At 45.8% G+C, this 72,089-nt stretch overlaps 1 long non-coding RNA gene and 1 gene segment (V, D, J or C); both read left to right on the forward strand.

The window, feature by feature from the left end:
* The first annotated feature begins 4,306 nt into the window (after positions 1 to 4,306).
* Positions 4,307 to 32,262, forward strand: LOC114806351. The segment is given in 2 exon segments: positions 4,307 to 4,455; positions 31,627 to 32,262. Coding segments are annotated over 2 exon segments (492 nt in total).
* Positions 32,263 to 35,631: 3,369 nt separating this feature from the next.
* LOC114806353 lies at positions 35,632 to 38,588 on the forward strand. The gene is made up of 3 exons (XR_003754382.1): positions 35,632 to 35,857; positions 37,236 to 37,349; positions 38,469 to 38,588. It is a non-coding gene; the product is annotated as an uncharacterized LOC114806353 (long non-coding RNA).
* Positions 38,589 to 72,089: the final 33,501 nt, after the last annotated feature.

Below are 72,089 nucleotides of genomic sequence, written 5' to 3' on the forward strand. Positions count from 1 at the left end.
AAGTGAGAACCACAAAAAGAGCTGAGCTGATGCCTTAATGACTCCCATTTCCACCTCCCCTCTCCTAGCTCCCTCCCCATCATGTTACCACTTTGACTTCCTCCTAAACCATATCTTTGGGGCAGGCCTCCTAACCTTTCAAAGTCCTCTACCTGGTCCGGCCACAACATGCTGGGGCAGGTCCAGCTGCTGTGACTGCTTCAGTTCTCAGAGGTATTTGCATCCAAATGCCCCCGGGATTCCAGCAGGGTCATCTATGAGGTTCTGACTACCTGTTTGTCTTTTCCTGATTACCACTGCCAAATTTCCCTCTGTTCCCCTTGGTGAGAGCTACATTTTGTGCCTTCCTCCCCAAGAACCAAGGTTGTAGGGCAGCTAGTGGAGTCCGAAGGAGGCATGAAATACTCCCAGGAATTTTTGTGCCTCTCTTGCCAGGCCTCAGGATTCAGCTTTGGAGACTACAATATGGCTTGGTACAGGGAGGCTCCAGGAAAGTGCCTCATGAGTTTGTCTCTGGAATGAGTTACCGGGATTGGAACAACATGAATTATGCAGAAGCATTGAAGGGTCGATTCATCATCTCCAGGGACAACGCCAACAGACGGCTATTCCTGCAGATGGACAATCTGAGGGTGGAGGACACTGCCCGCTATTTCTGTGCATGAGGCACAGTTAGAAGAAGCCGGTGAGGGCCCAAACACAAACCCCTCGGGCCCCTCTGGTATCAGGTCAGGAAGTTACCATGGCTGCTGCTGCTGCTGCTGAATGGTAGCATGTGAGAGGAAGTAATGTCTAGCTGTCACTGGCCAGCACACCAGAAATCTCCCTTTCCTGCCACTTGTCTCCAGATAAACCATTGAAATGTGTTTTGCTTTACTTCTCTATTCCCCCTCCTCTCTGCCTCCTCTTCCCAGTTCTCACCTCCACCCATCACCTCACCCCCACCCTGGCCATCCCCATGCCCATAGGTCTCCTGACCCCATAGCTTCTCAAGCCCGGCTGCCCCCCCGTTCCTCCACCTCAAGACTCCAAACCTGCCCTGCCCACATTGATTTAAACCTTGTCCACCCTTCCCTTCCTCTGTCTCTTCCATATCTTCATAGCCCAGGACATTTCCCTCAAAGCCATGTGATGGAGAGGACAGGAGTGGGTGGGTTGCCAGTAGGAAAGACTGGAAGGGGACCAGCAGTGATAGGGTAGCAGTAGAAATAAAAAACAGAGAGACAGAGATAAATCTGGAAATTCTGGGCATTGCCACAGTGAGGAGGTTCTGTTTTGTTTTGAATAGGTTTGTTTTGGTTTGTTTGGGAACAATTTGGGGTTCAGTTAACTGGGGATGTGCCCCACAAGCTGGCTGCTGAGATTGGGAAGGAATACCATTTGCCCCTCCCCTACTCTTGCATAATTAGTTTCTCTCTGAAAGAAGGGTCAGATCACATAGACTGCTCAGACATTCTTTTTGGTTTTAAACAGATAATTAATTCGGACTTGGTTAAAATGTTCCATAGCACTAGTGGGATAAAGGAACCTCAAACGAGGTCCAGGAATCAGTGGAACCTCTCTGATCTTGCATTTGCACCCAAACCTAAACCTAAACTGCTCCAGCACCCATAGCAGCTCCTGTGGGGACACACCATCCCCATCATTTTCTGCAGTTCTCTCTGCTGACTCTCACCCTTCCTAGCAAACATTAGTTCCCACATCCATGCCTTTCAGGTGTCTCGCAGGGACGCCTTACCTCTTGGTCTGGTTTCTATCTTAGCTTTCTAGCCCAGTGCTGCTTGTCCAATTCCTTCCTGGTAAGTGACATTGTACCAGCTACTGTCCCCAGAAGATTGACATTATACAAAAATAAAGCAATTTTCCCCTGGGGAAAATCCTAAAGAGTGGACACATTGACTGACCTAGGCAAGATCATCGCAGTGAGAAAAGAAAGAATCTAAATGGCTTCCTTGGGCAGTGTGTGGGAGTTTCTGATGTATAAGCTGCTGAGAAACCACACAGACAAGCTAATACACTAAGCAGGGTACCTGGGGCTGCCTCTCTCTTCCTCCCAGGAACCCTGGCTGATAGCAGAGAAGAGTCCAGCACAGACTCAGGGTACCCGCAATGCTCTGTCAGACTCTGCAGCCCTTGGGGATGGCTCCCATGGAAGAGAGAATTTACTAAAGGAAATAAATCAATCAGCGGTATTTATTGAATACCACAAGAGAAGCAGCATGCCAAAGTAGATAGAGCACGGGCCTGGGAGTCAGAAGGCCATGGGTTCTAATCCTAGCTCTGCCACTTGTCTGCAGTGTAACCTTGGGCAAATTAGTTCTCTTCTCTGTGCCTCAGTTACCTCATCCATAAAATGGGGATTGAGACTGTGAACCCTGCATAGGACAAGAACTATGTCCAACCTGAATTGCTTGAATCCACCTCAGCGTTTACTTCAGTATCTGGCACATAATAAGTGCTTAACAAATACTAAAATTATTATTAATATTATTGAACTCTGTGTGTATGTGTAGAATACTGGACTAAATGTTTTGGTGAGTACCACAGAATTTGTAAACTTGGACGCTGCATACAGTCTAAGGTGAAGGGAAACGTGCAAAAATAATTGTCAGGAGGAAGAAAAAAGATATGTACCTAAGTGCAGTAGGCGAGTTGATAACAGAAAATGACATGAGGGTATGGAGAAAATGGCCCGAGACTGATCTGGGAATGAATGTTCTGTCTAAAACAATAATAATTGCACATAATTTATTATAAAAGGAAGGGATGGATAGAGTAGGAGAAGGTGGAAGTGAGCAGAGACTGTAGGGTTGGGGGTTGGGAGGGAAGCAGAAATGAACCACCTGTTTCTATTTCAGGAAACGGTTGGAGAGGGAAAGAAAGGGTTGCTCACTTCTGCTCCCCATTGGAATTGTGACTGGCAGAGATGGGTAGACATGGGGTCTTGGGGTGGTGCAGGGGAAAGACAGGACTGCGTGGGGGGCAGGAAGATGATTTGACTAATACCCAGAAGAAGGAGAATAAAGGAAAGAGCAGGTTCCCTTCCCACCCAATTCCAGATCCCAGTAGGGAGGAGAGGTATAGGAGGGGATTGGACTCTCCTTCCTAATTGGACTCCCTTCTGGCTGTATCATTCCCCACAAAACCAAAAATCAAAGAAGACATCATAAATGTACACAAATTATATTTTTTTGTGGATTACCTGAAATCCATTGTTTACTTATATATTGGTGAAGCAGAAAGGAAGAAAATTAATAGGAAGATTCAAAAACTAACATTGAATGAAAGAAATCAGATAAACTCTATAGGAATGAACTAAATGGCTCTTTTCATGCTGCAGTGATTGACACTTTGGTTTTCCTTTTTGCCTTTTCTCCCTGCTTTCCCCTCTATCCTAATCTTGTCCATCGCCTGCTGACTTCCAGGAAATTGCTTGGAAAGGAGGACAAAGAGTCAAGCAACAAGCTAAAACTTGAAGTCCCCACTAGTCTTCTGATTAAAGGACAGCAACGTTGCCATGGAAACATTTTATCTGATGCTCTGTTAGGGTTAGGCATTAATGGTGATGGCAATTCCGTGATAAACGCTCAGGACTTCTTTGTGATTTACCCAGTGTTTCAATCATCCTTTCACAAGTCAAATAGCTTTTATCTTATTTGTATATGAAAAGAATCCTCTGTGCTTTGCATGTCTGGTGTCTTGGTGTCCCATCTATTTATACCCTTAGTCTCAGGAGTTCTTCAGTAATTCTTCAGTTCTTCAGGAATTCTTCAGTAAGGCCACTGTATTTCAACCTTATCCCCAGGCTAGACATCTGGAACTCTACTGATTCTACTGCTGGTTTGGTTCTAGTGGCTCAAAACACTGAATAGTGGCAGGCAATATTGTGTATTCTTTATTTTTTCTCAATAAATACCACTGAAATAATTATTTCTACTCTTCTGCCCTGTACCCTTCCTTATTACTCTGTCTCTCTGTCTCTCTGATCCAATTGAAAGTTCTGTTCAGTGGGTTCATTACTGAACCAAACTCTCAAACCGGAGAAGATTAAATCAGAATTTAATACTTCCACAGAGGATTTTTGTCATTTTAAACTACAACCTACATATCAGGTGAAATCCTTCAAGATGACCTGATAAGCAGCCACCTTATCATTGCTCTTCATCCATTGTCTAGGTGGTTTACCCTAGTAGTTCCCAGCCTAGTGACAAGGGGGCAGAGCTGGGGAAGAAGGGGGGTGGGGCCCTCTATGAGCCCTGCTTCTGACCCTCTCTTGTCACTAAGTAACCACCCCAACAAACCCTCCTCTGTCCTCTGGAGCCATGGTAGCAGTGGCAAAACACTTACAGGGCCCCTCTATACATCTCCTGTTCTATGGCTGTGTTGGAACTTCAAAGGCTGGGGGTTATGGCGCTGACAAGACACCCCCCGAGGAGCTAATACAGAGAATTCTGTGTGAGTCCCATGGCGACAATCCTTTCCCCACCCCGTGGAGTCTGGGCTCTGCGTTGTGTGGCTAGCAAGGGGATCTGAGCCCTGTAGGGGGTGTGTGAAGGCCACTGTGGTGTGTGAGCTTCATGGAAGGACATGAGGCCTATTGAGGTATGGGTGACTTGCAGAGACAACAGTATTCCCGATGCCTAGGAGCCAGGGTACAGAGTTCTCAGGCTCAAAGGAATGTGTGACACTCACGGGAACACCACCCCGCACACACACACCATACCCTAATGCCGCTTCCGCACTATCCCTCCCCGCCCTTCCCTCTCCTTCCCCTCCTTTGAAGGCCATATCATTCGCCTCTACCACCCTCCAGATACTTGTAGCCATCATCTACTGCCCTCCTGGTCCCATCACCGACTTCTTCAACCACCTTGACCTCTTTCTCACCTTCCTTCTTTCCTTCTCTCCCCCCACTTTGATCCTCGGAGACTTCAACATCCACATGGATGTACCCAGTGACTCCCCTGCCGCCCGGCTGCTATCGCTCCTTGATTCTGCCAACCTCCTGCTCCACCACACCTCGCCCACTCACCAACTTGGTTACACCCTCGATCTCGTCATCTCCTACCGCTGCATTATCTCCTACCTCCCCAACTCTGAAATCCCTCCCTCAGACAATAACTTTCTCACCTGCATCCTCTCTCACACTCTCTTCCTCAACAAATCTGTACTACTCCCCCACAGAGACCTCCGCTCTCTTGATCCCGTCCATCTCTCCAAAAGCATCTCTCCCCACCTTGTCCCCCGTCCTCTCTTAACACTCTCGATGATCAGGTTACCACTCTCAACTCCACCCTCTCTACTCATCTCAACTCTCTCGCCCCCCTTTACCTCCACTGCTCTTGCTCCACTAACCCACAACCCTGGATCTCTGTCTCTGTCCGACTCCTACGCTCTTATGCTCGAGCTGCTGAGCGCTGCTGGCGAAGGTCCAAGCACCAAGCCAACCTTAGCCATTTGAACTTTATCCTTTCCTGCCTTAACTCTGCCCTCTCCTCCGCCAAGCAAAACTTCTTTTCTTCCCTCATTGACACCCATGCCCGTCACCCCACCAATTGTTCCGGAACCTTTAATTCTCTCCTCAGGCCCCCATTCCTCCCCCTCCCCCATCCCTCACCCCCAACCATCTGGCCACCTACTTCATCATGAAAATTAACACAATCAGGTCTGAGCTCCCCAAAGTCACCCCTTCCCCTTCTGCCTCCCCACCCCAACCCTCTCCCCTACTTTCCCATCTTTCCCTGCAGTATTATCAGAAGAGATCTCCCTCCTTGCAAGTGCCACCCCCTCTACCTGTGCTTAGGACCCAATTCCCGCTCACCTTATAAAAACCATCGCCCCTTCCCTTCTCCCCTCCTTAACTTCTATCTTTAACCGCTCACTCTCCAATGTCTTCTTCCCCTCTGCCTTCAAACATGCCCATATCTCCCCCATCCTAAAAAAACCCCTCTCTTGACCCCACTTCCCCTTCCAGTTATCAACCTATCTCCCTTCTACCCTTCCTTTCCAAGCTTCTAGAACGAGTCGTCTACACTCGCTGCCTAGAATTCCTTAATTCCAATTCTCTCCTGGACCCCCTCCAATCTGGTTTCCATCCCCTCCACTCTACTGAGACTGCTCTCTCAAAGGTCACCCATGACCTCCTTCTTGCCAAATCCAATGCCTCCTACTCAATCTTGATCCTCCTTCACCTCTCAGCTGCCTTTGACACTGTAGACCATCCTCTTCTCCTTCATACCTTATCTCACCTTGGCTTCACGGACTCCGTCCTCTCCTGGTTCTCCTCTTATCTTTCTGGCTGTTCATTCTCTGTCTCCTTAGCAGGCTCCTCCTCCCCCTCCCATCCTCTAATTGTAGGAGTTCCTTAAGGGTCAGTTCTTGGCCCTCTTCTGTTCTCCATCTACACTCACTCCCTCGGTGAACTCATTCGCTCTCACGGCTTCAACAATTATCTCTATGCAGATGAATAGAAGCAGCATGGCTCAATGGAAAGAGCCTGGGCTTGAGAGTCAGAGGTCATGGGTTCGAATCCTGACTTGGCCACTTGGCAGCTGTGTGACTTTGGGCAAGTCACTTAACTTCTCTTTGCCTCAGTTCCCTCAACTGTAAAATGGGGATTAACTGTGAGCCTCACATGGGACAACCTGATTACCCTGTATCTCCCCCAGCGCTTAGAGCAGTGCTTGGCACATAGTAAGTGCTTCACAAATACCAACATTATTATTATTATTAGATGACACACAGATCTATATCTCTGCCCCTGTCCTCTCCCCCTCCCTTCAGGCTCATATCTCCTCCTGCCTTCAAGATGTCTCTACCTGGATGTCTGCCCGCAACCTAAAACTCAACTTGTCCAAAACTGAGCTCCTCATCTTCCCTCCCAAGCCCTGTCCTCTTCCTGACTTCCCTATCACTGTGGATGGTACGACCATCCTTCCCGTCTCTCAGGCCTACAACCTCTTTGTCATCTTTGACTCGGCTCTCTCGTTCACCCCACACACCCAATCCATCACCAAAACCTGCCGGTCTCACCTTTATAATATCGCCAAGTTCCGCCCTTCCCTCTCCACCCAAATGGCTATCTTACTGGTACAGGCTCTCATAATATCCCGACTGGATTATTGTGTCAACCTTCTCTCTGATCCCCCTTCCTCCTGTCTGTCCCCACTCCAGTCTATTCTTCATTCCGCTGCCTGACTCATCTTCCTGCAGAAACGCTCTGGGCATATCACTCCCCTTCTTAAAAACTTCCAATGGTTGCCTATCAACCTCTGCACGAAACCAAAACTTCTCACTCTAGGCTTCAAGGCTCTCCATCCCCTTGCCCTCTCCTACCTCTCCTCCCTTCTCTCTTTCTACTGCCCACCCCGTAGGCTCCGCTCCTCTGCCGCCCACCTCCTCACCATCCCCCATTCTCACCTATCCCACCGTTGACCCCTGGCCCACGTCCTCCCGCTGTCCTGGAATGCCCTCCCTCCTCACCTCCGTCAAACTAATTCTCTTCCCCTCTTCAAAGCCCTACTGAGAGCTCACCTCCTCCAAGAGGCCCTCCCAGACTGAGCCTCCCTTTTTCCCTCTGCTCCCTCTGCTACCTCTCTGCCCCCCCTTCACCACCCCTCAGCTAAGCTTCCTTCCCCCTCCCCCCCTCTGCTCCTCTCCCTCTCCTTTCCCCTCCCCTCAGCACTGTGCTCATCCGCTCAGTTGTATATATTTTCATTACTCTATTTATTTTGTTAATGAGATGTACATCCCCTTGATTCTATTTATTGCTATTGTTTTTGCCTGTCTCTCCCGATTATACTGTAAGCCCGTCAATGGGCAGGGATTGTCTCTATCTGTTGCCAAATTGTACATTCTAAACTCTTAGTACAGTGCTCTGCACATAGTAAGCGCTCAATAAATACTATTGAATGTGTATATATGTATACATAACTAAAAGCACTCTATCAGTCCTCTCTCTCCTACCATACCTCGCTGATTTCCTATTTCCCCTACTCCCTCTCCCTTCTGCATTGACTACACGCTTAGCTTTTATACCCTTTAAGCACTTGATATCCACCTCTCCCTCAGCCCAACAGCACTTATATGCATATCCATAATTTTATTCCAATATCAATCTCCCTCTCTAGACTGAAAACCCCTTTCAAGCAAGGAATATATCTACCAACTCCATCATATTGTATGCACCCAAGGAATTAGTGCAGTGCTCTGCACATGATAAGTGCTTGATTAAAGCCACTGGCTGATTGATTGATTGAATGATTGATTTATATGAGTTTACATATATATTTGAAGAAAATACCACTGACACTGAAATTCCCTTCTAAGTGCATGGGTAACATAAAAGGCCAATGCATAACCCCCAACCCAGGCTACATTGTCCACACACAAAAAAATCCTTGTTGTGTTTTCATGTTTGATGTTTGCACCATCTGGCAAAGTTTGCTCTTTTGCCTCCTCGTCTCTCATGCCTTCTGAATCTTTACTCAAAATGAGCCACTGTTTCTTAATAGCAGTACACCATGCTGGTCTATCCTTCTCAATTGACTCCTCTTTTCAGCTGGGATACAAAATTGTTTGGGACTCTCTTACAGTGTGTCCTTCAACACTTTTTCTGTCTTTCCCTTTCAATTTCCCCATTTCAGCTCTCCATACAGCAGATGCTTGGATAACTGCTGTCACTCCATTGTCCTTATTGGTCCCCACTCTTTGTTGCTGTATTAAGGTAAAAAATATCTTTGATAATAATGTTTCCAAATTCAAAGATTGTGATCTTGACCTACAATTTGATATTAATATTGGGCCATAAATGATGTTAAAGAAACTGTTCAAGGAGCCAGATGTGACTTCTAGGTGAGATCCTGATCTGCAGCTGTAGAGAAGCTTGGACAGCACTACAGTTCTCTTGACTTTTCGTTTGTTCTGTAGCCTGCTACCATGAAGTTGTCACATCCTGTTTGACAGCATCCCAAAGGATATTCTGGCCTTCTTCATTCAGTTTTCTACTTTCCTATCATGTGTCATTGGTCAGTATGTAGTATAGGTAACAAAATTAATAATAATAATAATGTTGGTATTTGTTAAGCGCTTACTATGTGCAGAGCACTGTTCTAAGTGCTGGGGTAGACACAGGGTAATCAGATTGTCCCACATGAGACTCACAGTTAATCCCCATTTTACTGATGAGGGAACTGAGGCACAGAGAAGTGAAGTGACTTGCCCACAGTCACACAGCTGACAAGTGGCAGAGCCAGAATTCGAACCCATGACCTCTGATTCCCAAACCCGTGCTCTTTCCAGTGAGCCATGCTGCTTCTCTAACTTACAGTGTTTATCTCCTTCCTGGTGATGTAAATTTTTCTTCTGCCAGTGACATCTCTGGGTCCAGGCTGGTACACCATCTCAGGGTCTTTAGACTTACAATTAATCTGTAAAGTCTGGTTGATTTATGGAAATGGTTTACACTTTGCATGTCTTCAAACAGAAGCTCCTTATCATCGACTTTAAAGCAATCCATCACCTTGCCCCTTCCTACCTCACCTCGCTACTCACCTACTGCAACCCAGCCTGCGTAACTGGCTCATCTAACACTAACCTATTTATTGTATCTTGAGCTCATCTATCTCAACACTGACCTCTCGCCCATGACCTCTTGCCCACGTTTTGTCTCTAGCCTGAAATGTCCTCCCTCTTCATATCTGACAATCACTCTCTCCCATTTCAAAGTCTTATTGAAGGCACATCTCTTCCAAGAGACCTTCCCGGACTAAGCCCTCATTTCCTTTCCCACTCCCTTCTGTGACACTCTGACTTGTTCCCTTTATTCAGCATGACCACCAGCTCCACAGCACTTATGTACATGTTTGTAATTTATTTATTTCTACTAATGTATGTCTCCCCTTCTAGACTTTAACCTCACTGTGGACAGGATACTTCTCTACCAACTCTGTTATATTGAACTCTCCCAAACGCTTAGTAGATTGCTCTGCACATGGTAAATGCTCAATGCATTCAATTGATTGATTGATTCTTGGGTGTGTACTTCTAGGGCAAATCATCTACATATAGTAATTCTTGAATGGCAGCTTCTAGGGCTTTGTTTATTATTAATAATAATTATTATTGTTATGGTATTTGTTAAGCACTTACTATGTGCCAGGCACTATACTAAAATTTAAAATTTTAGCAGGATATGCTAAATGCTTGGTTAGCATCATTAGCAGTTTGGATGGAGAGGGAAGGTGGAATTTAATGATATGTAGGTAGAATTTACAGGATTTGAAGCCAGATTAAATATGTGGGTTGAATAAGAGATGAATTGAGGATAATTCCAAGATTATAGGCTTTAAAGTCAGGGAGAAGACTAGTGTATGGTGATGGGAAATATGCGAGGGAGGACAAGGTTCCTCTTCTCTGTAGTCCAATTCAATTACTATATTTGTTTCCTCAGAGGCATGGACCAAAATTATCAATTGATCAATCCATCATATTTATTGAGCACTTACCGTGTGCAGAGCACTGTATTAAGCAGTGGGAAAGTTCAATGTAACAGAGTTGGTAGACTTTGTTATACAGATATAACCAGTAATTCATGTGTGGGAGGATCATGGCTTCACATGTTCGTCAAGAAGCTTGGTCTGCCTTCATCCTATTTCCTTCTGACTGCTCTCCATTGCTGGCAAGACCCAAGCCAGAGTGCTTCTGGGCTGCCCACTGAAGAATGTGGTTCACCAGACACTCTCACCATCACAAAGTGCCTTCAGTCCATAACGTGGCCACTGGATGTTATCTTGGTAGCATCTGAGGAGCAGGAGGAGTGCAGGGGGCAGCTCCAAAAGTGCCATCTAATTTTCTTAAACTTTACAAAAGCAGTGGATAATAATAATAATAACAATGGTATTGATTAAGTGCTTACTATGTGCACTCTTCTAAGCGCTGAGGTAGATACAAGGTAATCTGATTGTCATTCATTCATTCAATAGCATTTATTGAGCACTTACTATGTGCAGAGCACTGTACTAAGTGCTTGGAAAGTACAATTAGACAACCCACTTGGCTTCCCAGTCTTAATCTCCATTTTGCACATGTGGTCACTGTGGCACAGAAAAGTTAAGTGACTTGCCCAAGGTCACACAGTGGACAAGTTGTGGAGCCGGGATTGGAACCCACGTCCTCTGCTTCGAAGCCCATGGTCTTGCCACTAGGCCACGCTGCTTCTCTGTGATCAGTAGTTTGAAAGCTCCTTGAGTGCAGAGGCTGTGTCTTTTGAATCTGGGGTACTAAGCCTGAGAAGCAGTGTCACCTAGTGGATAGAGAACAAGCCCAGGAGTCAGAAGGACCTGGGTTATATTCCCGGCTCCACCACAAGTCTGCTGTGTGACCTCGGGCAAGTTATTCCATTTCTCTGTGCCTCAATTATCTCATCTGTAGAATGGGGATTAAAATTTTGAGCACTTTGTGGGACAGGGACTATGTCCAACCTGATTAACTTGTATCTACCCTAGTGTTTAGTACAGTACCTGGTACATAGAAAGCGCTTAAGAAATACCATTTAAAAAATACTTAATATTCAGTGATGGTGGGGTCTCTTGACAGGAACATCAGAAGAATCTATGTCTCCAGAACCAAGAAGCAATCCACAGGAATTGACTGTAGTGACTTTCTCAGTGCCACTCACACTCTCTTGTAGTTGCCAGTCTTGTTCCTGGGGGAAGGGGGGGCACAGAGTGAAAAGAGCCAATAAGAGTGGCAGGAGTGCAGCACATTGTGATGCAGGTTTCCTGGTTCTAGAGCAGACCTCTATCCAACAGCAGGGACACAGAGACACTAAATAAATGTTATTGGATGAACCCCCAGTTTAAGAGAAGCAGTGTGGCTCAGTGGAAAGAGCCTGGGCCTGGGAGTCAGAGGTCATGAGTTCTAATCCTGGCTCCACCACTTGTCAGCTGTGTGACTTGGGGCAAGTCACTTCACTTTTCTGTGTCTCAATTACCTCATCTGTAAAATGGGGGTGAAGACTGTGAGCCCCACTTTGGACAACCAGATCACCTTGTATTTCCCCCAGCGCTTAGAACCGTGTTTTGCACATAGTAAGTGCTTAACAAATACCATCATCATTATTATTGTTAATACATTCCCTATCATAAATGCACAGCAGCTGCAGTATTATTCAGTTGATTTTACATTGTCATGCTGAAGGATCCAACCTGGAACTAGAACCTGAATTTATAATATATGTCCAACCCTCTTCAACAACTTTCATGGAATATGAGCATCACCAAAAGTCCTGGAAATGATCCTTCAATGGCTGTTACATGTGGATGATTGTAACTCAGAAACTCAGCCCCAAGGAGACCTGCACATGATCATAAACCCTGGAATGACAATAATTTTGAAGAAACTGAAATAGTGAATCAGCCTTCCCCAGGGAAACGTTATACTTCAGCACAAACACAGAACTGAATGCCATCTTAGAATTCTGTTATCTAGACAACACACTGGTTAAAGATGGAATGATTGACAGAGAAGTAAAAAGTCAGATTCAGAAGGTTGGTACATTTTTGGAAGATCAATCAGTAGATTATGGAAGTATCATAGCATCTGGTTTCAGATTGAAATGAAGGCCTGAAGTGGACTAGAATTGTTCACCCTTCTCTATGACTGTGAGACATGGACCTAACAGAGATGTCATATTCAGTTCCTTGCCGTATTCCAACAGAGTTCTTTATCAGTCATTCTCATGATCAAGCAGCAAAACAGATTTCAAACAGTGAAATCCTGAAAAGAAATTATTCTCCCAATCATTCAATTAATCAATCACCCACATTTATTAAGTGTTTACTGTGTCCAGAGCACTGTATAAACTGCTAGGGGAAGTACAATACAATAGAGTTGGTAGACACAATCCCTGCCCCCAAGGATTTCACAATCTTCAGGGGGAGGCAAACATTAAGATATATTGCAGATAGGTGAAATAGTAGAGATAATGAAATAAACTACAAATAGGGGAAATAGTAGATATATTCATTCTTTCATTCAATAGTATTTATTGAGCGCTTACTATATGCAGAGCACTGTACTAAACATTTGGAATGTACAAATCGGCAACAGATATAAAGGTGTGTGCCTAAATGTCTTGAGGCTAGGATGAATATCAGTGTACTTAACGGTACCCGGCCAAGTATATAAGAGATGCAGAGGGGAGGGTGGGCAGAGGAAATGAGGCTTGGTCAGGGAAGATCTCCTGGAGGATTTGAAGAGTGTTTTGAAAGTGGGGAGAATGGTGGTGGACTTTCAGACATGAAGAGGGATGGAATTTCAGGCCAGAGGAAGGACATGAGCAAGGAGTCAGCAGCAGGACAGATGAGCTTAAGGTACAGAGAGTAAGTTGGGGTTAGAGGAGTGAATTGTGTTGATGGGTTGTTGTAGTATGAAATGAACAAGGTGAGGTAGGAGGGAGAGAGCTGAATGAGTGTCAGCATGGAAGCTATGCTTACCTTAGCATAGTTGCTCTGGTTGGGTAGTATGAGTAGACTAGAAGGCAGTAAGACACCTCCCCAAAAAAACCACCTGAGTGATGGTGAGAACATATTGGGCACCCAAAAGCTAGGAGAAGTGAGGAAATATTTTACAGGTGCAGTAAAGTATGCTGTCTACCAATGTGGCATCATGGCCGGGAGGCAACCGTGTGGGGCGGACCAGTATGGATTCATGCAATCAGAAAGGGGCAGTCCTTGAAAAGCAGCATGCTGTAGTGGTAGAGCATGGGCCTGGGAGTCAGAAGGTCATAGGTTCTATTCCCGGCTCCATGACCTGTCTGCTGTGTGACCTTAGGCAAGTCGCTTCACTTCTCTGTGCCTCAGTTACCTCATCCGTAAAACGGGGATTGAGACTGTGAGCCCCACAAAGAACTGGGACTGGGTCCAACCCGATTCGCTAGTATCTACCCCAGCACTTAGTACAGTGCCTGGCACATAGTAAGTATTTAACAAATACCGCAATTATTACTATTACTAATAATCACTCAAATAACCCCTTCAAAGCTCTACTGAAAACTCGCATCCTTCAGGAGGCCTTCCCAGACTGAGGCCCCCTTTTTCTCTGCTCCTCATCCCCTCCCCATTGCCCCTATTCCCTTCCTCTGTTCTACCCCCTTCCCCACCCCACAGCACTTGTATATATTTGTACCTATTTTTTATTCTTTTTATTAATGATGTGTATATAGCTATAATTCTATTTATCTATCTTGATGCTATAGATGCCTACTTGTTTTGTTTTGTTGTCTGTCTCCCCTTTCTAGACTGTGAGCCTGTTGTTGGGCAGGGATTGTCTCTGTTGCCAAATTGTACTTTCTAAGTGCTTAGTACAGTGCTCTGCACACAGTAAGTGCTCAATAAATCCGATTGAATGAATGAATGAATGAAATACCATTGAGCTTGATCAACACAGAGCACTGAACATATACATCAAGAGAGCTTCCAGTAAACTCCACTAGGTGATGCTTTTACTCCCAAGGATAAACCCTCAGAAAAAAAGTCAATTCTCAAGATGACATTTGACAATTATAGCATTTTCTAAGAGAGCCTGTAAAATCCCAATTAAGCAACATTAATTTTAAGCCCATCTGTCTTTATTTCCATTCCTTCTCTGCTTCTTTCCCCTTTCACTGTGTTGCTCCTGGACCAGAGGGAGAAGACAATAAAGAATAAAGAATATTAGTCCCAGCAGCACAGAGAGAGAGAGACTGGTGCCTAAAGGGATCATCTTTCAGGCTTATCATACACTGTCAACTTTTGAAACTTCCTATTTATTCTGCTTCATTAATATAAGTTTAGAATGTGTTTCATGACTTTTTTAATGGTACTTGTTAAGTGTGTATTAGGTGCCAGGCACATTTCTAAGCATGGGGATAGATACAAGCTAATCAGGTTAGACATAGTCCCTGTCCCAAATGGGGCATACAATCTTAATCCCCAATTCACAGATAAGGTAAAAAGCATTGAGAAGTGAAATAACTTGCCCCATATCACACAGCAGACAAGTAGTGGATCCAGGATTAGAACCCAGGTCCTTTTGACTCCCCGGCTTATTTTCTATTCACTAGGCCATGGTACTAGTGTAATTAATACAGAATGAGATTTGTTTATGTTTTGGTTACTCTTCTTGTAGTTCGTCAACTGCCCCCTGCCTCATCTCTGACTTTGCTGTCTGGATCTCCCCATATGCTTCTCCTAAACTCTAATTGCTGGATTCTCCCCTTCCTGGGCCCTGTGCCCCAAGCCCCAACACAGGTACAGTTTAAAGGTTAAATCTTGAGGATTTGCCATACTTATTCTTGTCGAAGGCAGGTGTTTCTTGTTTGTGGAAGCAGGTCAGTGTCAGGGTCAGGTTTTTTGAATTTTTCATTGAGCAATGTATCTTTTCTTAGAATAGGAAGGGAATTGAGGAGGCTGCCCCTTGCATCATTTCCCTTCCCTACTGACATTGGGCAGAGATTGTCTCTCTCTGCTGCTGATTTGTACATTCCAAGTGCTAAGTACAGTGCTCTGCACATAGTAAGTGCTCAATAAATACTATTGAATGAATGAATAATTGAAGTCCGGGGCTAGGAACCCTGGGATGGGCAAAGATCAAGGGATTAGAGGGCAGAAACTTGCCCATCCATAAGGTACGGTGATGGTCCCATGGGTGAGGAGAATCTAGATTGACAGAATTCACTCCTGTGATTGGACCTCCCTGGAGCCTCAGCTGGCCATCATCACCAGATCTACTGGGGACGCATAGCTTCGTTGTGATTAAGGATGAATAAGAGCACGTCTCAGCCTGGAAACAATCTCCATAGATTTGTGTTTGTTCTCAGGTTCAGTTGGAGGAAGAAAACTGACATTCATTGGCACTTATCAGAGGCCCTCTTACCTGTAAACCACCCCACATCTGCCCCGTCAGAGAGATGTCACATGTCCCCAGACCATGAGATATCCTGAGCACAGTATTCCAGTAGAGGAAAGTATGGTGGTTGGGACCATAGTGAAGCTTCCTCTGTAGAACACTGTGCAAAAACCAACAGATGTGAGAGGGTGCAACCCACTTCCACTCTACCGGAACACTCCAATGTGACAACCAAGTCAAGTTACCATTGTGCCAGGCTCTGCCCACTTCACTCCCCAAATTACAGCAAGACTGGGGGAATAATCCTGATGCCCATTTCAGGACCCTAACCATTTCCCCCTGGAAAGAGGGCCCCCTAACATAATGGGATGAGAGAGACAGGTGGACAGAGGAAAACAGGGCGACAAAGTCAAAGAGCTCCAGAGACATGGATGTTCCCCAAATAGCAGCAGGACTGGGGAGATCTCAGTGCCTACCACATCACCCCAACCATTCTTCCTGGAGGATGGAAGGGAAAAGGATTCTCTCAAATTGTGAGCCTAGGGAGGGAGAGAAAGAGAGAGACAGAGATATAAAGAGAGAATGGAAAACACAAAGGTAGAGAAAAAGAGCCAGAAATCCAGGGACAGAATGCACTCAGACTCAAGCATGAAAGATCAGAGAAACCTATGGAACAAACAGAGCTCTAGAGACACAGAGATGGATACTAAGAGATAGAGAGACACAAAAATATGAGATACAAACATAGAGATAGGGAAGAACCCTCTCACTTATCCTAGGCTGTAATGGCCCACATGGACTCTCTATATAAACTCCAATCCATTGATAGAACAATCCACACTTTCCACTCTCCCCTCTCCACCAAATTCACCTTCCTCACCCTCCATGTCTCTGTGATATTACCAGTGATTAGCAGCCCTAAATCCCAATGGAAAGAAACTCCAGAACCAAACTAGAAGTGTCTGGACTTCAATCAGCCTTCCCTGGGTTCCAAGGTATTCCAGCTCTTCTGTTCTTTAAAAGAAAATTTGGACATATTCTGCTTATTGCTCCTCAAGTCTCTGCACCCCATTACTGGCACCACATTTCAAATGAAGTCCAAACATCCCCCAGAAGGAAAAAGGGTAATAGGGATTATTTTACCACTCCCTTCCAAGCTGGCTGTAAGAAGCTCATGGAAAAAGTCCATCTTTCCTTTCCCGTGTCTTCTCATGAGCACGGGTCTTCCCAACACCTCACCCAGAATTTTTCCTCCAATCCCTACCAAAGGTAGATACCAAGATTTGAGATCTCAAAGGCATTTAATAGTTTCTAAATTGGGTAACAAAGAAAGCAATTTCAGTTCACACTGCCTTTCCCTGCATCTAATCTGAAGTTGGATCTAATACTTTTTCCCCCCACCAGAGCCCTCTTATCTTCTGTGTTGGCATCTCTGGCTGACGTTCCTCTGGTCCTTTCCCTCTTCTCTTCTGTGTTGGCGTCTTTGGCTGACATTTCTCTGGTCCTTTCCCTCTTCTCTTGATTTGAATCTCACCCTCTGAGAGTCATTCACAAGCAGCACCTCTTAGTATCTTTTCTTCCTCTCAGGGGCAGGAGTCTCATACCTCTGGAATCCTAACTCTGGACCCTGAATCCCCAAGTACCCTCATTCTCACCTGGGATCATCTCCAATCCCTCTTGGTCTCTCTCCTAGTTCCATCCAGGGTCACAGTACAAGCCTTCCCTGTGTCCTGCTCTTTCAGGAACATTGCTTGCCAACCCTTGCCCTCAAGATGGCTGAGTGTTCTTCTGAAGCTACCTGATCCCCCTACTTCCTTCCCAATCCTTCCCTCTGATTAGCTCAGCTAAGTATTTATACTTCCCTCAGGGAGGGGCACCATGGAGTTTATCATCTGACATCCTTCTCTCCCTTTTAAGTGTGAGGGCAGTCAGATTGGCCATCAAAATCAATCAGTGGTATTTGTTGAAGGCTTACTGTGTGCAGAGCACTGTATTCAGCTTTAGTCCCTCCTCTGTTCTCATACCACTAACCCACAAACCTGGATCACCTCCACAGTTTTCTTCCTCCTCTCCTATAATAATAATTAATTATAATTATGGTATTTGTTAAGCGCTTACTATGAGCCAAGCACTGTTCTAAGCACTGGGGTAGATACAAGGCTATCAGGTTGTGCCACATGGGGCTCACAGTTTTAATCCCCCTTTAACAGATGAGGTAACCAAGGCACAGAGAAGTTAAGTGACTTGCCCAAAGTCATACAGCTGACAAGTGGCAGAGTCGGGATTAGAGCCCACGATCTCTGACTCCCAAGCCTGTGCTTTTTCCGCTAAGCCACGCTGCTTCTCAGTGCTTCTCTCCTATGTCCATGCTGAAGAAATTCAAACACTAGTTTAATTTTCTCCACTTCAAATTCATCCTTGCTATTACCCTGCCCTCCTTTCCCATCAGTAACTACTTCTCATCCCTCATCAACTCCCATGCCCACTTGCCCCCGCAATTATTCAAGATCTTTAGTTCCCTCCTGAAACCCCCACCATATCACTCTTAACTCTTATGATCTTTTCAGCTTCTTTTTTGATCATATGGAAACAATTAGGCACGAGTTCCCCCTAGTGACCCCCAAAACTCCTCAGATTCCTCCCAACCTGAACTACACTCTCTCTTAATATTCCCATCTAGAGATCTCCTGCTGGTTTGCAAAATCTATCCATACTCCCTGTGTCTCTGACATGCTACCTCCCTCACCTTCTGAATAAACTTGCACCCATTCTTCTTCACCCTCTGATCATCATCTTTAGATCTCACTCTCTAAATGGCTCTTCCACATCTGCCTTCAAACATGCTACTGCCTGCTCTATACTAAAACAACCTTTTCTGGATCCACTATGCTCTTGGATCTGTACCCTTTGGACATTCACTCTTCACCCCACCCTCATTCCCATAGCACTTAGGTATACATTCATAATTACTATCAATACCCATCTTCCCCTCTGGGCTACAAGCTCCTTGTGGGCAGGTAATATGTCTATCAACCCTATCATATTCTCCCAAGAACCTAGTACCATGCTCTATACACAGTAAGCATTCAATAAATGACACTGATTGACTGATTGACTGGAAGCCTCCAGCGATGGGGCGGCTCTGCAGGAGGATGGCTAGATTGAAATCAGGGAGGCAGTTCCCACAACCACCATGTTTCTCAATGGAGAATCCAATCAATGCAGCCTTTTCTGGGTATGTTCACTGTTGGCCTACAACTAGCTTCCTGTTCACTGCTCTTCACTGTTAGCAAGATCTTATCCAGAGTTCTTCTGGACCAGCTAATGAAGAATGCTTTTAATCATACAGTCTCAGAATCACAATGTGGCTTTAGATCAAAGTGGTACTGTGATCATATCTAAGCAGCAGGAATCCAGGAAGTATGTCCTAGACCTTTATACAATTTTCAAAAGCTCGGTATTTGACATGACCAGTGGATTTGAAATCCAGGTCACTGGTGACCTGAGAGAGTTTTATCTCAGTGGAGTTAGAAACCCAAATGATGATTTTAGAGCAATAACAGCTTGTTGTGGGCAGGGAATGGAACTGGACTGGAATGGGAACTTTTTTGAAGGCAGAAGGCAAGGAGCCATCAGAGAGAGAAATTGACAACAGCAGTGAGGGAAAGGATGAGAGATGGGAGCAAGTGTTTTGGAGAGGTGAGCAAGGATAGGATATGAGAGGGTAGATTTCCAGAGTAGCGAGGAGGCCTCCTCTTGAGAAACAGCTGGGAAGCAGAAGAAAAATGAGAAGTTGACTGTAGAATGGAGGGGTGGCGGGTTGAAGGGGAGACTTTGGGAAGTTTATGCCTGTCTTTTTCAATGTTACCAACAAAGGAGTGAGGAAAGTCAAAGTAATGCAAATGATTATAAGCTGCTTTGCCTTGTTAGCTAGGCTTAGACATAGAAAACTTTTGAAGAAAATTCAAGTAATATATCAACCTGCTCCGGGGAAATCCTATAAACAAATAATGATCTTCAGTGGAAATACAAATCTGAATCCCATCATAAAATTCTATTGCCTAGACAAAACTATGGCCAAAGAACCAATGATAGACATAGAAGTAGAAAATGAATCAAGTTGGCCAGCATGTCCTTCAAACCAAAATGAAAGTCTACCGAGGACTTGACCTGTCCACTCTTCTCTTGAAGGGTGCTTGAGTAGTTTCACTAATGTAATAGCATCGTACATAGTGAAGTCCTTTTTTTATGGCATTTGTTAAACACTTAATAATAATAATAATAATAATAATGTTGGTATTTGTTAAGCACTTACTACTTGCCGAGCACTGTTCTAAGTGCTGGGGTAGACACAGGGGAATCAGGTTGTCCCACGTGGGGCTCACAGTCTGCATCCCCATTTTACAGATGAGGTAACTGAAGTGACTTGCCCAAAGTCACACAGCTGACAAGTGGCCGAGCTGGGATTCGAACCCATGACCTCTGACTCCAAAGCCCGTGCTCTTTCCACTGAGCCACGCTGCTTCTCTGCGCCAGGTTCTGTACTAAGTCTGGGGTAGATAAGAATAATAGGGTTGGACACGATCGATGTCCCAAAAGGGGTTCACAGCCTTAATCCCCATTTTACAGATGAGCTAACTGAAGCTCAGAGAAATTAAGTAACTTGATGAAGTTAAGTAACTTGCCCGAGGTCAAGACAGCTGGTGGAGCTGAGATTAGAATCCCATGTCCATGCTCTTTCCACTAGGCAACACTGCTTCCCTAGAACAATAGCAGCATCCAAGCACTGTGGCTTTGCACAACTCAACATGGCTTCCCTTGGTGGGACATCAGAGTAGATGAGCTGTCCGGAGTCCATCCAGACAGCTGCTGTGGAAGAGATGAGATTGATGAGAAGCAACGTGGTTTAGTGGAAAGAGTCCAGGCTTGGGAATCAGAGGTTGGGGGTTCTAATCCCGGCTCTGCCACTTGTCAGCTGTGTGACCTTGGGCAAGTCTCTTAGCTCTCTGGACCTCAGTTATGTCATCTGTAAAATGGGGATGAAGAAAGACTGTGAGCCCCACGTGGGACAACATGATTACCTTGTATCTACCCCAGCGCTTAGAACAGTGCTCAACACATAGTAAGTGCTTAACAGATACCAACATTATTATTATAGCAAAGAGGTCACTGAAGTAAGGGGGCAGAGGAAGCATTTTTAGAATGCCATAAAATAAAGCTTCTGACAGTGTGATTTTATTGCTGAAAACTAGCAGCCAATAAGGCAGAACACCTTTTCAGTCTTCTTTGCTGGCTCTCCTGTCTTCCCTTACTCTTTGAGTACAGATGTTCCATAAGGCTCTGTTTTGGCTACTACAGCCTTCTCAATCTAACTCACTCTCTTGGGGAGCTTATGGTGTGGTTTCATACCCACAAATACACACACAAACACACACAGATTCAAGTATGTCACTGTTCTTCATACTTGAGGATATTTGTGTGAACCAAAATTCATTTTGGCAATCCACACAACTCAAAATTTCCATTGGTAATACAGAGCTAAAATCTATAAGAGAATTGTATTACCTGGGGAACACATTGACCAATAATGCCATGATAGACAAGGAAGTCGAAAACTGAATTAAGAAGGCCAACAAATCCTTAGGAAAACTGTCAGAGTGAGTTGGCATTGTGGATTTAGGCTCAAAGTCAGACTAAATGTCTACAGAGCAGTAGTGTTTTCTGATCTTCTCCAGTTCCCTTGGAGAACTTATTCATTCAACTACCATCTCTATCCAGATGATTCCCCAACCTACCCAACCAGTTTTGACCTCTTTTCTTCTCTGAAATCGTGCATTTCCTCCTGCTTTCAGGACATCTCTATCTGGATGTCCCACTGATCCCCTAAACTTACCATACCCAAAATGAAACTTGTAATCTTCCCACCCAGACCCTATCTTCCTATCATTGTAGACAACACTACCATCCTCCCTGCCTCACAAACATTGGCATTACCCTGGACAATTTATCTTGTTCAACCCACATTTTCAATGTCACCAAATCCTGTCAGTTCTATCCTCACAATATCTCTAAAATCCACCCTTTCCATCCAAACTGCTACTACCCTGACCAAGTACTTATCATATTCTGCCTTGACTATTGCATCAGCCTCCACACTGACCTCCCTGTCTCCAGTCTCTCCCCTCTCCAGTCCATGCTTCACTCCACTGCCCAAATCATTTTCTAAAAACCATTCAATATATAGTTCCTGACTCCTCAAAGATTTCCAATATTTGTCCAACCACCTCCACATCAAACAGAAACTCCTTACCTTCGATTTTAAAGCACTCAACCAAATCTTCCCCACCTACCATACCTTGTCTAATTCCTACTATAACCCAACCTGCACACTTTGCTCCGGTAACATCAACCTACTCCGTGTACCTCCATCTTGTCTATCCCTCCACCAATCCCTGGCCCACACCTTCCCCTAGTATGGAACCCCCTTCCCCTTCATATCCAACAAGTCACCACTCTATGCATCTTCAAAGTCCTCCAAAATCATATCTCCTCCAAGAAGCCTTCCTTGACAGGCCCTCATTTCTCCCCACTTGCCTATATACTCCTTAAGTACCTGATGTTCACCCCACCATCAGCCCCACTGCACTTACATGCATATTATTTCACTCAGCCATTTCCCCTTTCAGTGATTTATTTTAATGTCTATCTCCCACTCTTGACTACAAGCTCCATGATGATGACGATGATGGTGGTATTTGTTAAGTGCTTACTATGTGCCAAGCACTGTTCTAAGTATTGGGGTAGATGCAAGATAATCAGGTTGTCCCATGTGGGGCTCACAGTCTTAATCCCCATTTTATTACAGATGGGGTCACTGAGGCACAGAGAAGTGAAAAAGCCCAGTCACACAGCTGACAAGTGTGGAGTTGGAATTAGAACCCATGACCTCTGACTCTCCAAGCCCGAGTTCTTTCCACTGAGTCACGCTCCTTTTCATGGATCCATGTGGGCAGGGATCATGTCTACTAATTTTATTGTATTGCACTTCCCAAAATATTTAGGATAGTGCTCTACACACAGTAAGTGCTCCATAAATACCATTGATTGACTGATTGATTAATTGATTCCCTAGGGTTGTAAGGCCTGAACCCCATTCAGGTGCTGCATTTGACTTCTTGAGCAGTTCCATAATCATCAGTTATGGGTTGTATTCGATATCAAATGGCAAGACAAGATCACAAACAACCAAGTCTGGAATGTAGTCAGTCTCCTGAAAACCCACTCTAGACTGTAAGCTCACTGTGGACAGGGAATGTGTCTGCCAACTCTATTACAGTGTAGTCTCCCAAGGGCTTAGTATAGTGCCCTGTACACAGAAGTACTCAATAAATCTGATTGATTGATTGACTGACTGATTATTGAAGCTATGCTTACCTTAACATTGCTATGCTGAGTGGGACACATGAAGAGAATGGGCTGCTTCAGGACACCCAAAAAGTGGCTGAATGGAGAGCTGAAATTAATAAATTTAAAACAAGGAGGGCAAAAGAATTACTCTAAAAACAGAAAAAAACCCTCAAACAATGCTACATCCCACCTGAAAACTGAGAGTATACTGCTGAGGGTAGCCTGTGTGGTGTACTCAGAGAAGCAGCGTGGCTCAGTGGAAAGAGCACGGGCTTTGGAGTCAGGGCTCATGAGTTCGAATCCCAGCTCTGCCACTTGTCGGCTGTGTGACTGTGGGCAAGTCACTTAACTTCTCTGTGCCTCAGTTCCCTCATCTGTAAAATGGGGATTAAGACTGTGAGCCCCACGTGGGACAACCTGATTCCCCTATGTCTACCCCAGTGCTTAGAACAGTGCTCGGCACATAGTAAGCGCTTAACAAATACCAACATTATTATTACTCTCAGGTAAGGAGTGGCTTTATTTGGGTAACGCTTTCTAAGGAGGTAAAAGAGAAAACAGAGCCAGTTCCTGCAAATATTAAATATAACAACACAATGAAAGACAGCTTTATTCATTTACAATTTGGCCAGAACTGTGGCCTTGCTTTCATGTTTGTTCTTTGCAGCACCTGAAGCTGTTTTCATATTTGCCCCTTCCTTTCATAATCCTTAACAAATTTTCTACTCAAAAAGATTTGCTTGTTTCTTATTGGAGTACCCCATGTTGGTCTGTGATGTTACTGGGGATTCAGAGCCTTAAATCCCAGTTGAAAAACCCCCAGAGTCACTTTAGGAGCCCCCAGGCCCTGGTCAGCCTCTTTAGGACCCAAAAGCCCTCCAGCTCTCCCATTTTTCTAACACAGTTTTGGGAGACTTGGCAAGTCTTCCCCAAGGCCCTGCAATCCTATTGGTGCCACCTTGCTAAAGCTGAGGTCCAGGGGTCTTCCCAAAAACATAGGGTCACTGGGGACCAGCTTAGCATCCTCCTCCCTGTGACTGGCTGCAGGTAAGCCCACAGCTCTCTGGATCCATGTCCTCCTGGATCCCAGAGCTTCTCCCCCAGCTCCTACCCTAGGCAGACGCTAAGATTTGAGATCTCAACAATATCTACTAAGTTCTTAAGAAGCTAACAATGAAACAAATCCACTTCAAACTTTCCCTGAATCTACTATGCTCTCCAGGACTCTCTATACTTCCCAGTAGGCATCCTGTGGCTGTCATTCTTCTCCACAGGGACAGGAGCCTTGCTCCTCCAGAGAACTAGCTGCTGGACTACAAACCTCCACAGATCCCCTCCAATCCCTCCCTGTGTCCTGTGTCCTGTGTCCATCCAGGGTGCACAGCATTTCCTCTCCTCATGTCCTGCTCTCCCAGGCACACTGCTTACTAACTTTTTTCCTACAAGATGGCCAAGTGACTTCTTCATCTACCTGGATCGTCTATTTTCCCCTAGAGCTCTTCTCTCTGATTGGGTCAGCTAAGTAATTACACTACCCTCAGGGAGGAATACCACAGAGTTACTCTATTGTCCTCTTCCTCCCTCTTCTAAGCATGGGGGACAGTGGAACTGGTCATTATATGACCTACCTATGGCAATTGACTCCCTGTTTTGGTTCCATAAATCCAGCCCAATTCTATGAGCAACTATCCTCTTTTAAGCAAATTCTTCAAAGATTAGCCATTTCCTAGGTGACTTAGCAAACTGAATATTTCCTTTTTCAAGTGTTCCATGGTTTGGTTACAGCCCTCCTAGAAAAGAGGAGGTGGGGCAAGAGAAAGAAGATGGATCAGAGTACTGCCCCAGTTTTTCTTGGATAGTCACAAGCAAGAAGAAGAAAATATTATTTCCTGCTTTCCTCCCACTTTTTTGCAGTTTATCTGGTCATCTTCCACTGTCCCCATTCTCTCCCTAATCCAAGCAAGGAAAAGAGCAGGGGGCTTTTCACAGATAGTTGTGAGAAAATGATATTTTTCACTTCTCCCTCTTGTTGGGAGCTTATTATCAGACCTCAAAAGGTACTGACACTTCTCCAGGCTTGTAAGGAGAGGAAAAATGATTACCTGGTATAGTGGATAGAGCATGGGGAGTCAGAGGGTCATGGGTTCTAATCCAGACTCCACCACTTGTCTGCTGTGTGACCTTGGGCAAGTCATTTTATTTCTCTGGTTTATCTGTAAAATGGGGATTGAGACTGTGAGCCCCACATGGGACAGGGACTGTGTCCAACCCAATTTGCTTGTAATCACCCCAGCAATGCCTGGGACAGAGTAAGTGTTTAACAAATATTATTATTATTATTCCAAATTCCAGTGACTGCATGCTGGTAGTCAGGAGACCTGAGGAACTGAGTGTCCCAGAGTGCTCCCCTTACCCGTCCTCCTAGGTTCACATGGGTCCTAGTGAATGTGCCTAGGCTCAGACACTCTTCCAGTCACATCCAGTCTGTCTTCCCCCAACCTCTCCCTCAATTTCTGCTTTTTGCCACAGATAGAGCAAGGGACCAAGTAAGATATGTGGGTGCTGAGTACTAAGATTTTTCTCTCCACTCAGATCATGACAAAAACTCAACAGAGAGAATTGTCCATCAATTAATCCTGTATGGGGGAACAAATCAGAGGAGGGGGAAGGAGGAGGAGTTGGAAAACCAATATTTTACTCGAAAGAAGTCTAATAACAAAAGTCATTAGCAAATTGCACACCAATCATGTACATCATGTTTTCAGCTGAAATAATGGGGAGAGAGATTACTGGGTGCCTTAAATTTGATGGTGAGGAGTTTCTGCTTGATATGGAGTTGTATGGACAACTATGGGAGGTACTTGAAGAGCAGGGGGCCATACACAGAATTATTTTTTTTAGAAAAATGATCCTTGTCAGTGGGGTGAAGTATGGACTTGAAAAAGGGAAAGGTTAGAGGCTGAGAGATCAGTGAGGAAGCTGATGCAGTAGTTGAGATGGAATATGACAAGTGTTTGGACTAGTTGAATAGAGAAGAAGGGGTGGATTCTTAAGTCCGCAACCGTGGTGTCATCCTCGACTCTGCTCTCTCATTCACCCCACACATCCAATGTGTCACCAAAACCTGCCGTTCTCAACTTCACAACATCACCAAGATCTGCCCTTTCCTCTCCATCCAAACTGCTACCTTGCTGGTACAATCTCTCATAATATCCCAACTGGATTATTGCATCAGCCTCCTTTCTGATCTCCCACCCTCCTGTCTCTCCCCACTTCAGTCTGTATGTCACTCACTTCCCGGATTATCTTTCTACAGAAATGCTCTGGCTATATCATTCCCCTCCTCAAAAATCTCCAGGGGTTGTCTATCAACCTTCACATGAAGCAAAAACTCCTCACTATTGGCTTCAAAGCTCTCCATCATCATTATCCCGTCCTACCTCACCTCCCTTCTCTTCTTCTACAGCCCAGCCCGCACACTCCGCTCCTCTGCCGCTAACCTCCTCACTGTGCTTTGTTCCCGCCTGTTCCGTCGTCGACCCCTGGCCCACGTCCTACCTCTGACCTGGAATGCCCTCCCTCCTCACATCCGCCAAACGAACTCTCTTCCCCTCTTAAGATCACCTCCTCCAGGAGGCCTTCCCAGATTGAGCTCTCCCTTTCCCTCTGCTCCTCCTCCCTTTCCCATTGCCCCTACTCCTTCCCCCGGTCTACTCCCTTCCCCTCCCCATAGCACTTGTGTATATTTGTACATATTTATTACTCTATTTTATACTTTATACTATAGTTTATAGAGTATTTATACTCTATTTTATTAATGATGTGTATATATCTATGATTCTATTTATCTATTTTGATGGTATTGATGCCTGTCTACCTGTTTTGTTTTGTTGTCTATCTTCCCCTTCTAGACTGTAAGTTCACTGTTGGGCAGGGATTGTCTCTGTTGCCAAATTGTACTTTCCAAGCACTTAGTACAGTGCTTTGCACACAGTAAGTGCTCAATAAATAGGATTGAATGAATAAAGATCTTGTGAAGGTAGAATTGATGGGATTTGGTGACAGATTGAATATGCAGGTTGAAGGAGTGAGATGACTAGAGGATAATGCTAAGATTGTGAGCTTAAAAGACAAAAAGGATGGTGATGTTGATTAAGGTGATGGGAAAGTTGTGGGGAGAAGAGAGTTTGGGAGAGAAGATTAGAAGTAAAATTATGGGTTTGTTGAGTGTAAGGTGCTGGGGAGATATCCAACTGCAGATGTCCCAGAGGTAAGAGGAAATGCGAGATTGCGGAGAAAGAGAGAGGTTGGAGTTGGAGAGGTAGATTTGGGAATCATACACATAGAAATGGCACCTGAAGCTATGTGTGTAGTTTGAGAATAGAAGGGAACCCAGAACTGAGCCTTGAGAAACCCCCAGAATTAGGGAGTGGAAGACCAAAGAGAATACAGCAAAAGAGACCAAGAGAGAGTGGCCAGAGGCCAGAAGGAGAACCAGGAGAGGACAGTATCAGTGTTTGACAGTGCTTCCCAGGGGAGGGGGGGGAATCCATGACTCTGGAGGCAGCTAAGAGGTCAAGGGGAATTAGGAAGGAGTAGAGTCCATTGGATTTGTCAAGTAGGAGGTCATTGGAATGAGCAGTTTCTGTGGAATGGATAATATAATAACTATGATATTTGTTAAGCGTTTACTAGTGCTAAGAATGGGCCTGGGAGTCAGAAGATCATGGGTTCTAATCCCGGTTCCTTGGGCAAGTCACTTCACTTCTCTGTGCCTCACTTACCTCATCTGTAAAATGGGGATTGAGACAATGAACCCCACCCAAGACAGGGACTGTGTCCAACATAATTTTCTTGTATCCATCCCAGAGCTTAGACCAGTGCCTGATTCATAGAAAGCCCTTAACGAATGGCATTAAGTGACTTTTTTTGGAAGAGTGACACTGATGGAACTGATCAGCGAGTTGGGTATAACATCTATCCCTGTTGTTTAGCATTGTACTCTCCCAAGTTCTTAGTACAGTGCTCTGCACACAGCAAGCATTTAATAAATGCCATTTACTGAGTGACTAATTGAGTCCAGGTCCCATAGCAATGGAGATGGTTGGACATCACCACAGTTCTGTAGATCTTTGCTTTCCTAAGAAACTCAGTCCATGTTCTTCACACTGTGCAATTTTCACTATCTGTTTATAACCCTGAATCTTCCCGTCTCTTTCTCAGACCCCTCATTAACCTGCTCTCTTTTTAATCTCTCTCAAATATTCTCCAATGGCTATTCATGGTCCTCTGCCTCTGCAACAAGTAAAATATTATCACTGACTTCAAGGCTCTCAACCCCTTTTCTAATCTTCCTTCACTCAACACTCCCCAGTTCACACTCACTCGATCAATCAATCATATTTATTGAGCAATATTGTGTGCAGAGCATTATACTAAGCACTTAGGAGAGTACAATATAACAGTTGATAGACACATTCCCTGTCCAAAATGACCTTACAGACTAGAGAGGGAGACAGATATTAATATAAATTAATTGTAGATATGTACATTGTGGGACTGAGGGAGGAGTGAATAAAGGGTGCAAATCCAAGGGCAAGTGTGACACAGAAGGGAGTGGGAGAAGAGAAAATGAGGGCTTAGCTAGGGAAGGCCTCTTGGAGGAGATGTGCTTTTAAAAAGGTGATTTTGAAGGTGGGGAGAGTGATTATCTGTTGGATATGAAGAGGGAGAGAGTTCCAACCCAGAGGCAGGATGTGGATGGGCGGTCGGGGGGAAAGATAGTTGAGCAAAGCCTGTGGGCTGGGTTGTACTCATTGTTACTCCCACATTCACCTTCTTCCTGTATCCTGCTCTTATCTTGCTCCCCTACAAACTATCACTCACGCTGGTGCCCCAGGCTACATTTCTCTCCCATATCAAATCTACCAGCCGTAACTTTCCCCTCTTCAAAGACCTTTTAAAATCCCTCCGATTCCTGGAAGTCTTTTTCAATTAAAAATCCCTTTTGCAATGACCTAATACCCACCAACATTTGTGCTTGTGTATTGTATTCCTTCCTTCAGAACTAGTGAATATATATCATCCTGGTGTGTTTGAACTGTTTCCTGCTTTATCCTTCTTTCTGCTGATTTCCATTTCTGCAAATATTTTTTTTCCTTTCTCCCCCATTAATTTGTAAGCTCTTTGATAATAATAATGGTGTTTGTTAAGCGCTTATTATGTGTCAAGCACTGTTCTAAGCATTGGGAGATACAATCTAACCAGGTTGGACACAGTCCCTGTCCCTCATAGGGCTCAAAGTCTTAGTCTCCATTTGACAGATGAGGTAATTGTGAAGTGACTTGCTCAAGATCACACAGCAGGAAAGTGGTGAAGCTGGGATTAGAATCCAGGTCCTTCTGACTCCCAGGCCCTTGCTTTATCCACTAGGCCATGTTGCTTCCCTGCTTGAAGCAGAGAACGTGTGTCTCGATAATGTTGCAGTCCCCAAGCACTTAACATTCATTCATTCAATTGTATTTTATTGAGCGCTTACTGTGTGCAGAGCACTGTATTAAGTGTTTGGAATGTACAATTCAGCAAAAGATAGAGACAATCCATGCCCAACAATGGGCTTGCAGTCTAAAAGACTAGCATAGTACCTAGCACTTAATAGGAGCTCAGTAAACATCCATACATTAACTGAGAGGAAGGATGTGGGCAAAGTAAATGCAAAATTTTGGTTCCCTAGATTCCACAATACAAAGTAAGCTATAAGCAAATAAAAGAAATACTTCTTGACATGGAAGGTAGAAAGTATCTGAAATCCCTTAGCAAAGGTAGTGATATAGAAGGGAAATATCAGTAGCTTCCAAAGGAATTTGGATAAAATGCATTTTGCCAGTAGCCTAACCAATCAATCAATCTTATTTAATGAGCGCTTCCTAAGTGTAGTGTGCACTCTACCATCCACTTGGGAAAGTACAGTATAATAGAGCTGGTAGATACATTTACCACCCAAAACCAGATGAGCCCTGAGAGCAGCTACCAAGCCCAGAATTACTTTTCAATAGGCTCTTTATTCCTCTCCCTGACCAAGGCTTCAAAAAGGATTATGTTATTTGCTCTTTGGAAAGCAGGTAGGGATGAATGTGATCACTCGTGTCTGTGGGTTCAGGGGCCAGTAACCATCTTTGGGGAAATGTGCTTGCCCAAGAATGGGGGGGCAGGGGGCAGCAGTGTGGTGTGGTGTGTGTGTGTGTGTGTGTGTGTGTTTGTGTCTTGAAGTTGCAAGAGAGGTCTCACAGTTGTGTTTCTTGGGCCCTGGGCTTGTGGGGGAGTTTTGGGCTGGTTTGGAGAGGACTGGTCACTCCCAGACCAGAGCAGTCAGAGGTGGAACAGTAATCTCTTCGGCTTGGTTTTGTTTTCAATCTCTCACCTCTCTGCGATTCTTAGTGGAGGACTGTGCTAGTTTATAAATTCTGAGGGGTCATCTGGCGGGGCCTTCTGCTCCATTCCTCTACCTTCCAGCAGAATGGCACCTAGCCACCCAGACAGATGAAAATTTCCCTTAAAAAACCCAGAGAAGGGGACTCTCTCAGTTATTTGATGGTTTAAAATCCTTCACCCTCAGAAAGTTCTTCTGAACATCTTTCTCTGTCCTCTGTCCAGCCCCGTATCCCATGCTGCTCTCAGTGGGGATGGAGGAACAGTCTGGTCTCGGCACAGCAGAGCTGTGGGAGTCAGGATTCTGTCCCCTCAGCCTCCATCTGCACCTAGTGACCCCAGTTTCTTCCTATCCCTGCCAGCTCCGAAAGCTTTCCCTTCCCCCTGGTCTTTCCTCTCTCCCATTCCCCTCAGTGTCCTCCACTCAGCCACTCAGACTCCTTCAATCCAGCTCCTTCCTGGTGACCCTATCCTGGCTGCCAGTAAACACTCTCAGTGTTGTCGGTTTTCTCCTCCAGGTGAAAGGCTGAAGCCCTGGGGTATGTATTGCTCAGGAGGTGACACCCAGTCCACAGTGGCAGGCATGAGTGTCCACCACTGCAGCTCCACGTCGGCCCTCAGACTTCAGAACTGGCTGTTCCAGTCACTGGAAACCCTGAAGGGTCAATTATCTGCCCTTGTGGGCATCAGGCTGGGTCTGCTCATCGAGGTTTGGTTCACCCAACTCAATGGGTTGGGCTGGTGGGGTCAGGGGCTCCTTTGAATCAGTTACCTGAGGTGTCTCTGGCATTAACCAAAGTGCCAGGGAAGGAGAATGGTCCATTCTTATTCCAGAACATTCAGTGTTTGTTCACTCTCTGTGTAGCTCTGCAAAACCTCTGATCCCCTATTTCCTCTTGGCAGGGCCTGAGTCTCTGGTGGAATCTGGAGGAGCTACAAGACCAGCCGAGCAATCTCTCCTTCTCTCCTGCACAGCCTCTGGATTCACCTTTGAGGACTACGGGATTGACTGGTACCGGCAGGCTCTTGAAAAAGGGCCAGAATGGGTTTCCCACACTGACCCTGCCGGAAGAAACCTGCTGTTCGCAGAGACTGTGAGGGGCTGCTTCTCCATCTCTAGGAACACCAAAGACCAGCTGTACCTGCAGTTGGACAATCTGCAAGCTGGGGACAGCGGCCATTATTACTGTGTGAGACTCAAAGTGAGGGAAAGAGACTGGGACCCCCCACGCAAACCACTCTCTGTTCCTGCTCAACCCTAGCAGAGGTGAACCTTGGGCTGCTGTGGCACAAAACCATGGGGCCCAGGAAACATAACTGTGGGATTCTCCCCTTCTCCCCATGCACACAAACACATCATTCTTGGGCAAGCACATTTTCCTAAAGAAGGCCACTGGCCCCTGAACCCACAGACAAGGATGATTACATTCACTCCTATCTGCTTTCCAAAGAGCAAGTAATGCAATCACCAGGTGAACAGGTTTTTACCAATTGTCTTTCTGCCTATGAAGGAACAATGTGTTAACTTGATTACTTACATGGATCTATTGTCATTTCTAGCCCCATTCCAATTTCCTCAATTTGGCACAGTGACACATAGCATAACCAAAACCTCCTAAAGCCCAGAAAGGATTCCCTTGGTCCCACAGCTCCCTCCAGTTATAACCCCATTTCCCTCACACCATTCATCTCCAAACTCCTTGAGAGAGCTGTCTAACCCTGCTGTTTCCACTTTTTTTAAATGATATTTGTTAAGCACTTACTATGTGCCAGACACTGTACTAAGCTCTAGGGTTAATTTTCTAATTTTCTAATTCTCATCTCTAATTCTCTCCTTGACTCCCTCCAATATGGCTTCTGCCCCCTCATATGGCTTCTGCCCCCTCCACTCCATGGAAACAGCCCTCTCTAAAGTCATCAGTGAACTTCTTCTAGCCAAATTCAAAGGCCTCTACTCCATCCACACACTTTACACCTCTAGCACCAGGTTGCTCATTGTGCCTCAGTCTCATCTATTTTACTGTCAACCCTTTGCTTATGTTCTCCCTCTGGCCCAGAATTCCCTCCCCTTCTATATAAGCCAGACCACCTCTCTCCTTATTCCCAAAGCCTTACTAAAATCACAAGAGAAGCAGCATGACGATTGGCAACATGGTGTGGCATGGATAGAGCATGGGCCTGGGAGTCAGAAGGTCATGGGTTCTACTCCCAGTTCCACCACTTGTCTACTGTGTGACCTTGGGCAAGTCATTTCTCTGTGTTTTAGCTACCTCGTCTGTAAAATGGGGGTTGAGAATGTGAGCCCCACGTGGGACAGGGACTGTGTCCAACACAATTTGCTTGTATCTACCCCAGCGTTTATTACAGACGTCCCAATCCCAGGGGAATCCCCTGCAGCAGTGTGACTTTCATTTCAGGGCCTGGCTTAGGCAGCCTCAGCACAGAATGGGACAGGGTTTTTGTTATGCAGTGTATCACTGGGAGAGGAGAAAGACAATAATGCAAAGTTAGTTTTCAGAACTGAAACAGAAGTTAGAGTGGAATCAACTAAGTGATACATTTAATATCATTTTTTTACAGTAGGAAAGACATTTGGAAGCACATCAGTGAGAGACTTGGGTGGGCACTTTGCAGTCCATTTTTAGCTCTCAATTTCATGCCAAGAGCAGCTAGCTTTCAGGGGTCAGATACTGTCAGTCCCTCACAAAGCTCTCATCTAATAACTGCCTCTGGTCTTCCCTCAAAGTCCGAGCAAGAGCTGTGGTATTATAAGCTCACAGCCTGACTTTATTCAGACCCTGGGCCTGTGGGCTTGGGTTGATATGCTAGACAGACCATTTATTTGGTTTGGCTGGAGAGGTTTTGAGATCTCATCCTGACAATCCTCGGGTTCTGGCAGACTAGCCACACCATGACTGGTTTTTTCTGGCTGCAGAATGCTTGGTCAGAGCTTCCACTCCACCGGGCTGCACGGTGGGACCCATTGCAGTGGCAGAACTGTGAGTGGGGGGCTCAGGGCCACAGCTGGGAGCACCCTTACTCTATCCCTCTCCACTGACTCCGCACTATGGGGCACCTCACAGGGTGTGAACAATTCAAAGCAGTTCCCTGGTCCCAGATTCTTTCTCCACAACAGCCTGGAGAGTTTTCTGAAATCTTTTTTTCCTAAGCTACCTAAGGCAAGAGACTAACACTGAAATCCTGAGAGGTCTCTCTCCCCTTCCCCTTCTCTTTGACCCCGTCCTTCACCCTCTTCCCCTTCTCTTTGACCCTATCCCTCAGCCCCTTCCCCGTCACTGACTCAAATTTCTCCACAAATGTTTAGGAGATTTTCCCAGGAAGATCCTGCAACTTCCATCCACAACTCCCATTCCACAGCACCTGAAGGAGTAAACTCTCCTCCCTACATGATAGACATCATCACTGTCATTGTTCTCATCTTTTACTGTATGTACAACATGCCTACCTGGTGCAGAGCTCTGAACTTAGTGCCTACTTCATGCAAAGCACTATAGTGAGTCCCTACTTTGTGCAGAGCTCTGTACTGAGCCATTGTGTGCAGAGCACTGTACTGAGCTCTTTCTTACTGAGTGCAGAATGCTGTACTAGGGACTTGAGCATATACACTAGAAGTAACAGACACAGTCCCCTGGCCTTGAGAAATCTACAGTCCATGGCTCTTAGCTGTGTAGATTCCTCCCTGAAAATAAACTTGAAAATGTTCCAAGGTTTTATACAGACTGAGGGGAAATCATGAATAAAAGGGTAAAGAACTGAAGAGTGATATGGGAAAGGCAGGGGGGCTGGTGCGGGCATGAGATGGGGGCTGTGAAGATGTTTCATTTGCACCATTACTCTGTCAATTGCCACATCTGCGGGAAACCTCATCCAGCAGTTCCTCAGCGGGGCCTAGGTGGCTAGAGGGGGTCAGACATCAGAGATGAGAGGAAAGATTCCACTCCCAGCCCAGAAACTGCCCAGAGCTAACAGGGCCTCAAATCTGGAGGTTCAGGCCCCATCTGGCCTTAGGGTTTAGGCCCCAGGGATGGGGAGGCTGGGAAAGGCAAGACTGGGGCAGGGGATAAGGATAAGGCTGGGTTGAGGTGAGCAGGGCAGAATCTGTTTCCCTCTGGGAGCCTCTCTGAAATGGCTATGTTTCAGGAGCCTGAGCCAAAACTCCACCAACAGTCTTTGTCCTGAAGAACCAGAGTTTCGCCGCTTGCCTGGTGAAGGATTTCTACCCCAAGGAGCTGAGTCTGACTCTGTCCGTGCCCCAGCCTCTCCAGGCCACGGCCACCACCACCCAGGGAACCTACAGTGCCGTCAGGATCATGCTCCGCTCTGTGACCTGCTCTGTGAGGCATGGCTCTGTGCAGATAAACATGATTAAAGGGCAGGATACAGATCCAGGTGGGAGTTCATTCACTCATTTGCTCTTTCAATCGTATTTATTAAACACTTACTGTGTGCAGAGCACTTGGGAAAGTAGAAAGTACAATACAGTGAGAAACAGTGACATTCCCTGCCCATACTAGCTCACAGTCGGGGAGGGCAGAGGGGAAGGCAGACATCAAAACAAATAAATAAAATGATAGATATGTACATAAGTGCCGTGGGGCTGGGAGGGGGGGAAAGAGCAAAGGGAGCAAGTCAGGATAATACAGAAAGGAGTGGGAGATGAGGCCAGGTGCAGGACCCAGTGGGGCTCAGGATGTCCACAGTGGCTGGGCTTGATGCAGAGCCCCGACAGATGGTCTGTCACATGATCCCCAGAAGCAAGGCAGTGCTGGGGGAGATGTAGACCACTGAGAGCTCCCATGACCTAAAAATTAGGGAAACTCCCAAGGGGTAATCTTCTCCTTCTCTTCCTTCCCCTCCTGCTGCCTTCCACAGCCCTGGACAGCCGCACTACTCCCCCAGAAGCTTTCGGGGACTACACTGGGGCCAGTGTCTCACCGATCTACAGGTCCAAGGTCCCAGAGACAGCATTCCTGGCAGGAGATGTCTCTGGGCTGGAAGATGGTTTCAGGCAGAGAACACCTGGAAGCTGATGATACTTTTCTAGTTTCAGCACTACCGGGCTCAGAAAATCCCCTGTAATCTGTCCTCACCTGTCCAGAACAGAGCTTCACAGGTGAGTTAGGACTGAGGCATAAAATTGGCTGTCTGTTCTTGCCTTAAAGACTACTCAGGTGAATACTCTATCTCTTCCCTGGTCATCTGTTTCTGGGTTGCATCACCTTTATAACTTGGACCTCTTCCCTGTGTCCAGTTGAAATCTCTCCTTCTTCCTTTTCAACCGATTTCCTATTACTCAGTCCTCAGTAACATATATTAAGTGCTGCATTAGGAGGGGGCTGAGCAGTTGTTTTTCACACACACTGCAGACTGTAAAAACTCTCTGGGTAGAATGTAGCTGGCTTTAAAATTAATGTATATATTGCCCTTGACTCAAAAAAGTTCTTAGTCGTGGTAACCGCAATCTTAATCATGGCAACAGCATTCCTAGTCACAGCAACAACGTGGAAAGAATCCATGATAGAATCCCTGGCCCTAGCCCAGGCCTTAACTGCCTCATGCCCCATATTCCAGGGTTTATGCTTCCCTTCCAAGATGTTCCGGAACCTCTCCGCACCATCTGTGGCTGCAGCTGGCAGCACCACTACTTTCCCTAGTGTCCCAGGGCAGCATTTCCTTGTTCATATTTCACACCCTCAGTTTCTTCAGTCCCTTAGTAAAATTAATAAATATTATTACCACAACTATTGCCTTAGAGTTGAAATCAGAGAATAGAAGGAGAAATCAGATCAGTGTCTGAAATCCAAAAGGTTCTATTCTGCTATTTCTCCTTTTATATAATCTTTTCCTCTTTCTCTCCAATAATTAACTCATACCCCTTTCCTCTAATGGAGTCTCTCTGTGATTACCAAGAAGCAAACATTTGATAGATAATGCAATTTTTCCTTTGTAGATTACATTCCCCCTAATCCTCTTTGACCTGCTGGGTGTGTCATTGCGTGTTGCTCTAGGAAAAGGTTTTCTGGGATTTTCTATTGCTCGGTCTGTTCTTCACTCATCAGAACCCAAGCTGCAATTAGAATGGTCCTTTCCCACAGGACTGGATGTGTGAGGGGTCCTTCTAATTGCTGTTCATCAAGGTCTTCTTTACCCACAGATTTCAAGTGGGCTTTCTCTCTCTGTAAAAATATTCTGGTGGAGCAGAAGGCCTAGATCTGCCCTATCTTAGAGGGGAGGGACAGGGGATGGGGACTGGGGTAGAGACGCCTGTTCAAGCTATAGGGAAGGGCTTGTTCAAGGGCTCAAAGGCCAGAAAGCCTGCTGGTCTCTGGGTAGGGTGGACATGAATTTTGCTCCAAGTGGAGTTGGGATCTGAACCCCATCAGTGACCGCACAGAGTGACCGCACAGAGAGTCCCTGGCCACCCAGGACTGTCTATGGATCTGGGGCCCAGCATTCTCCAGTGAGAACTGATGTGACTTTGCTCTCTGCAGGAGACCATCAGTGGAGCAACATGCTGTCAGTTTTCCTTCTGGCACTGAGAGTCCTGCTCATGAAAAGTGTTGCACTCAACCGTCTCCGGACAGTCCAGCCCTCCTCTCCCTGAGGTAAGGTTCAACTCCTCCTATCTTACCCCTTGAGGGGGGCAGGCAGAGATGCCTACAGACCAGGAGAGGCCCGAACCCACCCCAACCACCAAAATAGACTCCCCAGTGGTAGTTGTCTTCTGATTCAAATAGCAGGGATGAAGGCTCCAGGAAGACATGGAGCAGAAATGAGCCGTGCCCCAAGGATCCTGGGTAGAAGGCTGAGGGCAGGGGTGGACCCAAGACCGACTGCACTTAAGAGCTTCACAACATTGCTAAAATGTGTCTTTTCCTCTCCATCTGAACTGCTACCAGATTAATCCAAGCACTTAGTCTATCCCACCTTGATTACTGTATCAGCCTCCTTGCTGACCTCCCTGCCTCCTATAAAAACATTCAGATGTTTCCCCATTCCTCAACAACCTCCAGAGGTTGTCCATTCACCTCCACATCAAACAAAAACTCCTCACCATTGGCTTTAAAACACTCGATCATCTTGCCCCCTCCTACCTCACGTCACTACTCCTACTACAAGCTAGTCTACACACTTGGCTCCTCTAATGTTAACCTTCTCACTGAACCTCAGTCTCATCTATCTCACCACTGACTTCTCACTCATGTACTGCCACTGGCCTGGAATGCCCTCCTCATATCTGACAGACAATTACTTTCCCCCACTTCAAAGTCTTACTGAAGGCACAACTCCTCCATGAGACCTTCCCTGACTGAGCTTTCTTTTCCTTTTCTTCAACTGTCTTCCTCATAACCTTGACTGGCTGCCTTTATTTATTCCCCCTTCCAGCCCCACAGCACTTATGTAATGTATGTATCTATAATGTATTTATTTAGAATAATGTCTGTCTTCCCCTCTAGAGGATAACAGAGAATGCTATATTGTTACATTTTTATACTGTACTTTCTCAAGAGCTTAGTACAGTGCTCTGCATTCATTCATTCATTTAATCATATTTATTGAGTTATTATGCAGATTATAATGTTTATTGTATGTTATTATTATTATTTTGCAGAGCACCGTACTAAGCACTTGGGAGAGTACAGTATAATAATAACAGTAAGTGCTTAATAATTACTACTGACTGACTGACTGAGCTGGGTTGACCTGGGTTATTTCTCTTCTAGGCTGCTGGACCTTCCTGTCTGGGGCAACCTCAACTGCCTTCTTTTGTTTCCACTGGGCCTGAATCGCTTCCCTCACTGTGTGAGGAACAAGGACATTTTCCTGACTCATTTCCTGAAAGTTATAATTTGGATCTGGGGGGCTGGGAGCAGTTTCATTGCCACCCAGAGGGATGTTTTGTGGTTGGGGAGGGGCTGGGGGACTGGGGCTTGTGGTTCTGGCTAGAACTGGATCCCTTGTCCCAAGATTCTGTTCTGAGACACAACCTGGAGGGTGTCACCAGCTTCACTCTGCAGACCCATTTGTGCCTCTATCAATTGGGGAGGGTGAGGGGGGTCCTGAGGCCTGAATAGGTGTTCAAGTCATAGCTCCAAGGATCTAGCTGTGGCTGGGACACATCCTCTCCATCCCTCTCCTTACCCCACAGCAATGGCTGCAGATTCTCCCCAGCCCCAGAACCAGATCCATGGTCATCCAGAGGATGACTGCCCTGTGTCCAAAATCCAAAGAACCCTGGACTGTGCAGTGTCTCTCTAGTTCCTGCACTGGGGGAGGGGGCATAAGCATCCCCCAGGGGTCTTTTCCCCAGTTTTTGTGTTGGGGGAGGAAGTCACTTGTGATGGGAGACTCAGGGCTGCACTAAAAGCCTCCACTTCAGCACTCCAACACCACCTTCTCTTTTTCCTCCCCCACGACTCCCCTACACCCTCCATCCTACCTCACTTCATCCAGCTCCCCCGACATCCCCTACAGAAGTCATTCTACCCTTGGGTAAGAGGGCCAGCTTCCCCAGAGCCCTGAAGCCCTTAGGGGGACTTTTATCACCATTCTATGATGTTCTGTGGCCACTCAGAAAACACCCCCTCCCACTCCTCCTCCTTCCTTGGTGTTACTGCTAGGCTTCATTCAATTCAGCCGTATTTACTGCATTTAATAACAGCACGGCCTAGGACTGGGCCAGAGAGTCAGATAGTCCTAATCCCAGCTCTGCCACTTGCCTGCTGTGTGAGGTTGGGCAAGTCCATTAATTTCTCTGTGCCTCAGTTTCCTCATCTTGTAAAATAGAAATTCAGTGCCTATTCTCCCTCTTACTTAGATTGTGAGCCTTATGTGGGATAGAGACTGTCCAAATGGATTAACTTGTATCTACCCCAGCCCTTTGAGCGTGCTTGACATATAGTGAGCCGTTAAGAAATTCAATAATAATAATAATAGCCACTAGAGCTTCAGAGAGAGGAGTATGTGCAAGGATGTGGTTGGAAGATGGGTCAGGGATTGGGACCAAATTTCATCTTGAGACACAGTCCCTGACCACCACAACTTTAATCTGGCCCTCTTATACCGTACTGAGCTCTCCAACCTCTTCTCCCCTGTTCTGGGGTTTCCAGCTACCTACTACTACCCCTAGGGGCAGGGCACACACTGGTCTGGGACAGGGGCTCACATTGGTCTGGGGCAGGAGTGGAGGATGCTGTTAAGAAGGGTAGGCATTGAGGTTGAGAGATCCTATGGCCAATGTTGGGGTATTCAAACCTTATGTATGGAACTGAGCTCCTTATCATCCCTCCCAAACCCTGTCCTCTCCCTGACTTCCCTGTCACTGTGGACAGCACGACCATCCTTCTCATCTGACAGGCCCGCAACCTTGGTGTCATCCTTGACTCAGCTCTCTCATTCACCCCACACATCTAATCCGTGACCAACACCTGCCTGTCTCACCTTTAGAATATCACCAAGATTCAAGCTGTTAGAGGATGGGAGGGGGAGGAGGAGCCTGGGAAGGAGACCAAGGATGAATGGCCAGAAAGATAAAAAGAGAACCAGGAGAGGATGGAGTCCGTGAAGCCAAGGTGAGATAAAGTGTGGAGGAGAAGGGGATGGTCAACAGTGTCAAAGGCAGTTGAGAGGTCAAGGAGGATTAAGATAGAGTAGGAGCCATTGGATTTAGCAAGAACAAGGTCATGGATGACCTTAGAGAGACCAGTCTCAGTAGAGTGGTGGGGATGGAAGCCAGATTGGAGGGGGTCCAGGAGAGAGTTGGAGTTAAGGAATTCTAGGCAGCGAGTGTAGACGACTCGTTCTGGGACTTTGGAAAGGAAGGGTAGGGGGAGATAGGGCAATAACTGGAAGGGGAAGTGGGGTCGAGAGAGGGGTTTTTTAGGATGGGGGAGACATGGGCATGTTTGAAGGCAGAGGGGAAGAAGCCATTGGAGAGTGGTCCTCACTCTTGGCTTCAAAGCTCTCCATCAGCTTGCCCCTCCTACCTCACCTCCCTTCTCTCTTTCTACTGCCCACCCCATACACTCCGCTCCTCTGCCGCTCACCTCCTCATTGTCCGCCGTTCATGTCTATCCCACCGTCAACCCCTGGCCCACGTCCTACCACTGACATGGAATGCCCTCCCTCCTCACATCCGCCAAACTAACTCTCTTCCCCTCTTCAAAGCCCTACTGAGAGCTCACCTCCTCCAAGAAGCCTTCCCAGACTGAACCCCCCTTCCCTCTGCTCCCCCTCCCCTCACCCTAACCCTTGGATCCTCCCCCTTCCCCCTTCCCCTCCCCTCAACACTGTGCTCATTTGTATATATTATTTATTACCTTATTTATTTTGTTAATGAGGTGTACATCCCCTTGATTCTATGTATCTTGACAATGTTGTCTTTTTGTTTTGTTCTGTTTTGCTCTGCTGTCTGTCTCCCCCATTTAGACTGTGAGCCCGTCATTGGGCAGGGATTGTCTCTATCTGTTGCCGAATTGTACATTCCAAGCGCTTAGTGCAGAGTTCTGCACATAGTAAGCATTCAATAAATGCTATTGAATGAATGAATGAATGAATGAATGAATGGAAAATACTGGAAAGAGCAGGAGAATGAAGTGGGGCAGGCATTTCTTGGCAGTCACAGGAAAGGCAGGTACCAGAAGCCACACAATAGTAAATAGAAGATGAAAAGATAAAATGGACTCAGGATAATTACAAGAACAAAGAAGAAGGGATACAGGTACCAGAGGCCACACAGTAGTAAATAGAAGATAAAAAGATAAGATGGGCTCAGGATAATTACAAGAACAAAGAAGAAGAGATAATGAGACTACTACTAAGAGATAATCCCATCACCACCAGGGAAACTATTGACGTAGGCAATATTGAAGGGGCAAGGAAACATCCCCCAGACAATCAGCCCAAGAAGGTCGTATTAGCTGACCGTGACCCTATTCCAAGAGCTGCACAGACTCTCAACCAGAGGACACCCTGAATTGTGCAGACACACCTCAGGAATGCCCCAGAATGACATTACAGGCAAGGATACCCCCCTTCTGGATAGAACCAAGGAGAGCCAAGGAGCATCGGTAGTGTATAAAAGAGGTGCAAGGGACAGAAGGGTCTTTGCTATGCAGGCCCAAGTCCACAGGCCCCTAAACCAGTGTATGGGTAAGCCAGTAAACTACATTGTTGTGGACCTCTTGACGGGTCATCTTTCCTTGGATTGCCAATTATACGAGGCGACAGGCTGGTTCTTTCTCTTTTTGAGGGTGTTCTCTTACAGAAACCCCTGTAGTTTGCTGATAGGAGGTGGGTGTTGGCAAAAGAAACTGCACAACCTTTCCACCCCTACTCTCAAGGGGACCTGCTCAGAACTCTGCCTTTCTGTCTGAACCCTGGTGTTCACTCCCCCTAAACAGTGAGCCTCCTGCCCTCCCTTCCCTGGACCTGAGACTATATCTGACCAAGCTGTGATCAGAGACCCCATGGGCACAACCCAATTTAGAGACCCCCTTCTGGAGCAGCCTGGTCCTGTACCATTGTCCTCTGAGATTAGAGAGATGGGACTCTGGGCTTCAATCTCTATTCAAGAAGATGCCAGACTGTAGCTATAGAGTGAGAAAGGGAAGGAGGGAAGGAGGGAGGGAAAGGAGAAATAAAAGAAGGGAAGGGAAGAAAGAAAATGTGGAAAGGAGGGGGAAATAGGAGTGAAGAAGAAAGAGGAGGAGGATGGATGAGTTTGAGGCTGGATGGAATCTCCACAACTTCAGCCTGGAGGTGGGGCTTGGATGGAATTTCCCACCTGTGAAAAAAATTCGACTGTAAACTGGACTGTAAATCTCCTCTTCCCTCCCCTGTGCCCCTGAACATAGAACTGAGTAGAAAGCTCCTTTTGGTCCTCAATCTTCTCCCATTGTTAACACCTTGTGGGATTTCTGGTGTCAGGCAACAGTAATTCATTTTTATATTTTTTATGGTATCTGTTAAGCACTTACTATGCACGAGGCACTGCACTGAACACCGGAGTAGATACAAGCTAATCAAGTCAGGCACAGTCCCTGTCCCGTATGGGACTCACAGTCTTAATCCCCATTTTATGGATGAGATGAATGAGGCCCAGAGAAGTTCAGTGACTTGCCCAAGGTCACATAGCAGACAAGCGATGTAATTTTTTTTTAATCCTCTTTTTTCCTACTTCTGCCACTCCTAATTTTTTCTCCTTTCACCTTTGGTTACTGCCTTTGAGGAAACGAGAAATCAGAGAGTAGAAGAAAGTGTTTTTGAAGTTTCAAGTTGAATCATACATCATTGTTTGAATAGCCCTCTTGTTTCTTCAAAACACGTTCACAATTATAACCTTACCACATTCTGCGATGTAGGCCTTGACAAGTATTTTTTATCCTCTTTTCACAGAGGAGGCAGATGAGCTCATTCCAGAGACGTTAAGTGACTTGTCCAATGTCTCACAGCAGATGAGTGGCAGAACTGGGATTAAAACCCACATCTCCTGACCCTCAATCCCAGGCTCTTTCCTCTAGGCCCCACTGCCATGGACACTTAGGGGATTGGGATGGGCAAGAATGGTCCAGTACTGGGCAACAATCCAGATATTCCAGTTATCAGGGTAATCCCTGGCCACAATCAGCCTTTGCCTCTCTGGGGAGACACAACACTGTCCCACCCAGAATCGTTCCAGAGAGATTCTCCAGCAAGTTGGACACGGGAAGATCTCTGAGATCTGTGAAAAAGAAAAAGACAGTGAAGAAAATTGGATCTTGTGGGGGAGAGGGGAAAAAGTGAGAGAGAAAAATAGAGCAAGGGAGGGAGTGAAAGACACTGAAGTAAGCTACCCCACATATTAGGCTCCGTGACCAATCTCCTCATCCTTCACTCTCCATTTATTATAATAATAATAATAATGTTGGTATTTGTTAAGCGCTTACTATGTGCCGAGCACTGTTCTAAGCGCTGGGGTAGACACAAGGGAATCAGGTTGTCCCACGTGGGGCTCACAGTCTTAATCCCCATTTTACAGATGAGGTAACTGAGGCTACGAGAAGTTAAGTGACTTGCCCAAAGTCACACAGCTGACAAATGGCCGAGCCGGGATTTGAACCCATGACCTCTGACTCCAAAGCCCATGCTCTTTCCACTGAGCCAGGCTGCTTCCCTATTACATGAAAACCTATGTAACAACTCACACATACACTCAAGCCCATACTTTGCATTTAGCATTCAGCATATTTAGCCTTTTTAAACCCAGAACAGCAAAGATATGGACATCTAATGAGCACTATTGTTCTAGGGAAAAGGAGATGGGAAGATAACCCTTCTTCTCCCTCTTTCTTCCTCTCACAGCCCTTCTTCCACATAACATTCCAGCCTGAGGTAACATCACTCAGTCATTTGGGGATGCACTGGAGGATCAGTGCAGTGAGAGTGAGAGACCGGGGCCTGAAAAGCTAAGCCATGCAAAATTTATTCCATATGGTAAATTGGACTTCGCTTTTGGAATGAATACATTTATTTATAGTTATTCACACACGGTGAATTGAACTGCCCTCTAAGGGGGAATACACTTATTGGGAAGCAGCATGGTGAGGTGGATAGAGCGCAGGCTTGGGAGTCAGAAGGTCATTAATTCTAATCCTAGCTCTGCCACTGGTCTATTGTGTGACTTGGGCAAATCACTTAACTTTTCTGTGCCTCAGTTACCTCATCTTTAAATGGGTATTAAGATTGTGAGTCCCATGTGGGACATCGACTGTGTCCAACCTATTTATCTTGTACCTACCCCAGCACTTAGTAGTGTCTGGCACATAGTGAGCACTTAACAAATATCATCATTAGTATCCTTATTATTACTTATACAGTACTCACCCACGGCAAATAACCTAGCCCCAACCATGAACACTTCCCTCTCAGGAGAAATTCACTTATGTGTTACTCACACATGGCTAAGCACCTACCTGTGAATGCTTCCTACTCAGGAGGAATTCACTTCTGTGTTACTCACATGTGACAAAGTACCCCAGCTTCCAGCCCTACGAGTGCTAGGTGGGACACTCATTTGTCCTACAGCTCCTCACTTGGTGCAGACAGCAGACCCTGCCCAGACACACTCCGGGCAGAGGTGACATGCAGCCAACTGCTGCCAGTCTCGATCCGCTGCCCGCTGCCTGCAAGAGGCAGCAGATATGTATCACCTGTCCTTCTGATCTGTTCGGTTTCCTGGTTTCTGCTTGTCCAACCTCTATCCCCCTCTCCTTCTTCCATACTCTATTTGGTTTGCACTGGGGACTGGGGACACCTTCTCCTAGAATGCCTCCGAGCTTGCTCTGAGGTCCCTTCATAGGAAAGGGAGGGGACCTGCTCAGTACTCTGCCTTCTGTATTTCTGGCCTGGGTCGTCTAGTGGTTTTGGCTGTGGAGTGGTGTCCTGCCTGCACTTCCAAGTTATGCTTTGCTGACTTAGGCAGTCACAAGATAGAATTTGACCCTGAGATGGTGGGTGCCTCAGTTCACCTTGGAACAGGAAAAACATGTGGCAAAACTCCATGAAACACTGCTGAATCTGGTTTTCTTTCAATTTGTAGTTTACATGTCAATATTAATTTCTTTCAATACTATGAATTTTCAAACATATCCAACTCATTTGTCATATATTTTTTCTCAGAAACATGCCATTTTATTTTTAATAAAATTTATTTTGGGTATTAATTTGGGCTAGTTTACATGTCAATATTAATTTCTTTTGATGCTATGAATTTTCAAACATATCCAACTCATTTGTCATATATTTTTTCTTGGAAACATACCATTTTATTTTTAATAAAATTTATTTTGGATATTAATTTGTGCTGGAAAAGACTAATTTCTCTCTTTTTTTCCCTCTGCTCCAAACCACTGAATTTCCTCTGGGGAATTAAAACTGTGCATGATGGAAGCAGAAAAAAGTCACTGATAGGCAATTGGTGATTTCACAAGTGAAAAAGAAAGAAAATTAAAATGTTTTGACTGCTACTATTCCTTAGGTAAGAAATTCAATGCAACATTCTCTGTCCTGTGCTGTTCATATAACAATGATAATAATAATAATAACAATACTACTTATTAAGCACTTACTAAGTGCCAAGCACTGGAGCAGATACAAGATAATCAGACTGGACACAGTCTATATCCCACATGGGATTCACAGTCTAAGTAGGAGGGAGGAGGATTTAGTCCCCATTTTATAGATCCATTCAATTGTATTTATTGAGCACTTGCTGTGTGCAGAGCACCGTACTAAGCGCTTAGGAGAGCACAATACAACCATAAACTCATACATTCACTGCCCACAATGAGCTTACAGTCTAGTAACTGAAGCAAAGGAGAATTTAAGTGACACGTGACAAAGCTGGGATTAGATCTCGGGTCCTCTGACTCCCGAGTCCGTGCTCTTTCCACACTGCTTCCGTGAATATCTTTAGTTCTGTGAAGGGTTTCCTGATGGAGGCAGTTTTTTACCTCAATCTTGGTTCATACAATCATCAGGCCATAGGTCAGGGCTGATTCCATGGAGACAGTAAGTCTTCAGACAGAAAGGTAAACCATGACCACAGGGGACTGTGCAGTGAGGGCAGCTGCTTCTAGTCTCCCCATATGTGGCTACTGCAGCTTCTGGTCCTCCTTGATAATAATAATAGTTATGGTATTTGTTAAGCACATATTGCAGGGCAGGAAATGTATGAAGCATTGGGGTGAATACAAGCAAATCAGGCTGAACACAGTCTTTATCCAACGTGGGGCTCACAGTCTCAAACTCCATTTTACAGATGAGGTAACTGAGGCATAGAGAAGTGAAGTCACACAGCAGACAAGTGGCAGAACAGGATTAGAACCCACACCTTCTGATTCCCAGGACCAGGCTCTACCCACTATGCCATGCTGCTTATGGCCACTCTTTTGGAACCAAAGTTGGAACAGGATTAAGTAAGGATTTGAGAAAGCCAACCAGCCCAGAATGCTCAAGTGGGGATCAATTAATCATAATTTTTAGCGCATACTGTGTGCAGAGCATTGTATGAAACACTTGAGAAAGTACAGTAGAACAGAGTTGGTAAACATGGTCCCTGCCTGTAAACAGCTTACAGCCTAAATGGGGAGGCAGATAGTAATATAAACTAATAAATTATGGATATGTACATAAAGGTATTGCTAGAAGTTATTCAGGTTCAAATGGAGAGCTACATGGAAAGTGAACTGGCTGATGTTTAAGCAAGATTCCAGAAAGGACTTGAGATGTTATTGCTGAGTCTGTTGGATAATTAAAAGGACAAGAGAATATGAAAAGGAAGTCAGCATGTGCTTTATTGATTATAGAAAGGGCTTTTACTGTGTGAATTATGAGTAGTTCTGGAACACACTAAGGAAAATGGGCATGCCAGATCATTTAATAGCATTAATGCGGGCCCTGCAGGCAAAACAGGAGGCTACAATTAGAACAGAATATGGAGAAACTGGTTTCCGATTAGGAAGGGTGAAAGACAAGGATGTAGCTTATCACCTTATCTGTTCATCCTTTACGATGAATACAAAATGAGAGAAGCTGGATAGGATGAAGAGGAAGCTTTCTGCTTCTGCCCAACATATCATTCTCATATTCTAATTTCTTTTTGTACAGTTTATTGTCACTGATTTTAAAGGCAATAAGCTCTTCAGTTTTTCTTCTTGTCTCTGAGATAAGTGACTCCGAAAGAATCTGTAGTTTACTTCAAAAATTTGCTTTCCACTGAATCAGTATTTCGCTATCTTCATCTTCATTGAAATTTCTTTCTAGGCCTTGCTGGATAGCCATAGTTGTAGCATTTGTTAAGCGCTTACTATGTACCGAGCACTGTACTAAGTCCTGGGCACTTTCCAAGCACTTAGAACAGTGCCTGGCACATAGTAAGTGCTTGACAAATACCATTATTATTATACAAGATAATCAGACCCCACATGGGGCTCCCAGTCTAAGTTTAAGGGTGAGCAAGTACTGAATCCTTATTTTGTAGATGAGGAAGCTGAGGCACGTGTGCTTAGTATGTGCCAGGCAGTGTACTAAGTGCTGAGGTGGATACAAGCAAATTAGGTTAGGTTGAGGCTCATAGTCTCAATCCCCATATTACAGATGAGATAAGTGAGACACAGAGAAGTTAAGTGACTTTTCCAAGATCACACAGCAGACAAGTGGCAGAGTCGGAAATAGAACCCAGGACCTTCTGACTCCCAGGCCTATGTTTTACCTACTATGCCATGCTGCTTCTCATCAGAATGGATGTAGTTATTCATTCACTCATTCATTCAATCATATTTATTGACCTCTTACTGTGTGCAGAGCACTGGACTAAGGACTTGGAAAGTGTAGTTCAACAATAAAGAGAGGCAATCCCTGCCCACAATGGGCTCACAGTCTAGAAGGGGGGAGACACACATCAAAACGAGTAAACAGGCATCAATAGCATCAGTATAAACAAATGGAATCAGATATATATATACACATCGGAACAAGTGAAACAGGCATTAATGTAAATAAATAGAATTATAGATATGTACATATATATGCAAGTGCGAGGGGGGTAGAGCAAAGGGAGCGAGTTGGGGAGAGGTTGGGGGAGAGGGGGAGTTGAGAAAAAGGGGGGCTTAGTCTGGGAAGGCCTCCTGGAGGAGGTAAGCCTTCAGTAGGGCTTTGAAGGGGGGAAGTGTGATTGGTAGATTTGAGGAGGGAGGGCATTCCAGGACAGAGGTAAGACATGGGCCGGGGTCGACGACGCGACAGGTGAGAACAAGGCCCAGTGAGAAGTTTAGCACCAGAGAAGTGGAGTGTGCAGGCTGGGATATCGAAGGAGAGAAGGGAGGAGAGGTAGGAGGGGCAAGGTGATGGAGAGCTTGGAAGCCAAGAATGAGAAGTTTTTGCTTGATACAGAGGTTGATAGGCAACCCCTGCAGATTTTTGAGGAGTGGGGGTGATGTGCCCAGAACGTTTCTGTAGAAAGATAATCCGGGCAGCAGAGTGAAGCAGTCCATGTCCCACATGTGGGACATGTGTATTAAATTTAGTGCCCTTCAGGGTATCACTTCCTGTGCTCAAAGCCAGTCAGACAAAAAGGCTAAGCAAGAGACCCTCTGGCATGGGCACTACCCCTGAACCTACTTCTTGAGACTAGTGCTTTTTAACATTAACTTGATCCCTAATCCATTTCCTATAGTGACCCTCTCAACAAACACGACCCCCAGCCTTCTGATTATTGCATCCTCCCAAGAAGGCAGGGCCCCGGCCTAGCAAAAAACTGCATGGTCATCACAAATATCAAAAACTGAACAATAATAGATAATAGATTAGGGCATACCCAGAAGAAATTGGATGTTATAGTCAAGAAGAATAGTATAATAGGAGGGGGAAATGAAACCCATGCTGCTGCTCACTGTCCTCTGAAAGGAAGGCAGAGATAACCCTGGACTGAGGGAACTCTTAAACTGGGGACACCCGTGCCAGTTAAGGCCCTGAATGTTGGACAAAACTGATCACCTCACATTAAGAAAACTCTTTGCCTAGTTTGGGTGGGGTTCAGTTGTTTTGTTGCTATAGCTGCATCTCTGAATTTCTGTTGACTGCATGCTGATTATTAAAGTCTTTCTCTCTCTCTCTGCTCTATTAGGTAACAGGCTGGGATCAATCAACAATGGCCACAGAGAGCTTCCTAGACATCCAAGGCAGATAAGGGCAGTCACCTTGAATCACACGTGGGGGTAAAAGCAGCATCCAGAGACCTGAAGCAGTGTTCTTTACTAAATTTAAGAATTTATTAAAGTGCAGTGGAGCCGAGCCGCCAAAAACTTTTCCAAACCTGCCGACACAGGATCAGCGGGACAGGCTCCCTTGACCGGCTAACCTGTCCTGGATATTTGTTGGAGTAGGTGTGAGTGAGTGTATGTATGTGTTACTCCAATGCCTGTGAGTTAAGAATTAAGTAAAATATTCCACAATAACCTTGGTGATCTGGCTTTTCACATTAACTTGTCACGGAGCTTAGCCCAGTCTAGGAAATTACTGTTTATTTCAGTTCTCCATTTCCCAGTTATCTCATTTGTAAAATGGGGATTAAGACTGTGAGCCCCATGTGGGACATGTACTATGTCCAAACTGATTAGCTAATACCTACCCCAGTGCTTAGTACAGTGCCTTGGACATAGCAAGACCTTAACCACAGTATAGATTAGAGTGAGGAGAGGCTGGAGGCTGGGAGACCAGCAAGGCGGCTAATAAAATAATCTAACTATGACAAGGCCAGAGCTTGTATCATGGTGGAAGTAAGTTGTGTGGAGAGAAAAGATTAGATCCAGGGGATATCATGCAGGAACAACCAGCAAGATTTAGCAGTAGATTGAATATGGGAATTGAATGAGAGCCAAGAGCTGAGGATGTCACCAAGATTGTGAACTTCTGGGACAGAGAGTTTGGGCGTATTGTCTACAGATGGGAGTGGATGAGCTCCCTGGAAGAGAGCATGGAAAGCAAGAAGAGTAGAGAATTTAGGAGTCTTGGAAGAATACCACAGTAATGGCATGAGAGAAAAAGAGGAATTTAAAAACGAAACTGAAGAGCTATCAGAGAGGTAGGAGAACCAGAGTAGAACTGCATCAGCAAAACTGAGTCCTGCTAGCATTTTGAGGAGGAAGAATGTGTGATCCACTGTGTCAAAAGCAGTAGAATGATAGCAGAGGATCAAGATTGTATCCTCCTCTGCCTCCTACCCCCTAACTGTGGAAGTCCCTCAAGGCTCAATTCTGGTCCCCTTCTATTCTCCATCTACACCCAGTCCCTTGGAGAACTCATTTGCTCCCATAGCTTCAACTACCATTTTTATGTAGATGATTCCCAAATTTACCTCTCCAGTCCTGACCTCTCTCCTCTGCAGTCCCACATTTCTTCCTGCCTTCAGAACATCTCTACTTGGATGTCCCTCTGACACTTGACATTAAACACATCCAAACAGAAATTTTCATCTCCCTACCTAAACCCTGCCCTGCCCCTGGCTTTCCCATCACCACCATTCTCTCTACCTCACAAACCCGTGATCTTGGTATTATCCTTGATTCATCTCTCTCATTCAACCCAGAGATTCAATCTGTCACCAAATCCTGTGGTTTCATCCTTTTGTTGTTGTCTTACACTGTCGAGTCATGTCCTACCCATAGCAACGCCATGGACACATCTCGTCCAGAAAGCCCCACCTCCATCTACGGTCGTTCTGTTAGTGTATCCATAGAGTTTTCTTGGTAAAAATACAGAAGCGGTTTACCATTGCCACCTTCTGCACAATATACCTGAGTCTCCGCCCTCGACTCTCTCCTGTGTCACTGCTGCCCAGCACAGGTGAGTTTTGACTTGTAGCAGATTGCCTTCCACTTGCTAACCACCAGCAAGCTATGAATGGAATTGATAGGCCTCCGCTTGACTCTCCCTCCCATAGTCGAGACTGGTAGACTACTGGAAACTCTCCAGGTGTGACCCTTGAGAGGTTGAGTTCATCCTTTACAACGTTGTTAAAATCTGCCCTTTCCACTTCATCCAAACTGCTACCATGTTAATCCAAGCACTTATTCTATCCCTCCCTGATTACTTCATCAGAGTCCTCGCTGACCTCCCTGACTCCTGTCTCTCCCCACTTCCATCCATATTTCACTCTATCTACATCATTTTTCTTCAAAAGCATTCCAGTCCATTTTCCCCCTCCTCAAGAATTTCCAGTGGTTTCCCATCCACATCCGCATCAGAAGCAGCATGGCTTAATGGAAAGAGCCCAGGCTTGGGAGTCAAAGGTCTTGGGTCCTAATCCCTGCTCCGTCAGTTGTCTGCTTTGTGATTTTGGGCAAGTCATTTATCTTATCTGTGCCTTGGTTACCTCATCTGTAAAATGGGGTACTGTGAGTCCCGCCTGGGACAACCTGATAACCTTGTATCTAACCCAGCACTTAGAACAGTGCTTGGCATATAGTATGCACTTAAATACCATCATAAGCACTTAAATACCATCATCATCATCATAATCATCAAACCAAAACTTCTTACCATTAATTTTAAAGCACTAAATCACCTTGCCCCCTCTTATGTTAGCTCAATGCTTTCCTACTCCTGGCTTCCTAGAGATGACATACAGAGAGATTTTTTATTTCTCCAATCTGAATCTGGTTGTTCAATAGATTCTGCAAAGCCAGTATATGACTCCTCAACTGCCAGGTTCAGCCTCCAGCTTGCTCATGGCTACAACATCCGGAGTGTTTCTGAAGCTGAAAATGAAGTTCTCATTTCCCAAAACTCTCGACAAACCCTGGACCCCATCCTTCAAACCTGGCAACCTCAAAATGCAGCCTTGAAATTCCTCTTTTGCCACCATAAAAATCCTGCTCTTCAGGTCCTGAACATTTTTTTTTTGTTTTAGTTTTTTGTTTTGGGTTTTTTTTATGGTATTTGTTAAATGCTTACTATGTGTCAGGCACTGTACTAAGGGCTGGGGTAAATACAAGATAATCAAGTTGGACATAGTCCACATTCCTTATGGAGTTCAAAGTTTTAATCATCACTTTACAGATGGGGCAAGTGAGGCACAGATAAGTTAAGTGGCTTACCCAAGGTCACAGAGCAGACAAATGGCAGAGTTGGGAATAGAATCCAGAGCCTCAGACACTCGGGCCCATTCTCTTTCCACTAGGCCACACTGCTCCTTCACTAAACTCTCTGGTTGTAATTGGGATTGGGAGGTGCCTTGGGGGGAATTTCCCCCCCACAAATGAGAAAAGAAATGGACATGGTTGTTCATGTCAATCCTGATCACGTTATCATGAGCCCCGCCCCGGGGATTGCTCCCCCTTTCATATCAGGCACTCAACCTACAAACTCTTCATCAGGGATTTGACACCCTTTTTAATTCGGGCACTCAAATGACATGTTCTAAAAGTAAAACCAAATACCACTGTTACAGCGGAAAGCTTTATTTTACACTAAAAACAGGGGTTAGACACATACTCACACACACACATGCATGAATTATAACATCTACAGTTACCAATCCAACTGGTTTTCCCCAAGACTTTGTGAAGATGATAATAATAATAATAATGTTGGTATTTGTTTAGCGCTTACTATGTGCAAAGCACTGTTCTAAGTGCTGGGGGGATACAAAGTGATCAAGTTGTCCCAAGGGGGACTCACAGTCTTAATTCCCATTTTACAGATGAGGTAACTGAGGCCCAGAGAAGTCAAATGACTTGCCCAAAGTCACACAGCTGACAAGTGGCAGAGCCGGGATTAGAACCCATGACCTCTGACTCCCAAACCCGGGCTGTTTCCACTGAGCCACGCTGCTTCTCCGTGGCTCACATCCCACATGAAACCACGTTGAAGGAGTTTCAAGGACTCTGACCATCTGCAGCTCATGGTCTTCCTGGTTCAAGTCTTAGGTGTTTTTTGCTGCGGCAGCAGAAGGCTTAGGTGGTTTCATGCAGGATGAAGTGGGCCAGATCTTTTCCCCTTTCATCTGTTGTTTGGGGGCCAGGGGCGGGGAGTTTGCAGCAGGGGGCTGCTCAGGATTGCCTGCTGTCTTCTGCTCACTTCCCTGGTAAGCCAGGGGGGACACGATTTCTCCCCACCATGCTTGTCCCCCATAGGCATAGACCCAACCAGCAGTCTTTTTCCTGCCCAGCAGAGTAATTTAGCTCCTTCTCAAGCCTTCGGCAAAACAATTCAGTTTCTCTCCAACAATTCAGGTACTCAGAACTCCTCAGAAACATAATAATAAATAATAATAATGATGGCATTTGTTTAGCACTTACTATGTGCAAAGCACTGTTCTAAGCGCTGGGGGAATACAAGGTGATCAGGTTGTTCCATGGGGTGCTCACAGTCTTCATCCCCATTTTACAGATGAGGTAAGTGAGTCTCAGAGAAGTTAAGTGACTTGCCCAAAGTCACACAGCTGACAAGTGGTGGAGCCGGGATTTGAACCCATGTCCTCTGACTCCCAAGCCCGGGCTCTTTCCACTGAGCCACGCTGCTTCTCCATAAACACTTCTCCATAATACAGTTTCTCCTACAATTCCTCCTTCAGGATTGTTGCTTCTAGAGTCAAATAATCTTCTACTTGACAAGATAGAGTCACTCTTCTCTCCTCCAAATTGTCCTTTGCTCTTGTTGCTCCCAGGGTCAAATAATGCAAGGTGGAGTCACTCTTGCTCACCACACACGTCACTGAACCGGGTGATAGCAGAGTTCTGTGCTTGTTTTACCGAGGCTGTCTCCATTTCATCCAGTCTCTTCTGCAACCTCCTGTGACCTTCCTTATTCTAATCCTTAGCCGAAATCTTCCACATGTTCTGATACACAAACAAACAGCTGGGGGAAAATCCCACTTTCTTCATTCTCAGGAATGCCTGGACTGCAATCTTCAGGATGTTCTGTTTTCAGAAGGATTCTTTCCAAAAAAGAGGAATAGTTAGCTGTGAAGAAATCTCCCTTGAGTTTCTGAACACTGCAGTCAACAAAACCTTCAGCTTTTTCTTATCTTTAGCTGTACGATAAGGTTGAGCCTCACCAGTTTCATTCTCAGGAAGGTCTGGACCACAGTTTCCAGAATGTCTTCCATTTCAGAAGGATTCACTGCTAAACAGATGAGGGCTGATTGTGATCTAGTTACCAGGCCAATGACACAGGTCACCAACTCAGTGAAATGACTCAGTGATATAGTGGCAAACTCTGGGGCCCAGAGACCCTCAGTGTCCATGATGAGCACAAAGTTGAACCCTAGGTCTTCTCTGACCTATTTCTCCACCTAAAAAAGGTGCATATAAGCTGCATTGGTGCATTTCCCTGCACTGACAGCGAACTGCAGATCGACCAAGGCTTACTACGGTGTCGACTCCCAACTGTTCTGGAGACCCGGGACAAAAGGCACAAGCAGTCTTTTGTCTCCCAGAATCTCAGTTTCTCTGTTCAAAACAGCCACCACCCATTTGAGGGGCACATAATAATAATAATAGTGGTATTTGTTAAGCACTTACTGTGTTCAAAGCACGGCTCTAAGCGCTGGGGGAGATACAAGGTGATCAGGTTTCCCATGTGAGGCTCACAGTCTTCATTCCCATTTTACAGATGAGGTAACTGAGGCCCAGAGAAGTTAAGTGACTTGCCCAAAGTCACACAGCTGACAAGTGGTGTAGTCAAGATTTGAACCCAAGATCTCTGACTCCCAACCCTGTGCTCTTTCCACTGAGCCACACTGCTTCTCTGACCCATCAGTGAGCTCAATGGGATACCCAGGAAACACCAGGTCTGCAGCAATCTGGGGAAGAGAAAGCATCAGTGTGTCCCTTTCAGGTGAATGTTTAACCACAGCTTCATAAATCTGCCCAATTTCTGAAAGCGATCACTTTCAATTGTAGAGTCATTCATTCAATAGTATTTATTGAGCACTTACTATTTGCAGAACACTGTACTAAGCACTTGGAATGTACAGTTCGGCAATAGATGTGCAATTCGGCAACAGATGTACAATACGGCAACATATTGCTACTACTAATAATGATAAAACACCTGTTACAAGCATGAAAATGAAAGTTTAGACTACCCAGCTGTTTGTTCCACTAAATGTTGATTCTACTACTTATTTGCAATTTTTTAAACTTTCACAAGTCATTTATTCACTTAGAAGCAGTGCGGACTAGTGGATATACAGCACAAACCGGGAAGTCACATGGATCTGTGTTCTAGTTCTGGCTCTTCTACTTGTCTGCTGTGTGACCTTGGGCAAGTCACTTGACTTCTCTGGGCTTCAGTTACCTCATCTGTAAAATAGGGATTAGTACTGTGAGCCCAACATGGGACAGGGACTGTGTCCAACCCAATTTGCTAGTATCTACCCAAGTGCTTAGTATACTATCTGGCGTATAATAAGTGCTTAACAAGTACCATAATTATTATCATTATTATTATTATTGTTATTTACCTCCTTAGATATGAATTCTAATTCATTTTGCAAATACTTTACTGAATCGCTGGCTGCCTCTTTTTTCTTTTCTACTAGTGCTTGGGACAACAATCCAACATGTCCCCTGTTAAAGGACTTCCAGGGGACCGGCTGTCAAGTTATCCAGCAAGTTGCTCATCCACTGCAGAAAGTACAGCCTGGAGTCTGTCTCCGGTTGAGCTTGGGGAATGTCAACCACAGATCTCATTGGAACACTGAGGGGAAGCACTTTGTGCAACTGAGTGCTCCAAATGTTTTGTTTTTCTGCCTCAGTCTTACTTGTGCTGTTCAGTGTTCCCATTCACATGCAAAAAGCTGAGTTTCCTGACCTTGTACCACCGATGTCATAATTGTCCTTGGAAGAACAAGATGATAATAGTAATAGTAACAATAAAAACAATAATAATGATTGTGGTGTTATGTTACGAGCTTACTAGGTGTCATCCACTGTACTGAGCACTGTGTAGATATAAGATAATCAGGTCGGACACAGGCCCCATATGTCTCTCCCAGTCTAAGTAGAAGAGGAAACTGATATTGAATCTCCTTCTCACAGATGAGGAAAATGAAGCAAAGAGAAGTTGAGTGACTTGTCGAAGGTAACATAATAGACCCTTAATTCCTTGATGGATTTATTGAAAGGAATATTAAAAGTGGGGTACCGCTAATAGGTTTGCTTGGGAGGAATGATGGCAGAGAGTTAGCTAATAGAGGGGGAAAAGATCACATAGGTAAGGTGGGGCAAGTTTGTGTAGGACCTTGAAACTGATTGTAATGAGTTTTTGCTTGATGCAAAGAGACAAGGGGAGTTAATGTATGGTAGAAGAATTAGCAAGGCTTAGGGGATACAGCAGCATGGGCCTGGGAATCAGAAGGACGCAGGTTCTAATACTGGCTCCGCCACTTGTCTGCTGTGTGATCTTGGCAAGTCGCTTCACTTCTCCATGCCTCAGTTACCTCATCTGTAAAATGGGGATTAAGACTATGAGCCCCAAGTGGGATATGGACTGTGTTTACCCCAGTACTTAATATAGTGCCTGGCCCATAGTAAGCGCTTAACAAATACCATAAAAAAATGGTTTTGAGGAAAGAAGAAATATGGGCATGTTGACTACAGATGGGAGTGAATGAGCTCCCTGGAAGAGAGCATGGAAAGCAAGAAGAGTAGAGAATTTAGAAAGGAGTCTTGGGAGAATACCAGAGTAATCGCATGAGAGACAGAGGAGGAACTTACAAATGAAATGGAAGAGCTATCAGAGAGGAAGGAGAAGAACCAGAGTAGAACTGTATCAGCAAAACAGAGTCCTGATAGTATTCTGAGGAAGAAGAGCATGTGATCCACTAGGTCAAAAGCAGTAGAATGATAGCAGAGGATCAAGATTATATCTTCCCCTGCCTCCCTCCCCGTAACTCTGGGAGTCCCTCAAGGCTCAATTCTGGTCCCCTTCTATTCTCCATCTATACCCAATCCCTTAAAGAACTCATATGCTCCCATGGCTTCAACTACTATTTTTAAACGGATCATTCCCAAATTTACCCCGACCTCTCTTCTCTGCAGTCCCACATTTCCTCCTGCCTTCAGGGCATCTCTACTTGCATGTCCCTCTGACACCTCAGATTTAACAGGTCCAAACAGAACTCCTCATCCTCCTACCTAAACCTTGCCCTGACCCTGGCTCTGACTGTCGACACCACCATTCTCCCTGCCTCACAAGCCCGTAATCTTGGTGTTATCCTTGACTCATCTCTCTCATTCAACCCATAGATTCAATCTGTCACCAAATCCTATGGGTTCATCCTTTGCAACATTGCTAAAAATCTGTCATTTCCTATTCAAACTGTCACTATGTTAATCCTAGCGCATATCCTCTCCCTCCTTGATTACTGCATCAGCGTCCTCACTGACCTCCCTGCCTCCTGTCTCTCCCCACGTCCGTCCATATTTCATTCTGCTGACCGAACATTTTTCTACAAAAACATTCCAGTCCACTTTTCTCCCTCCTCAAGAATTTCCAGGGATTGTCCATTCACCTCCGCATCAAACAGAAACTTCTTACCATCACCTTTAAAGCATTAAATTATCTTGCCACCTCTTATCTTAACTCGCTGTTTTCTTATCAACCCAGCCTGCACACCTCACTCCTCTAATGCTATCCAAACCTCAATCTCATCTATCTCTCCAATGACTTCTCACTCACATCCTGCATCTGACCTAGAATGTTCTTCCTCTTCATAATCAACAGGCGATAACTCTTCCTACCTTCAAAGCCTTATTTAGAAAAAGCCCATCTTAAACCCTCATTTCCTCTTTTCCCACTCTATTCTGCATCGCCCTTGCACTCAGATTTGCACCTTTTATTCACCCCTCCCTCAGGCCTACAGCACTTATGTACATGTCCATAATATATTTATTTATATTAATGTCTGTCTCCCCCTCTTGACTATAAGATCATTATGGACAGGGAACAAGTTCATTCATTCATTTAATCGTATTTACTGAGCGTTTTCTGTGGGCAGAGCCCTGTACTAAACACTTAGTACAATACAACAATAAACAAATTCCCTGCCCACAGTGAGCTTAAAGTCTAGAGGGGGAGAAAGAAATATTGATATTAATAAATAAATTACAGATTTGCACATAAATGCTGTGTGACTGGGAGGGGGAATGAGTAAAGGGAGTGGGAGAAGAGGAAAGGGGAGCTTAGCCGGGAAAGTCCTCTTGGAGGAGATGTGCGTTCAATAAGTCTTTCAAGGTAGGGAGAGGAATTTTCTGTCGGATTTGAGGAGGGAGGGAGTTCCAGGCCGGGGGAGGTTATGGGTGCAGAGTCGATGGCGACATAGAAAAGACTGAGATACAGTGAGAAAGTTAGCATCAGAAGAGTGAAGTGTGTGGGCTGGGTGGTAGTAGAAGAGTAGCGAGATGAGGTAGGAGGGGGCAAGGTGACTGAGTGCTTTAAAGCCAATGGTGAGGGGTTTTTGTCTACCAACTGTTCTTCTGTACTCTCCCAATAATTTAGTACAGTGTTTTGCACACAGTAAGTGTTCAATAAATAAGATTGATTGATTAATGTGTTAATAGCATTTATTAAGCGCTTACTCTGTGTTTGAGTGCAATATAGTTAGTAGACATGATTACTAATCTGTAAAATGGGAATGAAGACTGTGAGCCCTGTGTGGGGCAAGGACTATAAACAACTTGATTTATTTGTATCTACCCCAGCACCCAGTACAGTGCTTGGAACATAGTAAGCACTTATAATAATAATAATTACTATTACTGCCCTCAGGGGTTTTACAATCTAGTGGTGGAGACAGGCAGTATTACACAATACAGTTAGGAGGAAGCATCACCTCTTCTACATAACCTCTTCTACTCTCTCTCCTTCCTGCTTGACCTATGCACTTGGATCTGTACCCTTGAGGCACTTGATATTCACCCCCACCTTCTGTTTCACAGCGTTTATTTAGATAGCTGTAATTTATTTTAATGTCTGTCTCTCACTCTAGACTGGTCGGGGAACATGTCTGCCAACTCTATTGCATTCTCCCAAGTGCTTAGTATAGTACTCAGCATATAGGTAAGTGCTTAATAAATGCCACTGCTGGACTGATAATCGATTAGTTTGGTTATTGCTTCTCCATGCATTGATTGTATCACTCCAATTTTGGAGCAGATGAGTCAGTGTGGTACTCAGCATCTCACATGGATGCAGTGATCCACCCGAAAAGCTCCAAAATCCCACAGATGGGCCACGGTATCATCTATGAGATGCCACTATTTGGACTTCGAGTGCCTATTTACAAGGGGCAAAAGCACGTTGATGATTCCCAGCTGATGTTTAGGTCACTGCAGAGTAGACAAGGGCCCCAGCTCTTTGGCTCCGTCCCAAGGGAGTCAATGATTTTTTCCACGTAAAGGCATCACTGCCTACCCAGGCATTGAAATACCACAGGATTTTCTTTGGCTTTTTGACAGAAGGTGGAGAAATATAGTCTGGGGATTGACTTGTTGATCTGTGCACAGATGGGAGGTTGGAAGTTTTGGAGAGTAACTGTATAAGGAAAATGGAGAAAGGCAGCAAGGATCAGGAAATGGGCAGGAAGTGGGCAGGTTTTCTGATGGGAGTGGGATGTGTCTCCACTAGCTTCTCTCTGCAAGTCCCAGGATCTCTGAGCCACCTTAGAGCCACGATGAAGAAGCGTGGCTTAGTGGAAAGAGCAGGGGCTTCGGAGTCAGAGGTCGTGGGTTCTAAAGCTGGCTCCACCATTTGTCTGCTGTGTGACCTTGGGAAAGCCACTTAACTTGTCTGAGCCTCAGTTACCTCATCTGTAAAATTGGGACTAAGACTGTGAGCCCCACATGGGACAACCTGATTACCTTGTATCTACCCCAGGGCTTAGAACAGTGCGTGTCACATAGTAAGCACTTAACAATTACCAACATTATTATTAGAAGCAGCGTGGCTCAGTGGAAAGAGCACGGGCTTTGGAGTCAGAGGTCATGGGTTCGAATTCCAGCCCTGCCGCTTGTCAGCTGTGTGACTTTGGGCAAGCCACTTCACTTCTCGGTGCCTCAGTTATCTCATCTGTAAAATGGGGATTAAGGCTGTGAGCCCCACTTGGGACAACCTGATTCCCCCGTGTCTACCCTAGCACTTAGAACAGTGCTCGGCACACAGGAAGTGCTTAACAAATACCAACATTATTATTATTATTATTTATAAGAAAAACTGAAGACCTCAGCATATCCATGTTCTAGTCCTGGAGAAGACTCTTATGGGGAGCATGGCAGGGTGGGGCTGGCTGCAGCAAGACTTCCAAGGACTTCCAGAGCCACCCAAAAAGTGAAGAGTTTGCAATACAAGAAACTACATGGAGGAAGTGAGTGGGGAGGATAACATGACCACTAATGCCCCCATTTTCACAGAAAATTTATGGTCTCGAGGTATTGACTGCTGACTGTCATAAACAACAGGGTCTCTGGGAAGGTTTATGGGAAAAGGTCCCATATGGAGAAACAGAAAGCACCAACCTGATGAAACTTCCTCTTACAGGAGCTCCACAAACACTCACTTGACCTGGCTTGATTTGGTGTTTGGCCTTGTGGGGCAGAAACAGCTGAGACCTCCCAACCCTGAGCCCTGCTACCCACTTACCAGCCACCAGGAGTTGGGCCCTGCACTGGGTATGGCCTCACTCGGTGTAAAGTCCGGGATGATCTTTTCACCCATGACTTCTCCCTGGCCCTCGACCTTGGGGCTGGCTGCCATCCCATAATGCAGGGCTGCTGACTTTACCAAGTGGTCACTCTCTCACGCCTGGTTTTCTGCATTGACAGGGCCTCATTGCAGCTATGGGAAAGGAACCAGCACTTCAGATCAACCCTGCTTAACACAAGCTGGATTAGGTGACATTCGGTTCATATTAATAATGTTGGTATTTGTTAAGCGCTTACTATGTGCAGAGCACTGTTCTAAGCACTGGGGTAGATAGAGGGTGATCAGATTGTCCCACGTGGGGCTCACAGTTTTAATCCCCATTTTACAGATGAGGGAACTGAGGCTCAGAGAAGTTAAGTGACTTGCCCACAGCTGACAAGTGGCGGAGCCAGGATTCAAACCCCTGACCTCTGACTTCCCAGCCCGGGCTCTTTCCACTGAGCCACGCTGCTTCTCCAGAGGAACCTGGGCCACCAGACCGATGTTGCCGACTTGTTCATTCCAAGCGCTTAGTACAGTGCTCTGCACATAGTAAGTGCTCGATAAATACTATTGAATTGAATGAATGAACCAATGAACCAAGCTATAGGCTAAATAATCAGGGAACTAAACAAATGAAGAAAATACCAGTTTATTCAAAAAGCAGATAGGATGTCCACCTCTCTGAAGATGACTCCCAGATCTACCTCACAAGTCCCAGGCTCTCCCCTGCTCTACAATCATGCACCTTCCTTTGTCTCCAAAACATCACCAAATGCATGTCTCATCTGTTAGTGACTAGACATGCCCCCTAAATCCCATCTCTCTAATCACCATATCCCTGACCTTCTTCCCCACTACTGCTCCACACCAGTTCTCCCCAGCACTCCCCATCAGTTTACTCCCATCCATTACCTCTCCACCTCTCATGCCAACCCCGCCTCTCAGACAAGCAAAGTGTGGCCTGTGAGACCCCGACTTCATCATAGAAAATCTTCCTTTCATCCCTGGCCTGTTCCTAACCTAGTCACTTCTCCTTTTTCAATCAACCAATCAATCATATTTATTAAGCACTTTTGTGCAGTGCACTAACAATAATAATAATTGTGGTATTTTTTAAGTGCTTACTATGTGCCAGGCACTGTACTAAACACTGGATACAAGCAGATTAGGTTGGACACAGTCCCTGTCCCACACGAAGCTCACAGTCTCCCCATTTTACAGATGAGGTAACTGAGGCACAGAGATGTGAAGTGGCTTGCCCAAAACCACACAGCAGACAAGTGGTGGAGCTGGGATTAGAACCCAGACCTTCTGACTCAAGGGCCCGTGCTCTATCCACTACACCATTCTGCACTGTACTAAGCACTTGAGAGAGTTCAGCACAATATAACAGACACATTCCCTAGCACCTGGTTCTCCCCAGATGGCACTGTCTCATCTACCACTCTCTCCAAAGGGGACCTCATCATCTCCCACTCCCATTCACTGGGAAAGAGAGGTGGGGGGCGAGGGGAGGAGTTGATTTCCCTCCATTGCCATTTTCACAATGTCCTTCCACAGTCATCCCTCTATTTTCCTTCCTTCAAAGCCCATATCATCCACCTCTACTTGAGCATTTACTATGTGCAGAGCACTGTACTAAGTGCTTGGAATGTATAATTCGGCAACAGATAGAGACAATCCCTGCCCAGTAACGGGCTCACAGTCTAAATGGGGCAGACAGACAGCAAAGCAAACAGAACAAAATAAAACAAGCCACTCCACTTACCAGTCATAGTCATCTACTGCTCCCCCCAGGCCCCACTTCCAACTTCCCGAACAATTTTGATGCCTTTCTCATATTCCTGCTCTCTTTCTCCATCCCTACACTGATCCTTGGGGACTTCAATATTTACATGGATGTCCTCAATGACACTTCTGTTTCCTGTTTCCTCTCACTCCTCAACTCCACCTTCATGCCTCCTGCCATACCCCACCCATCTCACACACTCACCAATTTGGACACACACTCAATCTCATTTTGCCTACTGAAGCCAAAAACTTGCAAGGAGGAAATAGATTGTAGTACTAGTGTTTCACGCAGCATCACATGCGCTCTCTCGTCCCTGTCAGTCATGCTCCTGTTGGGTCATAGTCTGGGGGGCAACAACCAAAGCAGAAGCTCAATGGAAACTGAAATCAGCCCTGTGAGAAAGGACTCCACACCAGGAAGCGAGTCAGAGGGAGATAAATAGCCAAAGCTGGTCCCCTCTTAGTGATTGAAACTGCCAGTCATTCCCAGAAGCATCTTGAGTTGGGCTACAGGGTTAATCTGATGACTAAAATGGAGAGGAGCATTCAGCTTTAAACCTAGACTGCAACCCCTCAGGATCACAAACACATTCATTTCTATCTTGATTTGTGAGGACCTCAGGAAAATCATACTGGTCTCTGAGCAGAAGCAGGATCCTTTACTTGAGCAAAATGATGTCTGGATTTAGCAACCCCTCTTTTCCTCAGCAGACACACTGGTTTTCTTGATTATTATTATGGTGATTGATAAGGACATGCTATATACAGAGCACTATTCTAAGCCCTGATTCCTACAGCAACTCCAGTTTTGTTTCTAGCACTGCTCCTACAAGGTTGAAAGTCACGATAAGCTCCCCCTCTAGCCTGAAAACGTCCCCTTCTAGGGAAAACTTCCCCTTCTAGGCTGTAAGCTAATTGTGGGTCGGCAACATGTCAACTAACTCTGTTATATTGTTATATTGTTCCCTTCTAAGTGCTTAGTAAAATACTCTCCCCACTTCAAAGCCCTTCTGAAGGCTCACCTCCTCCTAGAGGCCTTCCCCTCCACCTTGCCCCAACTCGCTCTCCTTACTCATCTTCTCTCTCCCCACCCCACAGCACCTATGCACAGACTTGTAATTTTATTTATTTGTATTTATGTCTATTTATTTTTATTGATGTCTGTCACCTACCCCTCTAGACTATGAGCTCACTATGGGCAGGGATTGTCACTGCTGATTGTTGTATTGTACTTTCCCAAGCACTTAGTACCATGTTTTGAACACAAGAAGAGCTTAATAAATACAATTGAATGAATGAATGATTGAACAGGTAAGTCCAATTTCCCTTCTCCTCTTCATCCTTTACAATTCCTCTTGAGATGGTGTCTATTTCCCCAACCTCATTTCATGTGGGAGATGAGAAGCAGCATGGCCTAGTGGATAGAGCACAGGCCTGGGAGTCTGAAGGACCTGGGTTCTAACTTTGAAAATATAAAGTGAAAGTATATCCATGCTCTTCACTTGTCTGCTGTGTGACCTTGGGCAAGCCACTTCATTTCTCTGTTGCTCGGTTACTTCATATGTAGAATGGGGATTGAGGTTGTGAGTACCAAGTGGGACAAGGACTGTGTCCAACTTAGTACAATTCCTGGCTCATAGTAAGTGCTTAAGAAATACCAAAATTATTATTATTATCATTATTATAGGGTCCCACAGGGCTCCTAAGAACCAGCCACCAAAACATGCACCAAGTAGGCCCTTAATGAAGAGGAGGAGGATGGCATCAGCTGTCTGGGTTGATAGACAGCAGTGGGGGAAAAGTAGCTGCCCCAATCTCCCCAGGCTTATAAGATCCATGATGTTCACAGGACAACCCCATTCTATCTTAGGCCAAGTCCCCCAGATCTCTCCTCTAGTCTAAGACATCTGCTCCTCTCAAGGGAAATTGTGGCAGCTACAAAAGTCCAGGGAAAATGAGGAAGAGGCAGACCAGCAGCTAGATAGAGACCATAACAACAATAACAGAAAGGTTGCGGATTATGGCAGAGGACAGAATGTTCTGGAGAAAGTATATCCATGGAGTCTCTATGAATCAGAAATGACTTGATGGCACCTAATAATAATAATAATAATACATTAAGCTTGTCTCAGGGAAATGCAAATTACTCCAGCCAGAAAACTGAATACAAAGTGAAGTCATCCCTGGGTCTCTCCTCTTTCACTCAGCCCTTCCCTTTCCCTCCCTGCCCACCAGGTCTCACCACTCTTGCCCTCCCATCCACCTCCTTACTGACTGCCCTCCACATCCTATTGGCATGCCCTCTGTCCCATTCTGCCCCATGTCTTACCCATTGGATACTCAAATTCACCATGTCCTCTAAATCCAAACTCTCTAATCACCATATCCCTGGCTTTCTTTCCCACATCCCCCACCTTCTCCACACCACTCCCTGGTAACTCATTCCCATCCAATCCCTCTCCTACTCATGCCTACCCCTCCTCATAGCCCAGCCAAGTGTGGTCTGTGGGAGCCCCACTCCATCATAAAAAATCTTCCTTTCATTCCTGGCCTGTTCCTAACCCAGTCACTGCTCCTCCTTTAATCAAGCAATCAATCATATTTATTAAGTGCTGTGTTCAGTGCACTGTTCTAAACACTTGGGAAAGTACAGCACAATATAACATATTCCCTGCCACCTGATTCTCTCTAGATGGCATTCTATCCCCTGCCACTCTCCCCCAAGGGGACCTCCCCAACTCCCACTCTCCATGACTCACTGGGAAAGGGCCAGGGGGAGGATTTGCCTTCCTTCTTTGCTCCAAATGCCACTTTCATGCCATCCCTCCACAACCGTCCCTCTATTTTCCTTCCTTCAAAGCCCATATCATCTACCTCTACCACCCATTCTAGTTACCAGTCATGGTCATCTACCACTGCCTGCCCCCCTACACCACCCAGCCCCACCTCCAAATTCTTGAACCATTTTGATCTCTTTCTCACATTCCTGCTCTCTTTCTCACATTCCTGCTCTCTTTCTCCATCCCTACATTTATCCTCTTTAAAGTCAGGAGGAACACATTCCCCGTTCTCAACGTGCTTACAAACTGACAAAAGAGACAAACATATAAATACTTTCAGAGTTGTATAAATAAACACTTTTTAGATATGCATGAGTGTAAAGGACGGTGTGAATAAATTCAGAACCATGTTCCCTCATTTTTTTCCTGAATTTCTCTTTCACATTTCATCCTTCCTCATGAGTTCTAGAGCACTGACAAAAATTACTGGGCTTCACTGGAAAACCTGAAAAGACTGAGGCATGCAAATAATACAAGGGACTTTGACCAACCTGATTATCTTATATCTACCCCAAAACTTAGTACAGTGACTGGCACATAGTAAACACTTAACAGATACCACCACAATCATCATCATCACTGTTATTATCATTATTACAATGAAGGGAAGATGGATGGCAGAGCAACCCTTCTGCTGGAAAGATAGAGAACACACTCCAGCCAATCTCTGAGCCTGTTTGGGTTTGCCCCTCCTTCCCCATTCTCTGCTTCATAACTGAAGATGGGACACTGTCCTCCCTACAAATGATCCCCAGCCTCCCACTGACCCGATAATGTGAGGAGACGCTCCAGAGATCAAAACAGGTAAGTTCCAAATTTCCCTTCTCCTCTCCTTCTTTTTCAATTCCCCTTGGTATGGTGTCTATTTCCCCCACCTCAGTTCCTGTGGATGATGAGGACAGGGTCCTGCGGGGCTCCACTGAAACGGCCATCACAACATGCACCAAGTAGGCACTCACTGCATGTTCTTGATGATGAGGAGGAGGATGGCATCACCTGACCGGGTTGATAGGGAGAAGTGGAGGGAAAGTAGCTGCCTCAATCATCCCAGGCTAAGATCCATCATATTAATTCATTCATTCAATCGTATTTATTGAGTGCTTACTGTGTGCAGAGCACTGTACTAAGGGCTTGGAAAGTACAATTTGGCAACAGGTAGAGACAATCCCTACCCAACTACGGGCTCACAGTCTAGAGGGAGAGACAGACAACAAAACAAAACAAGTAGACAGATATCACTACCATCAAAATAGATAAATAAAACCGTAGATAAATGCACATCATTAATAAAATAGAGCAATAAATATGTACAAATATACAAGTGTTGTGGGGAAGGGAAGGGAAGGGAGTAGAGCAGAGTGAGAGAGTAGGGGGAATGGGAAGGGGAGGAAGAGCAGAGGGAAAGGGAAGGCTCAATCTGGGAAGGCCTCCTGGAGGAGGTAAGCTCTCAGGAGGGCTTTGGAGAGGGGAAGAGAGCTAGTTTGGAGGAAGTGAGGAGGGAGGGCATTCCAGGTCAGTGGTGGGACGTGGGCCAGGGGTCAACGGTGGGATAGGTGCGAACGGGAGACCATGAAGAGGTTAGTAGCAGAGGAGTGGAGTGTATGGGAAGGGAAGGGAGTAGAGCAGAGTGAGAGAGTAGGGGGAATGGGAAGGGGAGGAAGAGCAGAGGGAAAGGGAAGGCTCAATCTGGGAAGGCCTCCTGGAGGAGGTAAGCTCTCAAGAGGGCTTTGGAGAGGGGAAGAGAGCTAGTTTGGAGGAAGTGAGGAGGGAGGGCATTCCAGGTCAGTGTTGGGACATGGGCCAGGGTCAGTGGTGGGAGAGGCGTGAATGAGGGACTGTGAGGAAATTAGCAGCAGAGAAGCGGAGTGTGCAGGGTGGGCTGTAGAAGGAAAGAAGGGAGGTAAGGTAGGAGGGGGCAAGGTGATGGAGCGTTTTGAAGCCAATAGTCAGGAGTTTTTGTTTCATTAAAAGGTAGATAGGCAACCACTGGAGATTTTTGAGGAGGGGGGTGACATGACCACAGCGTTTCTGCAGAAAGATAATCAGGGCAGTGGAGTAAAGAATAGACTGAAGTGGGGAGATACAGGAGGATGGGAGATCAGAAAGGAGGCTGATGCAGTAATCCAGTCAGGATATTATGAGAGCTTGTACCAGCAAGGTAGCAGTTTGGATGGAGAGGAAATGGAAGATCTTGGAGATGTTGTGAAGGTGAGACTGGCAGGTTTTGGTGACAGATTGGATGTGTGGGGTGTATGAGAGAGCAGAGTCAAGAATCACACCGAGGTTGCGGGCTTGTGAGACAGGAAGGAATTTAGTGCCTTCCACAGTGACTGGAAAGTCAGGGAGATGACAGGGTTTGGGAGGGAAGATAAGGAGCTTAGTCTTGGACATATTGAGTTTCAGGTGGCAGGCAGACATTCATGTAGAGATGTCCCGAAGGCAGGAGGAGATACAAGCCTGGAGGGAGGGAGAGAGAACAGGGGAGGAGATGTAGATTTGTGTGTCAACTGCATAGAGATAATAGTTGAAGCCGTAGGAGTGAATGAGTTCACCGAGGGAGTGAGTATAGATGGAGAACAGAACTGGCCCAAGAACTGACCCTTGAGGAACCCCTACAGTTAGGGGATGAGAAGAAGAGGAGGAGCCACGAAGGAGACTGAGAATGAACAGTCAGAGATATGAGGAGAACCAGGAGAGGACGGAGTCCGTGAAGCCAAGGTTGGATAATGTGTTGAAGAGGAGGGGATGGTTGATATTGTCAAAGATAGCTGAGAGGTCAAGGAGGATTAGGATAGAGTAGAAGCCATTGGATCATTGGTGACCTTTGAGAGGGCCATTTCGGTGAAGTGGAGGGGATAGAAGCCAGATTGGAGGGAATCCAAGAGAGAGTGGGAGTTGAGGAATTCGAGGCAGTGAGTATAGACAACTCGCTCCAGGAGTTTGGAAAGAAAGGGTAGGAGGGAGATAGGGTGATAACTGGGAGGGGCAGTGGGGTCAGAGAGAGTTTTTTTAGGATGGGGGAGATGTGGGCATGTTTGAAGGCAGAGGGGAAGAAGTCGCTCAAGAGTGAGCAATTGAAGATGATCGTTAAGGAGGGGTGGAAGAAAGGGGTGAGAGTTTTTATAAGATGAGAGGGAATGGGGTCCGAAGCACAAGTGGAGGGGGTGGCACTTGAGAGGAGGGAGGAGATCTCCTCTGAAGATACTGCTGGGAAGGATGGGAAACTAGAAGACAGAGTTGAGGGCGGGGAGGGATGGAGAAGGGGGAGGGGTGACTTTGGGGATCTGACACCTGATGGTGTTAATTTTCTTAATGAAGTAGGTGGCTAGATCATTGAGGGTGAGGGATGGAGGAGGAGAAGGAACAGAAGGCCTGAAGAGGGAGTTAAATGTCCGGAACAACTGGCGGGGGTGATTGGCATGGGTGTCAATAAGGAAAGAAAAATAGTTTTGCCTGGCACAGGAGAGGGCAGGGTTAAGACAGGAAAGGATAAATTTGAAGTGAACAAGCTTGGCTTGGTGTTTAGACTTTTGCCAGCAGCATTCAGCAGCTCGAGCATAAGAGCGACGGAGATGGACAGAGACAGAGATCCAGGGCTGTGGGTTAGTGGAGAGAGAGTGACGGAGATGAAGGGAAAGGGGAGCAAGTGAGTTGTGTTGAGAAGAGGAGGGTGGAGTTGAGAGCTGTAATCTGGTCATCAAGAATGGGTAAAGAGGATTAGGGAGGCAAGGTGGGGTATGATGCACTGAGAGAGATGGATGGGGTCAAGAGAGCGGAGGTCTCTGTGGGGGAGTAATACAGATTTACAGGGGGGAGGAGTGTGAGAGAGGAGGCAGGTGAGAAGGTTATGGTCAGGGAGAGGGATTTCAGAGTTGATGAGGGTGGAGGTAGTGCAGCAGTAAGAGATGATGAGATGGAGAGTGTGACCAAGTTGGTGAGTGGAAGAGGTGGGGTGGAGCAGGTGGTTGGCGGAGTCAAGGAGTGAAAGAAGGCAAGCAGCAGAGGAGTCATCAGGTACATCCATGTGGATGTTGAAGTCTCTGAGGATCAGAGCAGGCATGGTAAAGCAGAGAAGGAAGTTGAGAAAGAAGTTGGAGGTGGGACCAGGGAGGTGGTAGATGAAGGCTACAAGAATCTAGAGGGGGTGGTATTCATGGCAAAAGGCCACTCCCTCTTGGGCCAAGTTCCCCAGTTCTCCCCTCCAGCCTGGGTTATCTGCTCTCCTCTGGGAGACTGCGGCAGCTACATTAAGCTTGGCTCAGGGAAAAGTAAATCCCCACAAGAGAACAAAGTGCAGAATGAACCTTCACAATATCGCCAAGATCTGCCCTTTCCTCTCCATCCAAACTGCTACCTTGCTGGTACAAGCTCTCATAATATCCTGACTGGATTATTGCATCAGCCCCCTCTCTGAACTCCCATCCTCCTGTATCTCCCCACTCCAGTCTATTCTTCATTCCGCTGCCCAGATCATCTTTCTACAGAAACGCTCTGGGCATGTCACTCCCCTCCTCAAAAACCTCCACTGGTTGCCTATCAACCTTCACATAAAACGAAAACTCCTCACTCTTGGCTTCAAAGCTCTTCATCACCTAGCCCCCTCCTACCTCACCTCCCTTCTCTCCTTCTACAGCCTAACCCATACACTCCACTCCTCTGCTACTAACCTCTTCACGGTCCCCCGTTCGCACCTATCCCACCGTTGACCCCTGGCCCACGTCCCACCACTGACCTGGAATACCCTCCCTCCTCACATCCACCAAACTAGATCTCTTCCTCTCTCCAAAGCCCTACTGAGCTCACCTCCTCCAGGAGGCCTTCCCAAACTGAGCCCTCCCTTTCCCTCTGTTCCTCCTCTCCTCCCCATTGCCCCTACTCCTCCCTCTGCTCTTGCCCCTTCCCCTCCCCACAGCACTTATGCATATTTGCATATATTATTTATTATTTTATTTTAATGATGTGGTAGATAATAATAATAATAATAGATATATGATTCTATAATAGATAATAGTAGATCTATGATTTATCTTAATGATACTGACCCCAGAGTACTTGTTTTGTCTTGTTTTGTTTTGTTGTCTGTTTCCCCCGTTTAGACTGTGAGCCTGTTGTTGGGCAGGGATTGTCTCTATCTGTTGCTGAATTGTACATTCCAAGTGCTTAGTACAGTGCTCTGCACATAGTAAGTGCTCAATAAATATGATTGAATTAATTAAATGAATGAATGAAGGCATTCCAAATGTTTATTCCAGGGAAAAGGCAGTCCTGTTTGGAGACTCCGGCTACCTGAGGAATCCTGACTGTTTTCTCTGGTCCATGTGTTGTTGCCATCAAACCCAGTAGTGAAACAGCTCTGTCCATTCAGACTTTGAATTATAACCCTTTAGGTAGGAAGGGCACTAGACATGATGAAGCATCAACCTATGTGGGATGTGAGCAAGTGTGAAAGTATGAATGATCCAACCAGCTGGAGCTAGCTACAGGTCAGGGGGAAAGTGGACAGTAGATATGCCCACTTGATCTATGCACACACTCCAAAGCCCCATCCCGCTCCCCGCAGCATTCTTTTCCTCCAGCATGAGAAAGCAGGGTCACTAAGAGGAAAGGGCAGTTAGTTGGGTGAGTACAATTCCTCATCCACAATTCAGCCATCTCCCTCGCTGGCTGCTGGGGGAGCATCTGATAGGGAATAACTGGGACTGCAGGGACTCCATGGGAGGGATGCAGGGTTCCCATCCCAGCAACGCTAGCTCTGTACCTCCCATAGGGCAGAAGCAGGCATCTGGGGACTCTCCTTAGGTGTCCTAGGGCTCCTGTTTGGCCTTAATGTTCCCATCTTCTGGCTCTGGCCCTGGGCTCTTGGAGCCCATTCTCAGTGGCAATTAGGGACACTTGGGCGTTGAGACAAGAATCTAGAGTGACACATGATGCAATCACATCATGACATGTCCAGAGAGAGACATGTTGATGCCATATGCAGTAATTTATGGAGGTCCAATACTTGGCTACCACCGGTCTGCCATGGCAGAACCACCCCAGTCCACTTTGCCGGTCCACCTTGACCTTCCATTTCCCTCCTTCCCTTTTCTCCTTTCCTGTCCCCCATCTTCTCCTCCCCTCCCCTGCATCCCCCACTAGTCCCCCGCTCTCCCCCCTCCTGCACCACCCTCCATTCTTTCCCTACAGTCCCCTCTCCACCTCCTGTCCTTCCCTCCACCCCTCTCTGGCCTCACCTTCTGCCCCCCTCCCATATTGACCTCCACCCCTCTCTCCTCTACCCCCTTATTGGTGCACCCTCCAACTGCACCCTCCAACCCCTCCCATACCACCCTCCTATAGTTCCCATACCACAATCCATCCCCCTCCTGTTCTGTCTTCCACTTCCCACTTGTCCCACCCTCTGCCCCCTCCCATACCACCCTCACTCCTCACTGTTCCCACTTTCCACCTCCAAACCTCATTTCCCTCTACCCTCTCCTGTTTTGG

Source organism: Ornithorhynchus anatinus, chromosome 2 (genome assembly GCF_004115215.2).
Source record: "Ornithorhynchus anatinus isolate Pmale09 chromosome 2, mOrnAna1.pri.v4, whole genome shotgun sequence".
In the NCBI taxonomy this organism is placed as follows: domain Eukaryota; kingdom Metazoa; phylum Chordata; class Mammalia; order Monotremata; family Ornithorhynchidae; genus Ornithorhynchus; species Ornithorhynchus anatinus.